The sequence below is a fragment of the Sycon ciliatum genome, chromosome 3, assembly GCF_964019385.1.
Source record: "Sycon ciliatum chromosome 3, ocSycCili1.1, whole genome shotgun sequence".
Classification (NCBI taxonomy): Eukaryota; Metazoa; Porifera; class Calcarea; order Leucosolenida; family Sycettidae; genus Sycon; species Sycon ciliatum.
In genome coordinates, this window is record NC_088645.1 from 42,325,394 (window position 1) to 42,397,482 (window position 72,089).

General features: G+C 47.5%; 1 protein-coding gene across 2 annotated transcripts; it reads right to left on the reverse strand.

Annotated features, from left to right (window-relative positions):
* Positions 1-14,620: 14,620 nt before the first annotated feature.
* Positions 14,621-56,507, reverse strand: LOC135812283 (serine/threonine-protein kinase WNK-like). Of its 2 annotated transcripts, none has more exons than XM_065325650.1 (8): positions 55,323-56,507; positions 40,318-40,782; positions 39,568-39,645; positions 36,492-36,584; positions 33,604-33,666; positions 32,116-32,211; positions 19,483-19,596; positions 14,621-15,771 (listed from the first exon to the last, which is right to left on the reverse strand). In XM_065325650.1, exons 1-8 carry the CDS (start codon positions 56,286-56,288, stop codon positions 14,902-14,904), a joined length of 2,745 nt encoding a protein of 914 aa, XP_065181722.1. In that variant the 5' UTR covers positions 56,289-56,507; the 3' UTR covers positions 14,621-14,901. The 2 variants fall into 2 exon arrangements, with proteins under 2 accessions (XP_065181722.1, XP_065181721.1); XM_065325649.1 differs by having other exon boundaries at positions 33,604-33,672.
* Positions 56,508-72,089: the final 15,582 nt, after the last annotated feature.

The window sequence follows — 72,089 nt, forward strand, 5'->3', positions numbered from 1 at the left end:
AGTTGTTGCCGTCGATTGTAGTCATTATTGCGTATCCGCTAAACACAGACCTATCATGCCATAATTTGTACAGTGCTGGCAACTGAAATCCGACCCCCTTGCTCGGCGCGGTGCCCCTGCAAGGGGATCGGATTTCAGTTGCCAGCACTGTAGTACGAGTAGTAGTAGAGTTGATGACCGTATCGCGAAGTCCGTAATGCGAGGTCCTCGTGTTGTCCATTTCAATCTGCTTTGATTGCGACCATGGTTGAATCTCGTGACCAGGTGACAGCCTACAATAAGCTGTGCGGCTATGGCGAAATCTCGTGATAGGCTAGCCGGCTGTCATGCGAGCTCGATCTGCAGACTACACTCACTACCAGTACCAGGCCAGGGACTGGTTTACACGACTCCCTGCTCACTACAATTATTTTGCTCAGGAGTCCCCCTGATTCAGCCGGCACTAGTTGACGCTAACCCGCCACGTGCCACACGATGACCTTTATCTGAACTCTCTTTCAGTGGTCTGCAAACTCTAGTTCGTAACCGTGAGGATATGGGCGCTCACAGAAACTGACCGTCAGTCGGTCAGTCAAAGCCAAAGGGTCAGAATGGGCGCTTTCGATTACACGTTGACACAATTCTGGAACTGGGTTTTGTAATTCTCGAATGAGCAAAATGTACGAATTCCGGCCACGTAAACGAACGACTGGAATTCACAACGCATTTTATTCATGCCATATCACAAACAAAATTGGCCGTAAAAAGATATCACGTACACCATCACGCGCGCGTCGACCCAGCTTCGCGTACCGGTCCATTCCGGCGAAGGCTCCATGTCGGCAACAATATTGCCATTATTGGGCTTCGATAAAGCTGAACGCGTGTGCGAAAGGACCACCCAAACTGATCTGGTCTAATAATCAGCTGCCAGCGGAAACTCAACAGCGGCAATTAGCTTATCGGGAAGACAAAAGTAGCTACTACATGCAGTTGTAGCCCTGCTTTGGCGCCACACCGGCCACGGAGGCTCTTCCTTGACTTGAGTCATGCTGCATGACCAGACACGTAAACTTACCGGTCTGGTCACCGGGCCCTACCGGTAACACACGGAGTGTGCAATTCTGGCGCCAGAACTAGAGAAATTCCGTCCTCTTTTCAGAATTGGCGGATTTGACGGAATTGGATAAAATCAATTCTAGCGACGAAATTTGTCACTTTTTGTGTAATCGAACTGTGCATCAACAATAACCATGATAACTATTAACCGAAATGCGTGTAATCGAAAGCGCCCAATATACATGTACACGTTGATATTGATAAGGGTTACTGTATAACAGGAAAGTCTAACGAGTCAAAAAGTCTAACGTTTTAACGACCGATTTTTATTCGTTAGAAAGGGTTTGCTCCCCACACCGGAGCTCGCGCTATTCCGCCGACTTTACTTGACACTTGACTGACTCACGACTGCCATCCAGAGCACACGAGAAGTCCATCGAACCTTCGACTCGGCAAACCTGCAAGAAAGCACCACTCCCTGCTCAATACACAGTGTTTCGGGGAATTCACCCCACATCAGTTGAGCAGGGAGTGGTGCTTTCTTGCAGGTTTGCCGAGTCGAAGGTTCGATGGACTTCTCGTGTGCTCTGGATGGCAGTCGTGAGTCAGTCAAGTGTCAAGTAAAGTCGGCGGAATAGCGCGAGCTCCGGTGTGGGGAGCAAACCCTTTCTTACAAGTCATCGCCGAAGTCGCAACCACTACTTCGTAATTTTTATTCGTTATTTGAAAAAAAACTTTATCGCTAGAAGTCTGTGTAAAGATGCGCATACAGATCGGTGACCAGGTGTCAGGTAGCCATCGTTACACTTTCTGCACGTAATCATGCAAAAACTACAAAAACCGTTGAAAAACGTTAACCTTTTTGGTGGTTACACTTTCCTGGTTTTCAGTAGTCGCACCGATATTCGTCACGAATCTCTTGTAGGTTTAGTTTTAATGTAGGGCATGGAGATATTTTAGGGTTTGCCGAAAATCAGTCAAACCAATAAGATCAGCACTTGGAGAATTCCACCACCCTCAAGTATGGTGTCATAGATGCTGCAGGTCCCACTGGTACAGACACAACGAGTACACCACTGTGCACATGAACAACAAGGGGCAATGCTAGGCTGGTGAAATTCTTAGGTTCATGCTATGCTATCATCAGGCAACATGAGGGTGGTGATTTTGGCTACACCAGTATTTATAGGAAAAAAGGTTTTCGGAGCAGACTCGCTCTCTTCCCATTCACTCTGCAAACTTGAACTCATTTACCAATCAATTTTTTACACAACGTTTCGGCAAAATTGCCCTCATCAGGTATACAATGGTGCGCAAGTATGCAAAGGACGAGTTATATACATGTACATGTACATGCAATTTGTGATGCTATGAAGCAGGCTCCACCCACATGTATCAAAGAGCCCCACATTACTGAAGGCAGGAGACGAGGCCGTCCACTAGGTCCGTGTTTGACCTGTAAGTCTGGAGGTGAGTGAGTGTGATCTACCATTTTGCCATGCAAGTGGTGCCGCGAACACTACGTCGGAGAGACTGAGAGATCATTGGAAACTAGACTGACGGAGCATAATGGAGAAGCGCGCCGCCGTACCCGTGACAAGCCATGGGGTGAGCACGTGCGCACCAAGCATGCTCAGAAGAGACTGGCGCTAGCTAGCTGGGGGATTAGTCTATGGGCCAAGTGGCAAAAATGCGAATTTTCGTTCCGAGGAAGAGGGCACTGCAATTTTTTTTACCCAGTCGATAGATGGGATGGCATACATTGAAAAGCCACTTGTTGTCATTCCTGATTTTGTCCAAGGGTTGCACTGGGAGTAAAACTAAATTCAGCGCTGGTTGCTATGGTAACCGGAACCTAAAATGGACTTTCTGGCTAATTGTAATGGTTTTTTGGCAATATAACTTTCCAAGAGGGTCATGTAAATGTTTCCTTCCTGGACCTCCCTGGAAGGCCAAAAACATGATTTGAACTTGAAAAACTCAAAAATGAGCAAACTGCACCATACATGTACATGCACATGCACATACACTACATGTACGAGTGCAATACAGTCTGTCAATAGCATGAGACCGTACACAATAACTATTTTGAAGTATAAAGGAGTCATAGCACGCCTTTTCATCAGAACATGACTGGCTGCAGCATGAAGCAGCCACTTTCTGATCACTTTGTCCGATCTAAGAATATCTCAGACGGATCCATGCAACGTACAGAATATTCAGAATATGCCGGCGCATTGTGTATTGTATATTGGTTGCAGACTGTCCACAGAAAGAAACACAACACTGAACGTCTGCACAAGTCGCTGCAAACCAGATAGACAACCCATAAAGAATGATTAACAACACAAAAACATGACAGTCTGGACATACATGTACATGTACTGCTAATAAACATACACTGACAGAGCAGAGTTGAAAGACCGTGTGATACAAGAAGACCATGCCGACCGTTGTGGCTATTAATGCGACAGACTTCATCATCATAACACTGGCTTATGACATCTCCTTCAGAACACCAATGTGTGGCATCATCCAGATGAAATGAAGCAGTTTAGAGTGATGGTGAACATTGTGTGCGGATGAAGGCGCGTCGCTGGCATAGGTCATGGGGGCACGTGCACCTCCCTAAAAACTTCGACCTTGGTTCAGCATGCACCGTTATGACCATGAAAGACATGGACCAGCCAGCCTACACATACATTGAATGCGGCCATGCATCCCCTAAAAGGAGGACCAGCTATGCCCCTGAATCCTGTCCACATAATTGGTTGCAGGGAAAGCAGGTGGAACGGATCACGAGAGTAGGATAAAAACTTGGAAGACACTGGTAGGTACATTGTACAACAGTTGAGCGCTTTCGCCTTGATGGACTGAAGGCTGACACAGCTGCAGGAGACACTGCTGAGTTGTGAACATGTGCACGTTGAGATGGCTGCACAAGTATGCCATTTGAACAGAGGGTTGTGACTTATCCGAGCAATGTCTCTTTGCAGAGATCATTGCCGATCACGACTCCCATGGGAAGAGACGCTGCAGTTGCTTGCTGATTATTGGCTTGGCATCCAGCCAACGCAGTTTTGAGCTCTAAACCTGTATGCATGCAGCACCTGCGTTCTTCCGGTATGATTGCTGCCGTTTCACCTTTCCCCAAATGTGCAGCTCCGTTCGTGCTGGGAGCCAACCGTTGAACGTAACGACGGGAGCAGCTAGAGAAGAGCGTGTGCGGGGGCGACGCGAAAGCCTCCATTTCCAGGCGAAACATCACTTCCCGGCACAAGGCTCCTTGCGCTCAGCTTTTAAAATTATCTACCGAAACAGCTTCATTTGTTCCAAATTATTTCACGCAATTTTCCACATCAGTATCTGGGTGAAGGGCTCCAACTCCTTATCGCGACGCTTTATTGCTACTTGCCCACAGACTTGCAAAGATTCACTTCAAATTAAATCATGATTACCTCAAGGTGTACAGACAGACAGTAGCCCAGTACACACCAATGTCAGAGCTACACAGTTTGCAATAATGGAGAAACGGAAAGCAAGAAACAATCCAGAAATGGAAGGACGTGGAGATGGCTCAACATAATCATTGCAACAAACTGGGTGACCTGTCCTATCAGTGTTGGTGTCACGCGATCAGTTCACAGTGCAAGCTACACTCGATGCGTGCACTGCACGGCACATCGATCTATGCAGGAGTGCATGCACTTACGCCTACCTACAGACATGAATGCATACAAAACAATGGTCGCCGAGAGAGAAATTCTTAACATGGAAAAGGCGCTCGTTGGATACCTTTCAGAAAGTTGTCAGAGTGACAACAACCGGAATCCTGGTCAGTAAGTTATCTAGAGTAGACGTGGCCAATCAAATTGCGGTGCCCAAAAGTCGGAACGAGATTTTTCTAGGAGGCCTTTTTTCGGGTTTGGCCCACGGACTAGATACTGTTTTCGCGGATATGTCAGTATTAGCCAGGGAAGGTGACAGGGCAAGCAGGAAGTTGAGGGAAGCTGTGGAGATAAGGAATTTGGGATCACAGATTAATTAACACCAACCCTGGCTGCCGGGGACTTCTGTGAGTATGACAGTTCGCTCAGTGTTACTAGTCAAGATCGCACCTAGAAAAATATTACTGTGCGTTGAGTTACTCACTCTTGATATGTGGGCACTGAGGTGACATCTGACGCTAGCTGGTATTTTTGCTACATCTTACACCAGTGCACTGTGCATTATCATTTTGTTGGAGTGTGTGTGTGTGTGTATGTGTGTGTGTGTGTGCATGGTTTTGTGGATATTATTCGATGAAAACGAACAAAACAGTCATGAATTATTAAATCTGAAGAAATAAGGACACTGAGTGCCAGCGAAAGCAAAGTACCAAGTGCTTCAGTCAGTTTCCATGGTAACGGGGTTTGTGTAGCTAAGTAAGATAATCACACACCCATATCTAATGTGTAGATATTAGTACTGTCATCAGCCACGCTCAGAGTACCGTTGAACAATGTGAGAGATGGCGTGTACACGCTCAGAGTACCGTAGAACAATGTGAGAGATGGCGTGTACACGCTCACACGGGAATCTGGCAGTGGAATGAGTGGATAGACCTGACCGAATAAAACATCATGTACAACACAACTATCAGTATCAGATCCAACCATCTGACAGATAGTCATGTTATGATCAGATCGTGCACATACAGCCAACTCAGCCAGCTTAAAACCATAATATGGAGGATTGCATGCAATCCATCCGCCATCATGGTAAGGTCCTCCCTCATTACAACGAGTCCGGTTAGTACATACACCCCCATTAGTAAAGAGAAATCTGAAATTACCTGGCGAAATGGGGTCTATACAACTGTTTACAGGTCCGTTTACCACATAATTCACTCAGTATAGTTGTTGTTGTTGTTGTGTTTATTTTAATTCGCAAACCAAACGGGCAGATCTGCCCAATGAAAAGGTGGCGAATGCAGATAGAAAGCAGTAATTAATGAAATTGGGGAGGGATGTACTAAAGATAGAGGTGAAGAAAAGCTAAGCCAGCTGATCATCAAACAGGACGTTTGGTACTCTAGGTACTAAGGGTGTGCGGGATCATGCTGGCACGGAACTGGCGGAGCGTAGAGATGGCACGTATATTGCTGGGTAAGGTGTTCCACAGCTGGGCGCCCCGGAACGCGAGGCAACCCTTGCCGAACCTGGTGCAAACTGGTGGTTGGCGCAGACCAATGGTAAAGCTCAACCTAGTTGGGCCAGCTGACGAAGGAACTAGGAAAGCTTGCTGATCAGAACTTGCGTGCCCATTCCGAGACCACCAGACAAGAACGATGAACTTCTGCCTGAATATCTCGGATACTCTGTATGCGTCCAATTTCAGCAGGAGGGTGCGCGCGGAGGTGTGATGCGAGAGTCCGAAAACCGACCTTGCCACCCGGTTCTGCATGACTTGAAGCCGATCCAATTGGTTGCCAGTAGGAACTGGGGAGAACGCATTGGATCCGTACATCAGGTCAGACATGATGATCGCTTTAATAGAGAACTCGGCTCTGATGAGTCAAGAGTAGAGTCGAGCGAGCTGTAACTCCAAGTGCCGAAAGGCGGGCTCACACCCCTACATGGCTACTTCCCCTAGTCGATCCCAAAAGAATAAAATTAATGATAGTAGCCGACTGGCCGAAATAAAAAAATCAATCAAGCCTTAAATACACCAAGTGTAGACGTCTACTGGACACATGTACATGACTGTATGCATTTCGCGATTGCATTACTTCCCACATGATATCACCATATCTCATCCACCTATCCGAGTGCTAGTTCAGTGTGTTAACGTACCGTCTGATGCTCCGCACACATCACCTCCGTGTTGATTGACTGACACCATTGCTCTTTAAAACCCACTGGTCTTCTCCATCAACCGCAAGATAAGGGGATCGCGACAGTAGGGCGTCTAACAGTAGGTCGAAGTACACCTGGGCGCCAGACATGACGGCGTCTGTGACAATAGGGCGTTGCACCGTAAGGCGCGAGAACATTTCGCCGCGCAGACAGTAAGGCGTATGGACCACACGTCCCCGAGACAGAATGTCACCACTACCACAGGGCGTCCATTGCCTTTTGAATAAATTTTTCAATCTTCAAAGTTCTTGTAAGTTTCTTGGATTTGGAGGAACATTACCGGCAGCAAGCCGTTCGCGCTGGATAGATTTCTTAAGGGAAGATGCCTTAGGTAACGAGGATAGGCAATCAGCAGACAGATCATTCGTTGCAGCTCTCAGAACTGCACTCGTTGGCTCAATTGTCGTTGCGGCCCTTGTCCGTAGCTCCTCCTTGGCTTTCTCGACTGTGACACGCGTCGCATCCGGTGGGTGGCAGTGGGGAACGGTCTTGAACACGTCATCTTTGACAGTTTTACAGCGTCCCTTGCATTCGCCTCGCCGCTCACACCTCCAGTAAGTCGTGTCCTGTAGTCCGTCCTTGTCCTTGGTGTACGAAAACCCCTCATGGGTGAGAAGTCTCTTAATCTTCTTCGTAGTAGATAAGTGAATACCATCGGCTTGAGCTGCCATAGGCAGATTCGGATAAGACTCTGCTGTATGGATTCGACTACCCCTGCTCCTACGTCATAGTCCTTAGTAGAGGTCTTACTGTACGCTTCACGTTTCTTTCAATTTTGAAAGGGACATCTCACGATCAAAATGGCGCATGTCACGTTGAAACTCGAGATTTCAACTCGACAAAGGGCCATCTCAGCTCATTGATCACAGTGAAAATGCCATTCTGCACACGTTTTTTCTCACGTGGGAAGTTGAAAAAGACCTGAAGGGTAAACTTTCTATTTCAGCAGATTTACACATATTGTCCCAACCATGAGCGCGTGTCGTTATCACCTGACCTTGTTATCACTTTTGTCACTTAGGGTATGCCTAGTTTCTATGCATAATGAGCGCAATTGCGCCAATTTAGCCCTATAAAGATGATGCTTAGATCAGTCTATTCTTATTATTCTTTCATTCAACATCCTAATAAATAATGCCTTCACTGATGAGCTCAGGAGGAGCGAAACAGCTGTCTGGAGGGTCATTGTAAGTATCAATCTATATCCCGGAATTGTCCTCGCTGTGGTGATATTGATGTGAGAGCAGAGTTTGCATCGGCCAAGAGGGCAATGTGGTGGTGTGGTGTATTGAGATGCATGCAGTGTCAATAAAGTTAGGCACGGTACCAGCATGTACACATGGTATGGGAGGGGGGGGGGGAAGGGCTGGGCATACTGCACGAGACATGCATGCGTAACAGGGATGCCACTTGTCTCACATCTTTCCTTGACCGAACTGTTTACATTGAAGCCAAGAGAAGGCGGTTAGAGGAGCACAAAGACTATCCATGCAGCCACTGCACTAGTGTATACAGAGCAGCACGTTTACGGCTTTAGGAATACATGACGTCTGAAGTCACATGACCAATGATTTATGAATACATGAGCAATGTGACCATGACCAATGAGAATGTACCCAGTGTGATGACAGTGCTCAATATCGGAGGTACAGTGTAATACAGAACAGAACAACAAGGACAATCAAGGCTTGTTTGCTGCGACTTCAAGTTTCATGCTCTCGCAATTATCAGGCAACAGTTGCGTTCTTTTCTGACTAATGATTATAAAGTCAACCCTGTTAACGATCTATGTGTAGCATTCAAACAAACACACACACACACACACACCCATACACACACACACGCATACACACATACACACACACACACACACACACACACATACACACATACACACATACACACACATACACACATACACACACACATATACACAAACACCTTGGTAAAAAACACTGCCATCAAATGGTCACGTGTCCCCTGTGCAGGGGTCGACAGCACTGAGTTCAGCATTGGACCCAGAAACGCCGCTCTACTTCCTGGACAGGAAATTAGCACAGCTATGCAGGTCGAAACCACGGGATGACTTGCAGCAGCGACCGCAGCCGAGACAATGCGCTCTGCAGCAGGGCAGGGCAACCCGCTGTTTCCGGACCGAGTCTGCCGATGCCACAGCCGAGACCGACGCCACTTCAGCAGCCGAGTTGGAGAGACACTTATGCGAAGCTAGCCCGCCAGCACTCAAGAACCATCTCCCGCACGCATTACATAGTCGGCTGCCGGACTGCTCAGATATGGGCTTCCTCCTCTCGGCCAGGCACTTGTGGCGATTCTTGTATTTCTGGTGGGCGAAAGTACGCTGGCAAACATCGCAGAGCACAGAAGTGTCACGCTGAGCCGATCGCGGTACTGGTTGAGCGGAATACGCACTGCGCCATTTCCCACGCTCCTGGGCGAGGTCGTACCATTCCGTGTGGTCGATGTTCACTGCGGAGAGGTCAGCTCTGACAGACACACACACACACACACACACACACTGACCTTTTCACCTATTGACGCCCAACTCCGAAGGCAATGATAGCGATGCTGCGGCAGAAGCTATAGCAACTTGTGCTGGGATTGCACCATTCAACAGCTTGCAAGACTGAAGGATTGACCACCACTATTCAGCCTGGTCTACACCACACAGCTATGAATTGGCTTCTTCTGGCCAGTGAATCCCTACTTTTTTTGTCTTTTTCGTTTTTTCCCGGACACATATCACACCAGATACTCCGTCATGCACCATATACAGGCTGTTGGCAACCACGCAGGAGAATGAAAGAAAAGTAAGGAGAAGTCTGAGAAGGAGAAGAAAGACGTGTGTGACCATAACCGTCGGGAATCCAACCCGCCACCTGTCAATTGGAAGTCGCTGCACATACCACTGTACCATATGGGACACACACACGCACACACACACGCACGCACACAGAGACATACCATCACACACCACACACACGCACACACACATACACAGGTACACAGACACACATACACACGCACACACACACACACGCACACACACACACACCACACACACGCACACACACACACGCACACACACCATCACACACCACACACACAGATACACGCACACACGCACACACACACGCACACACACACACACACGCACGCACACACACACGCACACACACACGTTGATCGGATGAGATAAAATACAATCATGTCTTTCTCAATGATAGAAATGCAACTAAAAGCCAAAACAGTTTTAAAAATGTAAAGAACTCGAAGCCAATGCAAAAAAAAACAAAGTAAAGAAAAGAACTCAAAGGAAAATGAAAGAACCCAAAGCAAATGAAAAGAACCCAAAAATAAAGAAATGAACCCAACCAGCCGTACACGGAGCACACAAGAGGCAACAGCATAAATATGTAAACTTCCTCAAAAACGTGTGAATGAAATCCATAAATCTAGACCCGAACCTGAGCCTCCGACACAGCTAGTGCAGCAGACGAAGAACCAGCCTCCAGAACCACGGGACGTCCGAACAGCTTCCTGCAACCTCGGAGACACATAATACAAGACATAGGTAACGAGAAAGACAACTACCGGCAATTACTTACATTGAACATAGGCTATGACGTGACAATACTGCTCGGACTTCTTTGCTGCCAGAAGAGCTGCCACCCTTGAGTACATGAGATTAAATACACCGGTGGCTTTGTCCTTGACACACACACAGGTCCTCGAAAGGCAGGGGTCTGTGGAGATGCGCTCCCAGCACTGACCAACGAATATGTTTCACATCCGATTTTCTCGGAGCCAGGAAATTATTGTTTTAAGTATATTCACATTGGGATACTGAGTGTACCGCTATACACGTGGTCGACACTTTGTTGACACTTTGTTGACACTTTGTTGACACTTTGTTGACACGTGACCCCATTAACGCCATACTTGCTGAAGCTGTGGACTGGTTTGGAACAACATGCTGACCCCGTGACCCCAATCTACGTGGAGGAGTTCCGCAATTTGCTACTTCGTAATGACTGCGTGTCCGGCATCGGCCCCGCAATCTGCTCCAGAGAGGCCAATAGGGCCCCGTGATTTGCTCCAGCCCCGCCATCGCCAATCTACTGCGCATAAGTTGACCCAGGAATGAACTTACTGGAAGGAATGTTTGCAAGGTGGAAGACGAATAAGAAGAATGGTTGGAATCGGTCGACAGTGGCTGGGATGTAAGTTCAACATTGCTGGTGCTAGAGTTGCCACTATCTGTTTACAAGGCAGTCATGTACATGTATGTTGCCGTTTTGCCTTTTCCCATGTTCTCCATCGACTGTACTCCCATGACTAAACTTACGGGAAGGAGTATTGAATTTTAGAAGATGGAAGAAGAAGAAGAAGAAGAAGAAGAAGAAGAAGAAGAAGCGTGGAAATCCCACGGCAATGCCTGGAATGTAAGCCCAACATTTCTGTAACTAGAGTTGCCACTACTTGTTTATAAGGACTTCATGTGTGTTGCCTTTTTGCCTTTTACCATGTTCTCCTCCGACTGTACTGGTCTGGTGAACGCTCTCACGTGTGTTGCCCTTTTCAGGCAGTAGAAGGGGTAGGGGAGTGTGCAGCACATGCTGCCATCCAGGAATGCTGGGAGGAACTTAGCAAATGTCTGACCCGTCCTCTTACTCCAAGAAAAATCAGATTTACCATACTGCAGTACCCGGAAGGGCACGTTTGCCCGGGCTTTGGGGCAATGTAATGTGACCCGGATATGCAACATAGGGTAATACCACCACTGGTACAAGGTATCACAGTGTAATGGTACCGTAACTTTGTTACTACACGAAGCTACTTACGTGGGATATCCAACATTGGAGTTCATCGACGGCCATGTAATAAGTAATGGCCTAAGCCTATGGACCAGAGTCCCCAGCTGCATCCAGAGGTAGGAACCTCGTGCTACTGGTGCGTTTGGGTCCCGTCATTCGCGATTTATGTGGATAAGTTCACATTTGGGGGACAATGCGCCAGTTGTAATTTCTTACTTTCACGACGGGGCAGCACCAGTAAAGGTTTTTCAGAACCGCTCACAGAGAGGTTTTTATATGCATAATGTACATGTATACTCACTGTGGAAACGCTCAACACGTTGCCGTTCAAGAACCTCAAGTGTGTTCTCCTTGTACGTGTAAGTGTAATGACTTTAGTGTCTCCAAGGAACTTTTGAAAACAACAATGTAATCTTAAGAAAAACATCGCCATTGGTCAGAACGATAGATGACTGAAAACGCATGTTAAGAATGATTCTAGTCCGAAATAGCATACATGTACTTGCACACATCTACAAGCACTAGGTTCGAGTAAACGCATCGAGTTTGTAGCAACTGAATAGATCGGTTGTGTGCTGACGATAGCCATTGACGAGTACTGAGCGAAAATGGGCAGATTCTGCTGGAAAAGCATTAAAATCGCCATCATCATCCTCCATCTCCATCTCCTCATGCCATTGCTTCTTTCTCCTTGACGAGTTGACTGCTACGCCCGTACTTTCACCTGCCGCTACTGGTTCCGCCTTCTCGACTTTTCTCAGTCGTGTCTCCGCTAGTCTCTGGCTTCTCCTCAGATTCTTTTTTCCTCCATTTTCGTTTCGTTCTCCTGGTAATCTTTCCGTTACCGCCGTCGGGTTTGTTAACGAACCATCGTCCGGCGGTCTCCCATGCCATGGTGTTGTCGTCAAGAGTGACACCAGATTCATGTGTTGCGCTCCTGTTGATTCCGGTTTTGTATCCGTTCCTGGTTCTCTTGTGATACTGACAGGCGTAGTAGTAGGCAACGGGTGTTTTCGTGGCCTCCCACGCTTTGGCCTGGCTGCCCTGGCCGCTTTTGACAACTAGGACAATGGGACGTGTTGTTTGATACGTTCGGACAAGTGTTGAAGCGTCCTGCCAACATACCGACTACCGCACTGTCGGCATTCAAAATGATAAATGAGGTGACTCAAATGATGGGTCGGCAGGACGTCCTTCAACACCGTGAACGAACGTATCGTGGTGAAGACAGTTACTACATTCAATGCATAGTACGTCTTCTGGACAATAGACTTGACAATACGACTGACCTATGTCGACTCCGCGCCTTTCCAAGACAGGCACAGGAAGACACGACAAGGAGCTAGGCCGATTGTCAGTTCCTTATGGGGCGCATTGTTCGTGAGCAGTTTCACTAACAGTGATGATGGATATCCGTTCTTAAGAAAGACAGAGCGAAGAAAATCAAGTTCCGCCTGCGATTTACTCTCAGAGCAAATGCGTCTTGCCCTGTCAGCCAAGTTTCGGACTAGATTGGTCTTGTACTGCGAAGAGCAATATGAATCGTACATAATATACTGACCAGTGAATGTAGGCTTACGATACACCGATGTCACAACACCCTCACATGTCTTTTCCACGAGTACATCTAAAAACGACAATTTACGATACACCGATGTCACAACACCCTCACATGTCTTTTCCACGAGTACTAAAAACGACAATTTGTTGCAATCCTCATGTTCGCATGTGAAGCGTAATGCAGGGTGGACATCATTCAACTCATCTAGAAAGGCTTCACTGTCACATCTTGATTCGAAATGGGTAAATGAGTCGTCCACAAATCGAACGTACAACTGAGGCCACTTTATTTTATCCATTCTCGATTCGCAATATCCAACGAAGACATTTGCCAGTACCGGGCCCAATGGAGACCCCATCATTTTTTGTCATTGCTATATTCTGCTAATTGCCGACAATATCCGCCAAGTGCTAGTTGACAATCCTTCCTCTTTTTCTGATTAAATCTGAAAACGAGGAAAAATTGTTCCAGTGACGTCTACATGAAAAGAAGATCCTCACTGATGTAAGAACTCAAGCATTGTAACCTTGATGCTGCCAATCTTTTTATCCTGGACGGGGTTGTGAGTCACGTACTTTAGTGTGATGAGCAAACTTGTAGTAGTAGACTCATTTCCAAAAATCTACAACAGAGGCAGGGGATTTTTGTGTGAGTCCGCTCACTAGCCAATAGGCTCACGTCCTCAACATTCCTTTAGAGGCTTTTCCCCTCTCCATGACAGACCCATGTGACCAGATACTGGCAGGGAGCTAGTACCGTATTTGCGGTGTGTGTGTGTGTGCACATGAACGGGAAGCTCCCTCTGCTTCCGTCTTTAAAGGCCGATTCATACTTCATTTCGCGTGCGGGAAGGTCATCGTGCGACCTTTGCGTGATGGCTTTCCCATATGCGACGCGTTTCCCGTACGTGAAATGAAGTATGAATCGGCCTTTAGCCTCTAGCTCTGCCTTTGTATCGTTCTGTCTTCCTCTCTCTCTCTTGCCAAGAAACCAGACATGGCTTTGTTATGGATATCACAAATGCAAAGTACAAAAGATGCAAACAAGCATTAGTATCAGGTGCTCACTGAACAGACTCTTGAACATATGCTACTCCGACTATGGAAACCATGCATGATGCAACTCCAAAAGCCCCCCCCCCCACCCACTCCTTGTCCTCAAAGCATACAGTCATAAAAATCCCCACACCTAATCAACAATTCCGTTGATCCCCGAGCTGCAGAAAGTGCTCAATGTCAGAAACAGAGTTTAGAACATAACAGACTCAGTGGAGGACGCACAATCAAAAATAGTTTTCAGTTCATAATTCACATTCCTGCCGTGGAGGCATCAAGGAAAGAATGGGTAAGTTTGGACGTGACTATAGAAGTAAGAGTAATATTCACTTAACCAATCTGGGTATATGTTACAGGGGATGAGGCAGCGTACAACTAGACAATTACTTGACAACCAGAGAGATGTGAAAACAAAGATTATCAGCTTTCTGAGGATAGAAAGAATGTGAAAAGCAGTACAGTTTGCATACTGTAGTTATCATCAGTGATGGACTGTAGTTAGTAACCTACTACACTCACACACTCATATCCAGTGTGTACAGAGAACCAGGATTGTCAAGTCCACTTACACTGAGTACCAGGGTACTGCAAAACAGTGTGAGTGATGGTGTGAAACTACTGTACTCTGGCGTAGCTGGTACTGGATAGACCAGACCAGATGAAATATCATATACAACACACTCAGCAGGAGAAATGCTTGGGCAAATAACCATGCAATGGTCAGACAGTGCGCATGCTGCACTAAACTCCAGCTCAACACCATCAGGTGGACTGGCGGAAACCCACCTACCATCATGGTGTTTGAGAAAACAACCAGTAACACCACCAACTAAGTACAGTGAATCAGGGAATGGGACAAGTGATGCACTGCTGCATGGTAGTGGCAATGAAGGTAATACTAGGCTAGTATTGGATGATGAAGAAGAGCTCCTCTGCTGGCTAGCTAGAGAATAGGTACTAACATGATTGTGATCTGTGTCACCATCGTAGCCACCATATAGAGAAATAGCATCATGACATACATGTAGAGTACACCAGTCATGGTTACAGTGCGAGACGTCCGTAACTGTGGTCCATTGACCACCGCCGCCGCCATCACCGATATCTGGTGTGTCACGGTACTGCAGAAGAGACCGCACCCCTGTCTTGGTGCTCTTGGTGTATGTGTTACAGTACATGTAGAGCATACCACCATGAGATGCCAGTGATGGGTCAGCCAGTTTACTGTATTCACTTGGTAGGTCAATACTGTGCCATGTCTGCAAGTCTGATGTCTGCATGATCTTGGTGATGGTCACACCATCATACCACACAGCAACCAGCTTTTCACTGTACGTGGCAAGCATGGCATGTTTGCTATGCTGCTGTACTTCTGACTTGTTCCACTGCGTATTCAAAGAAGACCACACACCGGATAACACACAGGCACAAAAACAGACACACACACATACGCTCACTCACTCACACACACACACACGCACACACACATACAAACACACACATACACACACGTGCGCACACACACACAACAACAACAACAACAACAACAACAACAACAACAACAACAACAGCAGCAGCAGCAGCAGCAGCAGCAGCAACAACAACAACAACAACAACAACAACAACAACAACAGCAGCAGCAGCAGCAGCATAAGCAGCAGCAGCAGCAGCAACAACAACAACAACAACAACAACAACAACAACAACAACAACAACAACAACAACAACAACAACAACAACAACAACAACAACAGCAGCAGCAGCAGCAGCAGCAGCAGCAGCAGCAGCAGCAGCAGCAGCAGCAGCAGCAGCAGCAGCAGCAACAACAACAACAACAACAACAACAACAACAACAACAACAACAACAACAACAACAACAACAACAACAACAACAACAACAACAACAACAACAACAACAACAACAACAACAACAACAACAACAACAACAACAACAACAACAACAACAGCAACAACAACAACAACAACAACAACAACCACAACAACAACCACAACAACAAACATATGCACACACCAACACGCACACACAAAGAACACACGCACATGCAAACACACACACACACACACAAAGAACACACAGACACAGACACACACACACACACACACAAACATGTACACACATAAACCCCACATAATAAGATACATAAACAGAAATGACTACAAATCTACCCTAATGTACATAAACGGTCTTCATTGCAGACAGTAGGCAGGAAGGCACAGTGGGTTGGTCCAGGATCATGAAATGAGAGTTACCAGGTTCAAGTCCTGCTTGGAAGCGGAAGGATTTTTCCAGCTGTACTGCGACCCGCAGTGAACTGGGTCACCAGTACCCTTTGACAGATAGTGGTGGCCGAATATTTTACAGAGGTTGGTGCTTTTTCTGGTACGTTTCATTCATGTTTGGTATCTAGATAAAGAAATAGAGCCAACTTCAAGGAAGTGCATATCATGAGGTTTGTATGGCTCTGCCAAATTCACTGCGCTGAAGGGGAAATAAATGCAAAAATCAAACTTTCACCAGTTGTAGTCTTCGGGTGCTGTGTCGAATGGTCTTGGTCCGAGGAAGCTGAGACGCTCCCTTCCTACTTGAATCCCAATCGAACTCGCGCACTTCCACCGAAACTGGGTGACTGCGCCCTACTAGATGGGGATTTGTAAGCAAAATGTCACTAAAAGCGCCATTTCGTTCTTATAAAAGCACGGATGACCACGATTGGCCCATATGTTGTAGTCTTTTGGACGCTGAGTCGACTAGTTTTGGTCCGAAAAGGCTGCGATCCAGCGTTCGGCCCTTATTCCCAATCGAACCTGGTTAAACAAGCGGTCACGTGCTCCTGGGTGCCCAAATCACCTGGTCACCACGCCAGCAGGCGACAACTTTCACACCAAGGTTCAACTCGAGTTCAACTCGAGTGACAGGACTGTTCCCAAAAAAGGTCAAACAGGCTAGTAAGTTGTACCCTGCAGGCACGGTGACCAGGTGACCGGTGTACGCAGGAGCTCGTGACAGCTTGTTCAACCATGTTTGACTGGGAATAAAGGAGGAACGCTGCATCGCAGCCTTTTCGGACCAAAACCAGTTGACTCAGCGTCCGAAAGACTACAACATATGGGCCAATCGCGATCATCCGTGCTTTTATAAGAACGACATGGCGCTTTTAGTGACATTTTGCATACAAATCCCCATTTAGTAGGGCGCAGTCACCCAGTTTCGGTGGAAGTGCGCGAGTTCGATTGGGATTAAACTAGGAAGGGAGCATCTCAGCTTCCTCGGACCACGACCATTCGACTTAGCACCCAGAAGACTACAACTGGTGAAATTTTGATTTTAGCCTTAACTTCCCCTTTAAGAGCAGAATCTGGCAGTTTTTCAGCATTATCTCCAAGGGTCAGTCACAAGTGACTGATGTTCTTATTTTTAACCAGGTCAAAGTACCCCTGCCCCCCCCCCCCCACCGGGTCACTGACTTGGCTAACCTGGTCCTGGAGCACACACTGTTTCAATTTTTTCTAACCAGAACATAAATTCATGTTATTGACACAGGCAACCTCTGCTATACTGCTTCCGGCAGTACCCGGAAGTTTGTCGTACGCGATGCCATTGACAGTAATCGGTTATTTGTTAGCACAAGACGAAAAGGTCTAGTGAGAGCCTGTAGACCGATTTTTTGCACCACATACACGCCGCAAAATGACGGCATACTGATGTTAAACAGCGCATTTCGGCCGCAAATTTGAAATCAAAAACTGAATTCCACGGTTCGTGTGAGACTTGGCTAGAGGCCGAGTTTCCCGCATCCGTAGGAACTCCACAACCATCAAGGATCACGGTGCAGATGCATCCCCTGAAGTGTCGGGAGGAGAGCACATCACACCCACGATTATAATGGTCAAAGATGTAGAATCCCATTCGCTGCATCCAGTCTTCTCTCGGGCAAAGCCAGGAGTTCTCAATTAATCATTGGTCCCAGCACTCCTGGAAATATCCTTCTGCTTCCAAGCAGGAGTTGAACCTGGCACTCGTTCCCTCTGTTTCTCACCCATGGTCCTAGAACATTCCATTGTTAGCCCTAATTAGATACAAAATCCATCGCAAGTTCCATGATTTTTGGGGATATTTTTAGGATTATACCTATGGCTGAGTCGGGTAGCATTTTCTTCGGGTATCGGGTCCGGGTAGTTTTCCACGGGTAGCACAGGTACCCGATCGGGTAATGTTTCCATAGTAACACCACAATGCACTCCTTCCCTTATAGACTTTGCACACGACGGTTCGTGCTCACGATTGCACCGTAGTAAGGTTCTACGATGCGCGGCAAGACACTTCACACGACGACTAGCTCTGCTGACACAGTGCATACAACGAAGTACATGATTGCACAAGCCAGTTTGTGAATTGCTGACACAGCGAATACAAGCCAGTTCATGAAATGCGAAACCGAAATCGAAAACGCTCAGCCAGGGGGTCAGGGTGTTGGTTGCCACCATCTCGCAGGCTACGGGTCTACGACTAAGATTTCAAATAAATCCATAGTGATCCTGTCGCGGAGCCGAGAATCCGTGACATTCTCCCATCGTGTAAAAGGCCTATTACACATTGAGTGCATTCGATTATTCCCGCGAACGAAAAATTATATGAGTCGATTCATGAATCGCCCCTGGCAATTCACATCACCCCATGTGAATAGGGTGAATGGATTCCGAATCGATTCCAGGGCTCATGACATGAAATTGAACGGCGAGATTCCATTCAAGAATCGATTCGCGGGCATAATCAAACACACTCACTAGGTAGACATGAGAAGTATTGCCGTGATTACCAATAAAATTGTATACTTGCACTGTACATGATGTCATCTGCGACTTCGGGTTTTCAGGTACTATCCTGTACCCGTCTACCCGAGGTCTTCACGGGTAGCACCGGTACCCGACTACCCGTGCACACCACTAATTATACCCGGGAAAGGTATACATACTATCCAGACTTGTTTTAAAGTGCTTCGAAGTATCTGGTATTGAAACTTGTCTAAAATTGCTACCCCTAAGTCTGAAAACACAACGGACTCGTTCAATCTTACCTTTCTGCGTATCCTGATGTTTGCAATCTGTTTTGGTGTTGGCATGGCAGGTAAGACATGATATCCTCTATCAACGGATGAAACAGCTGTGCTTGCAGCTCTTGTGGCCTGTGCCTAAAAACAGCAGAGAGGCACAATCAAGAGAGAAGGAATCACATAGAAATGAGTTATGAAGCAACTATTCACGACTGTAAGAAGATGATAAGCAGCCAGAAAGTGCGATAATAGGGTACAAAACTGACAGGCCACTGAGACATTAGATTAACCACCTGAGACCTACTTGAAGTAGCTTTTACACATCTCAAGTATGCACACCAACAGCCTCGACATACGGAGCGAACGACGCCAAAGCGAACAAAAAGCGAAAAAAAGTTGAGTACTCCGAATTGTAGTTATACCGCATTATTCACTGGTCTCGTCATCGTCTTGTCATTGTCGGCATTCTTTGTTGCCATGGGTCTTAGCTTCAAGCCTGGTGTACATTTTCGCTGCGCTCACCTTCCCCTCATTGGTCCTACCATAACCTTGAACCTTCCAAGCTGGAAGGCTGTTTGTTTGCGCACTGGAGATGTGTTCTAGGTCTCAGGTCGTTGAATGTCTCAGTAGCTTGTCCGATTTGTGCCCTGTTATCGCACTTTCTGACTGCTTATTATCTTGTTACAATTGTGGATTGTTGCTTCGTAATTATTTTAATTATCTTTACTAGCTCAGTATCCAAGTTAGATACACAATCATTGGAATTCTATACTAAATATCTGTAAGCGTGATATACTAGTAGCGACTTCGGCGATAATTTAGAAGTTGAGATTGTGAATGCATTTTTGTGCTGCCTAGTGCGCTGAGTCTGCCCTGTTTGTCGCATGAATCTCGGACTTGCTCCACAATATGTGTCATGCAGGGTCACACACGCAACGGGAAGACTTCGTGGTAGTAAAATAGATATTTCGCAAACAACAAAAAGACAACTCTTTCTCTTCCTTTCGAAGAACCGAACTTGCCGAGCCTCATCGAAAGCAAACTCTGAAAAAGCCCTACACTAGTACCGGATTCAGCGCAGAGCAAAAAATAATTATGAGTCATTATACAATGCATGCAGTAGAGAGGTTGTGCATAACGAAAATTCGTAAAGATCTTTCGGAATCTGAGCCGCTGGAAGTGACGAAAATACATAACGAAAATCTGTTGTGCTCAACGAAAAACGTAGTGTGACCATGGTGACCCTTTCGAGTACTTTTTCCGCTGTTTACGCGCGTGGTGAACAATTATTTGGAATGAATCAAGCCTCGTCGATTTCTTTCCTGCTTTTATACCTCGATATTTAGGTACTTGTTTCCCTTCTTCCCATGCTTCATCTTCCACTCTCCTCTCCCCATTTCCCCATTTTTCTTGCGATATTTATGTGGGAGACTTCCGTGATAAGCATCCATTTGCTTTTGGAGAATCCTTTTAAATAAATACAATACAATACAATACAAGTGTGTACTCCGGCCCACGTGTAGGCACACGTGTAGGCTAGAAGAAGAAGTTTTTATCAATTGTAGTCCATCGCGAGATTGAAATGTCCTTCGCCGAGACGTCGCAGGGGAAAACGAAGACGCCAAAGTGGCGGAATTCTGCTGCGGGGATTCAGCAGCATAATTTGTCACACGGCGAGCACTGACAGGATTTCCAGATCTGACAGAACTAGCCGAGCGCTGTCCAGGTGACAGAGGATCGCTGAGAGAGCGGGAAAGAGATCCTTCTGCTCCACAGGATGGAGGGTAGGAAGAACTCGCAGAACGACTTGAAAAGGCCATGGCGAAAAAATCTTGACACCACGTGCATCAACACAGCTACATGTGTACAGAAGCTAGCGAGAAAGTAGCGAAAGTTCCAAAATTAAGATCTTCAAGTTTCGCGTTCCTCCTCGCGAAAGTTCCTTTCCTTTTTCGAGACTCGTGCCCAGACTACGTCTAAGTTACGAATTTTCGTTATGCACAACCTCTCTAGTGTAGCTGTGAAAACTGATGAATAAAGAATGCAGTAGGTTGGCAGCACGTGACCCGTCGTACCGCAGTACACGACGGCGTCGCGGCTTAGAAATGAAAGGAAACACTGCGAGAAAAGACAAAACGAAAATACATGTCCCTTTGTTAAAACTTAGAAGAAACAAACAAAATGCGACCAAGAGTCATTTTGAGAGTCAACGTCAATACTGTTGTGCAGTTGTGCAAATTCTTGTCTTGCACTGTGCAAAGCAAGAAACAAACAACCCACGAAATGACTCTTGAACTAACTGAAGGCTAAATCACTACATGTACGCGAAATTGCGTTCCAAAATAGACTGAATTTCTGAGACATTTCATATTTCACATCCTGAGAGAAATATTGAATAAATAGTAAATACTTCATAAAAAACACATGGCCACGACGGCCTTCCCAACAACATGCGTGTTCTGTGTGATTTCAAACATGTATACGCGCGATCCACGCAGTTCACCAATACAAGTGCTGCGCTTATATTGGGTACAGGGCTTATAGGTGTTCGAAGCACTCTAAAATGGCGCTTAAGGTGCGTCAACAAGAGACATGGCTTGTAAAAATAATTTAAAAACTGGATCCTACGTTGACCCATGGACTAACCTGTACTAGTGGGTGAATGCGGTCTGGGATAAATGGAGCAAACTTTAAACAAAATTGGAAGTAAGGCCATGGCCGGTGATGTTTGCATGTTACCGAAAATATCTCCTAATTTCAAGAGTCCAGAAACTAGAGAATGCAACTGTTATCTCTTTTCTGTGGACCAGATGCACGGCGTGCTGCCTTAATTACTTCATTCAGCTGCAGTCTACGTACTGCGGAAAATCAAACACTGCAGAGGACGCCTCTTGTGTAAATTTGCGAAACCAATGCCATGATATTGCCTTCACTCAAAGTAGAGTCCTCTCCAATTTTCTGTTTTCCCTCCTACCTTGTGCACTTTATCATGACATGGATCATATTCTTGTCAATAAATGCAAATAATGCATCTGCCTCATTTTCAAAATTGTGAATATCTCGGAAAAGCCCGCAAAATTCGGAAGCAACAACCGGTTGCGCGCGTTTGCGCTTGCTTGGTGCAGCACATTTTCCACTACTGTATCTACCAATTTTGCCAGAGAACCCAGCTTCATGAAAGAAATCCTGCCCGAGTTTTGGAGATTGATGTTCTGTTATGTGTATGGCTCCATAGCTTTATCACCACCATTATCCTCTTGCTCCCTTGACTCCGGTCCCGCATCAGACTGATCGAGAAGCCGGAGCAATTAGTATTATATATATCTTGAGCATATAACTATGTGTCACTGTGTTCGGTCACTTATAATTGCTCGCGCACAATGCTCCAGGCACTCTCCTCGCATTTATCCCCAAACTCCTGCCTAAAAAAATTCAAAATCAAATGAAATGCTTTATCGGCAGTGACACTGCGCCTACTGAACATGGCTTTGGCCAGACTAACGTAAACTCAAAGGACGTTCCTAGATTATTATACAGTCAACTTCGCTTATAACGACATTCGGCGGGGCATCAGAAAAGTGTCCTTATTCGCGAAGTGTCGTTATATCCGAAGTCTCATTATACGTGTCACAGTTGGATGGGACTTTGCTCTGGGCATGAAAATTATGTCGTTATTCGCGAATTGTCGTTATATCCGCAGTCGTTATTAGCGATGTTGACTGTAACTGCCTTGGCACGCCATATCGTTCTATGCTGCAGATGACATAGTAAATCACTTTCCAAACTTAGGACAAACAAATTTGTCTGTTTCGGCAGGGTTCGAGATTACGATATTGACCATAACGACACGTGAAATGTGCATATCAGCATGTCCATATGTACAAATCACCACTTTCATGGTCCCCAATCTCCTTGCTCCCAAATGACGATATAGCCTTGACTTCCACCTGCCGCAGCGCTGACCTCGTTTCTTCTGAGCTCACAACAGCCATCTCTAACCTAGCTCGCTGGCTAGCCTCCCGTGGTCTCATCCTCAACGCCACCAAGAGTCAGCTCCTTGTCTTTGCAGGATCCAATGTCCAGAGTCCCAACGTTGTGGTAAAGTGCGATGGCATACCCGTGCCAAGCGTCACCAGTGCTCGCTACCTTGGCATCACCTTGGATGTACACATGTCATGGCAGCCCCAGGTCGATGCGAGCATCACGAAAGCCAATAAGAAAATTGGAACTCTGTGGCGGACACGAAAGTCGCTAACCCTTGCTAGCCGTGTGCTGTTCTTCAAGGCAGCTATCATGCCGGATCTACTGTATGGGTCCGTTGCGTTTAGCCCAGGTCTCACTCAGGCCCAGACCGACCGGCTCCAAGTAGCACAAAACCGTGGGGCAAGAGCAGTTTATGGCCGGTCGGGGTTCTCTCGTGCCAGTGATCTCCTGGAACGCATGCAGGTGTTCAGGATTGGAGAAATACATCGGCAGAAGGTCCTGGTCTTTGTCTGGAGGTGCATACACGCCAGTGCGAGTCCATCCCTCCAGGAGCTCTTCGTACGCTGCGCGGATCGTAGGACGCGCCTGGATCTCGCCCTGGGGCTCCGTCTACCAGCTACACGAACCCGCGCCGGACGATCTCGCCCTGCCTCCCGAGGTAGTGCCCTTTGGAACGTCCTACCGGATGCAGTCAGAGTACTGTCGTCTCTCAGCAGCTTCAAAGCTGCAGTCGTACCGTATACCTTCCGATCTTCCTGATGTTATGATTATAAACTTGCCCTGAGACAGCTTCCTGTCTGTGATTGATTTTCACTGTTTACCATTATTATTTGCCATGGCGACCCCCGTAAGTCCGTAACTGGCAGGGCAGGGTTGGACCTTTCATCCTCCCGATGTTAGTAGCAAGTACCGGTACTCTCGTTAGCAGTAACTGTTAGTACTTTGTTTGTTTCTTATTTTTATTTTTATTTTATTCTATTTTCTCTATTTTATTCTCTTTACCAGGCGTGGGCCATCCCCTGGACAAACAAAATGGGTGCCTTATTATTATTTTTCTGTTTCTGTTTTAATGACAGTCCACTGCACGCCTGAAAAAAGTACTTAGTTTATTAGGCGGGTTACAGAACTATCGACTTATCGTTCGCTGGCTTACTTGTATTTTGATAACGCTTCGCTCTCCATTGAGATATCTACCATTCTCTCTTTGTTCTCCTTATTTTCTCCCCAACCCTCCTTCCCTGTAACATAATAACATATTCGCTGCCTTGACATTGAGCATTTGTGCTCGTTTGGATTTGCGAATTCAAATAAAGTATACATACATACATACATATTCCTTTTCACGTTATTCATGTGTGGTTCTAAGCCAAATTCGCCCTTTCATTGATGTTTATGATGGAGCGGTAGCTACTTACAGTAGTTTCGCCTGACTGTTTATTGCAAAAGGGGGAACATTATCGGACACGGAAAAGCACAACTAACTACAAGGAGACCAGAAACGAAGAGTGCTCTACACAGGAATCACTGTGTAGAGAAGACAGAGAGCGGAATAGACTACGGCGCTGCGTGCACACAACAGCGACCGGAAGCAGCGTGCCCAGTACGGGATGCCATGTATAGATGGAGCCCGAGGGCAGTGCACTCAGACATGATTATGCACGCGCACCCGGGTACTGCATTCAGTGCGGGGACTGTGCCATAGAAGGGGAAGGGTTAGTGATGCGCAGCCAGCAAGTACAGCGGTACATGAATGCATGAGTCTATGGTACAGCAGGCAAGGTGCGGTTCTTACACACTTACGCACGTTAGATCAATGCGAGTGAGTGTAGGAAGTAGGAAGGAGAAACCTGGAGACAGACAATGCTATGCCAAGGGATAGAGTTCTGTCATGATGCTACTCATTACACTACATCTCCCCTAACGGAAAGAGTGGAAGGTCATGTTCACATGGCCGAGATAAGCCGCTCGGGTGCAATGGCTTTGCGACCTGAACGCGTAGTGGAGGTGGCACTTGTGCCGGCCTCGGCAGCAGCTGGTGTGCCGTCGCAGCTCGCCACGGGAGATTCTCTGCCGCGTGTCCCGGTGGCCTCGGGCTGCAGGGCGATGTGGGCTGCTGGTGTCTCCACTTCTGCTGGGCTTGGTGGGAGTGGCCGGAGGCTCCTCGCATTTCGACGCACGGTGGAGGTGGCTGTCTTGACATTGTAAGATCGCTCGCTGAGCTGTAGCTGTACCACTCCTTCCTGGCGCAGGTCTGTAAACCACACCCGGTCCCCCGCTGCGAGCCGACTGGGCGAGCGGACACGGTGTCTGCGGTCGAAGTCCGAGGCTTGCCGGTCCTGCTGCTGAGCTTCTCGACGGCGAACCAGATCCAGGTCTGGCCAGGCTGGTGTCAACTGGGCCGCGGGTGTTGGCACTGTGGAGCGGAGTTGCCGACCCATTAACAACTGAGCAGGGGTGAAACCACATTGCAACGGGGTAGAGTGATACGCGAGTAGAGCTGTCGGGAGGTCGGTGGACTTGCGGAGTAGCTCCTTGATGGTGCGCACTGAGCGTTCTACCATGCTATTGCTCTGCGGGTAGCGAGGTGAGCTGGTACGGTGCTCGATATCGTGACGGGTCAGGAAGAGTGCGAACTCCGAGCTAGCAAACTGCGGCCCGTTGTCAGAAACGAAGCTGTCTGGAAAACCGTGCCGCGCAAAGTGCATGTTGAGGGCCGCAATGATGGCGGCGGAGGTGGTGTGCGGAGCTGATCCACTTCTACAAATCGGGAGAAGTAGTCAACCGTAATCAGGTAGTCGATACCATCCAGGGTGAAGAGGTCGGCCGCAACGCGCTGCCATGGGCGGTCTGGGAGTGGCAGAGGGTGCAGTGGAGCTGCGGGGACCAGACTTCGCAGTTGCGGAGTGTGTCGGCGATCTGACTGCTAAGCCCTGGCCACCACACTGCTGCCCGGGCACGGGCACGGTACTTGGTGACGCCCTGATGACCCTCATGGATTGCCCGTAAGACCTCGGACTGCAGGGACGCAGGTATGACTAGCCGATCGCCGAAGTACAGGCAGCCATCGGCGATGGAGAGGGCCTGCCTGGAGTGGAAGTATGGGTGGAGGTTGTCCGGGATGCTGTGCTCTTTGTCGGGCCAGCCGGCGGCAACGAGCTGGCGCACCTGGGCGAGGATGGCCTCATCGGCTATGGCGAGGCGAACACGGCTGCAGAAGTCGGGCGATGCATACTCAGCCAAGACGGCGGACACATGGGCTTCGATGTCGTTGATGACGTCGGCCATGGTGGAGGTTTCGGTGCTGTCGTCACCGGGAGCCCGGGATAGAGCATCTGGAACTATGAGACGTGGACCCGACACGTGGACAGCTGTCACGTCGTATCGGAGCAGCCGCACGAGCATTCGCTGGCACCGGAGTGGCGTGTTGTCGAGGTCCCTGGCGTTGATCAATGGCACCAGAGGCTTGTGATCAGTTTGCACCTAAAACAGACAGCCACCCTGGAGGTACTGTGCGAAGTGGTCACAGGCCCATGTCACAGCGAGCAGCTCCTTCTCAATCTGCGCGTAGCGCTTTTCGATATCGCTGAGAGACTTGGAAGCGTAGGCGACTGGGCGCAGCTCGCCGTCGTGCATCTGTAGTAGGGTAGCTCCGAGACCATAGCTGCTGGCATCAGCACTGACCGTGGCAGGCTTGGCTGGGTCGAAGAAGGCGAGAGTGCAGGCTTTAACGACGAGTGACTTCAACTGGTCGAGTGCTGCCTGTTGCTGGGCGTCCCACAACCAAGCGACGTCAGTGCGGAGCAGTGCACGGAGAGGTGCGGAGATGCTGGCCAAATCGGGAATGAACTTCCCCACATAATTGAAGAGGCCCAGCAGCCGGCGTAAAGGGGGACATCAGTAGGAGCAGCCAGTTGTAGGATTGCCGCGACACGGTCAGGATCGGGCTGGACCCCGCTTGCACTGATCCGGTGGCCCAGGAATTTGACTGTCGGCTGGCGCAAATGGCTCTTGTCCGGGTTCAGAGTCATGGATGCAGCCGCTAGCGCCTCCCGAACTTGTTGTAGAGCCAGGTCATGGGCTTCAATGGTAGCACCATACACTAGAATGTCGTCCATGAAGACACACACACCCTGTATTCCCTCCAGTATGGCCATCAGCCGACGCTGGAAAATCTCGGGCGCCGATGTGATCCCGAATGGAAGACGTCGGAACATGTAGCGGCCGAAGGGTGTGATGAATGTGGCGAGGTGTTGGGAAGAAGCGGCGAGGGGTACTTGCCAGAAACCCTTGCGTGTGTCGAGCGTGGAGAAGACCGTGGCTCCGGCGAGCTTGGCAAGTGTCTCGTCCACAGTCGGCAAGACAAAGGACTCACGCTGCAAGGACGCATTCAGACGCTTGAGGTCGACGCAGATAAGGACGTCACATGATTTCTTGCGGACGGCCACCATTGTGGCGCACCACTCAGTGGGCTTGGTTACGGGCTCGACGATGCCAGTGTCCACCATTCGTGCTAACTCGGCCTTTACCTTCTGGAGCAGCGGGAAAGGCACCCGTCGAGCGACTGGGCAGTGATATGGCTGGGCGTCGGGTTTGAGCCGGATGGTGGCGGGCGGGCCTTGCATACACCCCAACATCTCAGCATGCGTCGGGTCTGCCTTGATGTGGCCTATGCCTTGTCGGACGAAGCCCATGCGGATAGAGGCTTGTCGGCTCAGCAGATTGGCACCATCTCCAGCGAGCACGTAAACCTCGTGGTTGAAAACTTCGCCAGTGAGTGCCTGGCTGGCCACGGAAAACTGACCGGCCAGATTGAGCCGGGCGCCATCGGGTCCCATCAGGTTGGTGGATGGCCGCTTAAGTGCTGGGGCGGGCTGTAGAATGGCAAAGGTGCTGGCGTTCATCACGGATGTATCCGCACCTGTGTCGACCTTGAACACCACCGGTGTTTAGCCGATCGTCACTGAGCGCATCCAGGGTCCGCCCTCCAGCAGGTTAGCATCGGTGACACCACCCATGAACAGTGACTGGCTCTGGTCTGGCGGCGACCAGCTGGCCGGCTGCACAGAGTGTGCTGACTGCTGTTGCGGTGCCTTGCTGGCCTTGGACAGGCACACCCTGCTGTAGTGGCCCATTTTACCACAGGAGCTGCACTTCTCAGACCGAGCAGGACACTCACGTCGGTAGTGTGTAGCCGGTTTCCCACGCCATCTACAGGGCTCCTGGCCTGCGCGGAGAGCTGGTGAGTGGTCGGGACGGCGCTGGCTGGGTGCGCGCCATCGTACTGCTGCTGCTTGCGGGGGTGCAGAGATCTCTAATTGGTGGCGCTGCGCCGCCACTTGTCGGTGCACCTGATCGTAGTTCCTGGCGTGCGTCGCAGCCTTGGCCAGGTCTGGCTTGTCGAGCAGCTGGAGCTCGAGGGTGAGCTTCCTGTCCACCAGGTTGGCCATGAAGCGATCGCGGATGCGGTCATCGCGAGCGTCCTTGAACTCGCATTTGTCCGCGATGCGGTGGAGACGACGCAGAAACTCGTCCACGGTCTCGGATGGCGACTGGGTGGCGCGTTCGAACATCGTTCGTTCGTGGACGACGTTGGAAACGGGCTTGAAGTAGGCCGAGAGTTTAGTCTCCACTTCCTTATATTTCTCTCGATCACTCGCGTCGGCGAACGTCAGCTGCTTGAATACGGTGGTCGCCTGTGGACCCATCGTGTACAGCAGAGTTGCGACCTGTACGTCTTCGTCCTCTTTGTGCAGTTTCGTGACTTTTCGGAACTGGCGGAATCGCTCCAACCAGTCGTCCCATTGCGTCGGATCGGCGAAGTCAAACGTTCCCGGTGGCTGGAATCGAGCCATCCTGCCGTTGCGAAACAGGTTCGTTGCGGATTAATGTTACTAGTATTTTTCTTTCACTGATCCTGTTCATTGCACCATGTAGCGGTAGCTACTTAGAGTAGTTTCGCCTGACTGTTTATTGCAAAAGGGGGAAAATTATCGGACACGGAAAAGCACAACTAACTACAAGGAGACCAGAAACGAAGAGTGCTCTACACAGGATTCACTGTGTAGAGAAGACAGAGAGCGGAATAGACTACGGCGCTGCGTGCACACAACAGCGACCGGAAGCAGCGTGCCCAGTACGGGATGCCATGTATAGATGGAGCCCGAGGGCAGTGCACTCAGACATGAATACGCACGCGCACCCGAGTACTTCATTCAGTGCGGGGACTGTGCCATAGAAGGGGAAGGGTTAGTGATGCGCAGCCAGCAAGTACAGCGGTACATGAATGCATGAGTCTATGGTACAGCAGGCAAGGTGCGGTTCTTACACACTTACGCACGTTAGATCAATGCGAGTGAGTGTAGGGAGTAGGAAGGAGAAAGCAGGAGACAGACAATGCTATGCCTAGGGATAGAGTTCTGTCATGATGCTACTCATTACACTACGTGGAGTCATATGATGCTGCGGGGTACTTCTAGGTTGCATCCCTGCCATTTCGGAATTGTACTAAATTTTTGAAAACACAACCCACTGCCATTAACAAAATACAAAATAAATAAAGGTCACAAAATTTGGGGAGATTCTAAGCCCCCATATAACTGCAATCCCATTTTGAAATTCGCAAATGCATCATATGATGCCTCCGGTGCTTCTAGGGTTAAACAAACAAATCTGACATAAATGTAAAGCAGTCCAGCATGCCCTCCTCATGTATGGGTTAGTGTCCACTGTACAAACTTCATCATCCACCAAAACACTAGCTCCGGTGTGGGATCATTCAACTTTTCCACAATTAATTAACGCCGAAGTCGTTTCCACTACAGTAAAACCTGTAACTAACGACCACCCCTTTGTGCCCGGAAAAGTGTTCTTTAGTGGCAGGTGGTCTTAAGGTAGAGGTTTGCACCGCGCGACCATATATATGGATCCCATTTTATTATGTATGTCAAAATGCAGATAATACAATCCCCCACCGCTTGCGCACTGACATTCTTCTTTCAGATCATACAACACTTGGAGAGAGAGAAAATCAAGTTTTTATACACCGGAAGCGATACGACCTTTTGACGCGTATGTCGACTCACTGGGTTCCACAAACTCCAGAGCAGCGCCGGCCTGGCCAGGCAGTGGACTAGTCACTATCGACTCCATCCTCATCTGTGTGCGACTAAACTGGCAACTGGTATCAGGGTGTAGATCTACAGTGGAAACTCAGTCGGTCCAACGTGGATGTAGTGTAGCGTAAACTGTACTGGTGTGTACCAGTACGTGATGCGGCGCTTTGGATGCGTTCTCCAAGACGTTTCCTATCATGTTTGTTCTTGACAGCACTTGAAATTATGACAGGTGTAGTGCAGTCCACACTGATTCCAAAGTAAAAATGAGACTGCATTCATTTGTCCAGCTGTAGAGTGTAGTGTCGAAACGACCATGGAAAATCATCAAAATTAATTCTCGAGAAGCAGCTTCGAGCAATGTTTGATTTGCTACATCGCGGTCACTATATACGGCTCAAAATTCGACATTGGGACAAGAAAAGGCGGTCGCTGGTCGCGTTCAGCAGGTAGTCGCTAGTCATAGTGCATTTTGAATATGAGACGTCCGTGCCTGACCAAGTGGTCGGTAGTACCAGGCCGGTCGCTAGTCACGGTGGTCTTTAGTTACAGGTTATACTGTAGTACCAGGCCGGTCGCTAGTCACGGTGGTCTTTAGTTACAGGTTTTACTGTAGTACCAGGCCGGTCGCTAGTCACGGTGGTCTTTAGTTACAGGTTTTACTGTAGTACCAGGTTGGTCGCTAGTCACGGTGGTCTTTAGTTACAGGTTTTACTGTAGTACCAGGCCGGTCGCTAGTCACGGTGGTCTTTAGTTACAGGTTTTACTGTAGTACCAGGCCGGTCGCTAGTCACGGTGGTCTTTAGTTACAGGTTTTACTGTAGTACCAGGCCGGTCGCTAGTCACGGTGGTCTTTAGTTACAGGTTTTACTGTAGTACCAGGCCGGTCGCTAGTCACGGTGGTCTTTAGTTACAGGTTTAACTGTAGTACCAGGCTGGTCGCTAGTCACGGTGGTCTTTAGTTACAGGTTTTACTGTAGTACCAGGCCGGTCGCTAGTCACGGTGGTCTTTAGTTACAGGTTTTACTGTAGTACCAGGCCGGTCGCTAGGCACGGTGGTCTTTAGTTACAGGTTTTACTGTAGTACCAGGCCGGTCGCTAGTCACGGTGGTCTTTAGTTACAGGTTTTACTGTAGTACCAGGCCCGTCGCTAGTCACGGTGGTCTTTAGTTACAGGTTTTACTGTAGTACCAGGCCGGTCGCTAGTCACTGTGGTCTTTAGTTACAGGTTTTACTGTATCTGGTTTAGCAATGCCTAGCATGGCCTTCGGACTAGTTGGTTTGGGGGCAAAAGCATTGCGAATGACAATGTATCTATCCATGAACTACACTGACTGCCATTGCTTTCTATCCAATAATTCATGAGTTGCTTGTTGCACTGAAAACTATGCACCCAACTGCACCAAACTGTCAAAGTGGGGGGAATCAGACACCATCTGGGATATAAAAAAGGAGCCATATTTGGGGAAAATAGCATATTTTGTCTTGTGCGTATACCTTGGTCGCTACCGACATTGACTCTGTTGGATATCGTACAACAGGGGTAAGTCGTTTAACTTACTATCGTTGCTGCTGGAGAGCCAGTCACGGCAGGGCCAGTGGCAGAAGCTGAACTTGACTGACTGTCCTGTGCAGCAATGGGAATAGAAATAGGTACCTGTAGTTTATAACACCGGCACAGACACACACGCAGAAACACACACCCACACACACACACACACACGCACACACACACACACACACACACACACACACACACACACACACACATGCACACACACACACACACAAAGTTCATCCGCATGATTACACAAGTAAACAACACACCAACATGCTGGATATAATACTTCCTCCGCGTCATTGAAATAGTCGCAGTTTGACTTTTGATATAAACGGGGTATTTTCTCACCAGCACTCGTACCACAGGTACGGAATCGGACATAGACGGTAGTCATCAGTATTGGGAGACGGCGAAGCTCCTGAAGACCTGTTGATGGAAGCTGAATATTCTAAAGTAGACGCAATTTCTTCGCTGATGTCGCTGTGTTGATAATTTAGACTAGCTGAGATAAGTCAGGCGTTGCCGTCTGCACATTTCTCGTGCTTATCACTATTCAGTCAAAAGCTCATTACTGTTTTACCTGAGCTGGGGTGAGAATGACTTTGTGGAACAAGCGGCAGCGCTTGGAGAAACATCCAGGGGTCAGCAAACTAATGCATGCAAGAGCGATAATTATAATTCATCGTTCTTGCATTCATGAAAGGAATGCTGAGACACCCAGTGCCTGAAAGAGCCGTGTTCGTGTAATGCTAGTCATGCACGTGCAGGTACCATACTAGTAATGATGAAACAGAGGGCACGCTGGACGTGAAAGTACACTTACCTGCATCACCTGTGCTCACACAGCTAAAGTAAATGGGCATGCCACGGTCGAAAAAGAGTTCATTTCAAGATCGAGGTGATTCCGCGGACGGTAATCAATCGACCTTGCAATGATCGTGTATTCTCTACCAAAGTGCTGCATTGGTGGTGAAGTAGAAATTATGCAGAGCTAGCAGACGCCAAGCATAGCAGCTCTTGTAATATGGAGTAAGTCAAAGCGTTTGAGATTAGGCGTGAGCAACTTACAACCTTCCTGGAAATTTTGGGGAACGATACTTTTTCGCCTATTGCGACGACAAGCGACGGCGAGGCCATCATCTCCGGATGAAACTCTCAGTTCAACTGTCCTGAAACGTTACTCTAGACTTCAGACTTCAGACTTCAGACTTCAGACTACATCCTGTGTAATAATTTTCGCATGGTTTAGCTTATGGAGTTGTCAGTGACAAGTCACTAGTCAAACTGCGACAATTTCGATGATGCGGAGAAAGAATATTATGAAAACAATATTGCAAAAAGCTGAAAATAGGGGTGCGACATAGAAAAGGTGGTCTGACTCGTCCAACACAGTTCGCCGATTTCATGTCGGAGTCCATATATAAGCATGGGTGATAAATCGGCCTAGTGTGAAACTGGCATTACAGAGAAAATTGTTGCTCAACGTACCCCAGCAGAGGCAGTGGCAGAAGCAGAACTGGACAGGCTTTCTGGTGCTGTGGAAGGCCTAACCTGCAGCTGACACAAACACAGACATACACACACACGCACACGCACACGCACACACACACAAACGCACACACACACACACACACAAACGCACACACAACCATCATGCAAGTGTGGGGACATGCAAACAGGCACGCACACATTCTTACACGCAAACACAAAAACCATCAACCCCAGCAGTTGGTCGTACATCAATCTCCTTCAAGCTAAGTTACAGAAAAGCTCAGTACACTATGGGCAAGCCCGGCACAATAGGGCTTGAAATTGATAGCATCAAAACAGCCAGGGAGTAGTAAGTTCACGTTGTATTTCAAATTTTGGATCCACTAAGGTGTGACTTTGCTATTGTCTACAGTGTGTGGGTGCATAGCAATCTACTCATGTCGTATTCAGGTGGTATTTAGGTTTGACTTTTTCTTCGCCACCAAGTTGTCACCCCTACCCCATTAGCCAACCCAGTCACGATTTCACCGGCCTTATCACCTTGCTGTGAGTAAGACTGCTTGAAATGTGCTTGGATCCATACAAAAACTGGATCCATGGGGATCCACTTTTCGAAATTTTGAAATTGTTGCTATGCTGTGACATAGCACTTTCAAGCCCTATTATAAACCTGATTGCAGGCACCGATTGCAGTTGTCTGCCTTCGTAATCTTTCAAAAGAAGCAGGGCTAGGCCATACCAAGTTAATTCTATCTTTCACGTCGGATATTTTCTGGAAAAGGCACGCGAGGGGGCGGAAAAACACAAAAACAGAAGAAAAACAAGAACAGAAGAAAAACAGGAACAGAAGAAAAACAAAAACCGAAGAAAAACAAGAACAGAAGAAAATACATAACTGCATTCTACGTGTACTGAGTAGGCATTTCCCAAATTGGCCGCCCGAACATTGGGCCGAAAACAGTGGTTTTGAAGAAATCACCGATCTTTTCGCCGAATACGCGATTTTCGCTCTGAATTCGCCAAAAATCGATGTTTTAGTGCCTCAGCAGCATGCAAATATAATTTCTGTAGCCATTATCTGCGAAAGCTGACTGCGACTTTTAAAGGCTTTTCCAAAAACGGTCAGCAGGAAAAGAAACCGAAATCAATGGCTGTCAAGAAATTGCCGGTAATTGCACCGAATTTTCAAACTTCGCTATGAAATCGCCGGAAATGGATGTTCTAGTGCCTCTACAGCGTGCGTGTAACCGTACATCTACATGTAAGCTGCGAGAAGTGACTTCAAGTACCGCTTTGAGCAGAATTCTGACTCTGGGACTCATATTATGGCCGAATTTAGACATTTTCTTAGCGATCGCAATGCCGATTAGGCGAAAAAAAAGCAGGCCGATTTGGGAAATGCCTATTACTGAGCAATGTTAAAAACACAGAACACCATTACTACTAAACTACTACTAAACAGTCACTAATATCTTAAACGAAAACAAGTCGCCACAGGACAACTGGCAGACTGGGCTCGGCGCAATACAATCAAAGATTTCATGGATCGCTCCCTCTGCACTTTGACAAAAGTCGTGTGGAATTCCGCTCCTTCACGGCGTGCAACATCTCGAAGTCCTAGACACCTGGAATCTCTGGTCGCTTGGTGAGCAGGCCCTACCGTATGACTTGGGAAATAGACATTTTCATTATCTTGCACCTTCTACGTACCATCGCGTGGAATGCAAGATTATCGGATAGCTGATAACCTCTGATATGCCATACTAACTAGAGATTGGGGGCCAGAACAGCCATCGATTGACTCGTCTAGGTTCTTTTTTTTCTTGTCAAGAATTCGAAAAGGTACGAGCGCGATGACGCGAAACATAGAAATAAATTGATGCGACTTATAGACAGAACAAAATGAAGGGGAGGGGGGGGGGGTGCGGATCGTCTGACCCACAATTTAGTGAGTTCTACCGCCATCTTGTGCCTCCATTCTCTGCTGTGCTAAAACAGGATGTGTAATTATAATGCATATAAAAAGGTGGCGATCGCACTCTGAAGGTTGGAGCATTCTCTCTGAAAGGGGGCAGTCAAAAAGTGAAAGAGGGTGTAGTGCCGCGCTATGTCGCCTTATCGAGAACCCTGAGAAGTCCAGCAGGCCCTCATGTTTGGGTTGGTGTCCACTGTACAAACTTCATCATCCACCGAAATGCGAGCTCCGATGTGGGATCATTCAAATGTTCTACAATTAACGCCGAAGTTGTTTCCACTATCTGGTTTAGCAATGCCTAGCATGGCCTTCGGACTAGCTGGTTTTAGGGCAAAAGCATTGCGAATGACAATGTATCTATCCATGAACAACTCTGACTGACATTGCTATCCGATATTCATGAGGTGCTTGTTGCACTGGAAACTATGCACCAAACTGCACCTAGCTGTCACAGTGGGTCCATGTGACAAAATCTGAGATACAATAGGAGCCACATTTAGGCAAAATAATAGCAAATTTGGCCTCGTGCGGATATTTTCGGTCATTACACGACATCGAATCCTAATGTTCGATAGCTTTAGCTGTGTTCACGCGTGAAACTACGAATTTGTGCGTATTTTGCTAGATTTTGGGGCGCCATGAGTACGGCAACACGCCAAAATGGAAATTCCAAAACGTTGGAATTTTCAGCGCGTATCAGGCGTGTACCAGCGTATATGTCAGTAACGTTCAGTGGTGGTCTTCAAAAATTAGCACTCGAAGGTGTCGTACGCGCTAAATACGACTCGGATTGCTGTTTTTTGGTGAACGTCTGAGCGCGCGTTTGGGCACGCATGAACCGCAAGCGTACCACGTCCACGCGCCAGTTGGGAACACAGCTTTACAATTTAGGTTATGTCGTACAACTTACTGTCGTTGCTGTAGGAGAGGCAGGGGCAGGTTCAGTGGCAGGAGCTAAACTTGAGCGGCTGTCTTGTGCAGCAATGGAACTAGAGACGGGTACCTGCAGTTTGACACACCGGCACATACACACACACAGACCCACACACACACACACACTCACACACATGCACACACACACATACACACACACACACACACACACACACACACACACATACACACAAACAAAAAGTTCATTCGCATGATTATACAAGTAAATAATACTAAAATATGCTGGATATAATATGTGAAGAAGAGGTTGGTGCGACTTCGGCGTTAGTAGGGGAAGAGTGTGTTGCTCCCTACATGGGAGCTCGCGGCTTACCTGCCGACTTGAATTCTGACTTGACTGACTCACGACTGCCATACAGAGCACACGAGAAGTCCATCGAACAGCGCGAGTCCGTGTCGCTCATTGAGGTGCTGAACAAGCGTTGAGGACCGCTGGCCATTCACAACATTGTTGCCTCAAAACCATCTAATTCGCAAGCCCGTGCTGGGGACAACAATGTCAAGAAGAGGTTGGTGCGACTTCGGTTTTCTTGCCGATTTGAATTCTCACTTGACTGACTCACAACTGCCATCCAGAGCGCTTTGAGCAGGGAGTGGTGCTTTCTTGCAGGTTTGCCGAGTGGACCTTTCAATGGACTTCTCGTGTGCTCTGGACGACAGTCGTGAGTCAGTCAAGTTAGAATTCCAGTAGGGAGGAAAACCGCGAGCTCCCATGTAGGGAGCAACACACTCTTCCCAAACTATCGCTGAAGTCGCACCAACCTCTTCTTCACATTGTTGTCCCAAGGGCGGGCTTGCGAATTAGATTGTTTGGAGGCAACAACGTTGTGAATGGCCAACGGTTCTCAGCGCTTGTTCAGCACCTCAATAAGAGACACTGACTCACACTGCTATCTGGTGTTCACGAGGTGTTTGTCGCGCTGAAAAACGGAGCGTCTCTGTAAGTTTGTATCCCTGGTGATGTTTATGCCGGGAGAGCTCTATATAAGTGGTGCTCTTCAGGCACAATCTTCCTCAGCCTACTCAAGCTTAACTGATGAGGGGTGAATTCCCCGAAACACTGTGTATTGGACAGGGAGTGGTGCTTTCCTGCAGGTTTGCCGAGTGGACGGTTCGATGGATTTCTCGTGTGCTCTGGATGGCAGTCGTGAGTCAGTCAAGTGAGAATTCAAGTCGGCAGGTAAACCGCGAGCTCCCATGTAGGGAGCTACACACTCTTTGGATATAATATGTTCTCTTAAAAGTTTGATACCCGATAGTGACCGCATGTCGGAGTGGATTCTAGAGGATACCCGGTTATGTGAAAGTTGTATTGGTATAATTATAGGGTGGTGCATGTCAGGGAGGGCATTATGAATTTTACTACCTGCAATCAGGTTGAGGGGTGACATGGCGGGTGATAAAGACTAGTTCACATTGGAAAGGGCGCGACGTAACACGCAGTTAGAAGCGACAGGACACTCATGACGCTGATTGACGGCGACAAATATAATTGCCAGAAACGGGAATGCAACGATCCTACTGCACATAACGAGAAGGATAGGACAATTTCCCGGCTGATATGGAATCATACGAGAAAATGCTTCAAAATGAGGGCGAAAATCACTTGATGTGAACTCCGTTGTCACAAAAGATTCTGACAAATCTTCTACGATTTTCTTATCATATGACTTTTCGGCCAAGTATCGCAGGGTCGATATTTCACCCAAAGGTTTGCTGATATTTAGTGCATTCACGTGTTGGAGTAGGCCTCCAACAAGGAATTTCGTCATGACAGCAGAAAGTGTAGGTGCAGACTGTGAACAAGTCCTTTCATACTTTTGACCCTGTAGCTTGTGTTTATAAAAACGATCACATCTCCGCTCTGGCATCTACCACTCTCTAATGTGGCTGTGTACAATTTGTATGTGTGTGCACAGACTTGTTTACAAGTGAAATAGCTAACTGTTGTGTTTTGAATAGGTAGTCCGACTCTTCAGACACAGTCCACCTACTTGGTCCGGCTCATCGCAATTGTCGCTTATCTCCCACGCACTTTTTAACAGGTAAAACCCAGTCCAATCAAGATATCTAACTTACTTTTGCTTGGGAGGTTGTGATGGCAAGATCAAAGGAGGCACCAAAGAAAAATGATCGCGACTAGCACTTTGAATCGCGATGTGTTCGATTTTTTTGGGAAGTGGGAATCTGTCTGTGTTGCCAAAAAGAATCCAAGCGCAGCGACTGGAAGACCGGAACTGTGGTAGGGGCAACTGACATCCTGGAGAGCGTGACAGGCACGACCGAGCACGGCAGAGGAGTATGAGCGTCATGCTGAAGAAGAAAGGAGTTTTTGATGCGATGCGCCCGGCCGACGTGTTGGTTGTTCCTTCGCTCTGTGGACCTAGCAGCAGCATTACAAGAGTCGTGGTCAGCGTATCCAGCGGAGCGTATGAAAGCTGTCTGGAGAGGCCTGTATTCCTCATTCGAAGGCTTTGTTGAAACACACTGTGGTAACACACAGGTCACACTGCCCACAGTTCCTTCAAGCACCGAAGTGACAGCCACAACTGTTCCTTTCCCATTGCTGCCATACGACAGGCTGAGAAAGCAAGAGATACTCTACCACTGTACTAGTCTACGCCAGCAGCTAGACACCAGCAAATGTCAGCTCATGTAACGGTGCGGCAGCTCGAGTGATGGAGAGTTGAATGAACTCTGGACCTGTAAGAGTGTGAGTGCAAGAACACGCTCCTTCGCTGATTTATTTCGTGCATTTTGCATACCTTGCTTCCTTTCTTCGACTCGCTTCACCAGATTCCATCGCTGAAATTTTGTTCTTGTGGCGTAGAGTATTCATGTATCATGCTTCCTCACTATGCCTATTGGAAATTTCACAGAGCGGTAAAAAAACTCCTGTTCTTAGTGGCGATAGATAAGCGACAATTGCGATGAGCGGGACCAAGTATTATTGTAGTCAGTGTCGAAGCATTGGCCGAAAAACCGGCCTAGGGTATAACTGGCATTGCAGAGAAAACTGTTGCTCAACTTACCACAGCTGTTGTAACTGAGGCAGTGGGAGAAGCAGAACTTGACAGGCTTTTTGGTGCAGTGGTAGGCCTTATCTGCAGCTAAAACACACACACGCACACACACACAAACACACACGCACACACACACACATACACACACACACAGACACACACATACACACACATACACACACACATACACACACACACACATACACACACACACGTGATGTGAGTGTATGCACACACAATAACGTCAACCCCTGTAGTCAGTCACCCATCAATTTCCGTCAAGACGAGTTACATAAAAGTTCAATACACTATAGCCCAGCCCGCCATAATTATAAACCTGATTGCTGGCACGGATTGCAGTTGTCTGATTTCCTTATCTTCTACAAAAAGTCCAGCATGCCCTCATGTTTGGGATGGTGTCTGCTGTGCAAACTACTTCAGCCACTAGGAGCCTTCACCAATCTATGGTCTACAGTGACTGCATCAAGGACTACCATCTTATGATAGGATTTATTGCAAAATTGAAAGTGTTCATCTGAGACTGAAGAATGGGAAGCACCAGTAACATGGGTCACATGCTGTAACCAGTTTTTATCACTGTAAATAGAGTGTCTGGTTCAACATTTTCATTCAGGATGAACATTTAATCTGATAAAGATATTCAGCTGATTCTGTTTATTGCAATACCTAAACTGCTGGCACATCACCGCCTTCTCAAATATTTACTAACGTTCTATTTCTGGGATTAAATATTCATACCTGATGGATGGATGCAGACATCGTTGTAAGCTGGCCAGAAACCGCCGAAATCTGGTCCGTCAACGTTGTCATCCGTCGGGAAGTCTGTTCGTTCATATCACGCAGCTGGTCGGCGAGAGTATGTACTCGGCGGTTTGTGGTGGTTTGTTCGTTGTGTATAGTGTGTTGAGTAGCAGTCAGTTGTTCTTTCATCATGGTCTGGTTTTCAGCAATGGCCTCCAGATGTTCAGTATGTCGTTGCGTTGCTGAACTCTGTTCGTCTTGAATCGTGGATACTTGCTCACTTGTGGCAGTAAGTTGTTGTTGTGTGGTGGTCTGGTTGTTGGTAATGGCCGCTGTAAGCTGTTTCTCTAGCGTATCACTGCGTGCCGACATTGCAGTGATGGATGTAGCTTGCTGGGTTAGTTGTTCGGAGATAGAGTCCAGTCGACGTAGAACAGCTGGTGGTACATTGGAAAGATGAGGCTGTAATGAACACACACAGTGTAGCAAGCACACCAACGCCACACAGAGCATGCGCACAGAGCAACACAACAACACCACTCAACAGAGCATGCCCACACAACAACACAGCATACCCACACAACAACACCGCAGACTTCTTATCAACATAACAACACCACACGTTGTACCAACACAGTTATGCACACTTACGCACACACCCACGCACGCACGCGTACACACCAGCACGCACACACACACACACACACACACACACACACACACACACACACACACACACACATACACACACACACCTGTCACGAGGGAGCCACTACCATAAGGGTCACGTGGGCCCCGTAGGGGCAGCAGAGAAAGAGAGAGAGAGAGAAAAAGAGGACGCCACCCGATGGCGCTCCAAATACGAGACTAGTCGGAACCGGCGAGAGCAGATACTTCCTCCGTATACAAAGACTTCGTGACTTTTTTCAACGGTGTTTTTGAGCAGTTGTATTTCTCGCCGGCCGAGCGCAGCGAGATGGGTGAGAAATGATTCCTCGCGAAACATTTTCAGCAGCAAATAGGACATCTGGTGTGTCCTTTATTGTCGCTTCTTTTCCTGATTTATTCAGTCAGTTTTGAGTCTCACCAGTGTCCCTGCCCTCCTGCCCTTCATTTCTGTGCATATCTTCATTGCTTTTTATCACTTTTTGCCGTGATGTGCTTACCATGCCAACATGATGCCTATTCGCCATTGGGGATATACACCCTGTTTTTTCTGTCACAGCTGCGTCCGTCGGCGCGAGGGTTTTTTCCCGGCTGACTAAGTGGTTCTGCATCATGGCCTATTTCTGACAATGCCTATTCTATCTGAGACACTCTGCAGTGGGAGGTTTAGGCGGGGGAGGGGGGGGGGCACGGGGGGTCGCCCCTCCCCCCCCCCCCCACCCCGCCACCTCAAAGGTTTCGAAAAATAGAAGGCAGAGCTTGCTAGGCGCGTGCGCGGCCTGAAACGATCGTCCAAAAGCGGTTGCACTGTACGGTGGTCAAGCTGGTGTTGATTGTACACACTACAGTCCAGAGTACAGTCTACAGAGTACATTGAGCATGCACGGCTACAGAAAGACGGTGACCTGACTGTGTACACTGCACTGTTGTGTAGTGTGATCCCTGCGGGGACGCGCTCGGCGCGTCTTCAACGTACAAACATCGAAGAAAGGGTCTTCGAATCAACCAATACACGATTCGAATGCCAAGGGCTCAGGCGATCATCCTCGCTCAAATCGTGTTTTGGTTGACTCGAAGATTTTTCTTCGATGTCTCAGCAACATCCCAAAAGGCCAAGCTCTAGCCAGCAGAGCCTGGATGGATTTTTGCAAAGCGTTCCTGTGGCGGCACAACTCCTGCTGCTGCTTCAACAGGAAACAGTGCGAATGATGAAGTCTCTGTTATTCCAGTTGAACTTTCGGAGCGGACTGACAGTCACACTCCGCCAGACGTGGAAGCACCTGTTGTCAGGGAGCAGCCAAAACATGAAGATCAGCGCACAGTGACAAGTGGACATAGTACCGCTGCCTATGTAAAGGATGCATTGAGCGGTGAGAAATTGTTGGAATCGCATTGCATGCAGTTGATTCGCTCACAATACGGCAAATTTGAAGTTTACAATGTACAATGTTGCTACGTGTACAGAAACACTGCTCTAAGTTGTGTGTGAGATTTACGGCTCCTTGACATCGGTTTTCAATTTGGCTGACCTGTGACAGTAGCATGATGTCATCTACTCCCACCCCATCCCGTCCGCAACTCCCCCCTCCCCCCCCCCCTTTGCCAAATCCTTGACACGCCACTGCTCTGTTCTCAGTCCTTGCTTCCATGCCTCACTCAATATCCGGTTCACATCTGGCTGCGGCCAACTACCCTTCACTTTTTGTATTGTCGCTGTTGCTGTCTAGTCTGTGTGTGTGTGCCAGTATATGTGGAGCGAGAAAGACCCTGCTCAACGAACTGCGCCAAAGGTTGCCATTGATAACCCACATTCATGTTGAGGTAAGTTTGGTTGATCCCGAACAGATTCTCAACGGAAGCCATGCGTGTCAGGACGTTGCCGACAGGAAACTACGAGTCAAATGAAAAAAATAACACTCACTTGTTCGAAACTGACACCATGACGAAGTGGAGCTCGTGGCGGGAACACGTGACGCGGCACTCGCTGCCCTGATGCTGGTCTGGCTCGTACTTGCGGTGCGCGGCCCCATACGCAGCGTGAGAACATAAATCGGTTCCGCTCGCACGGCAGCATGAAACATTTCAGTCGTCGTGCAACCAGAGCAGACTCCGGATCGGAATGTCGACGACCTGGTTTTCTTCACCTCTCTCAAGTCAGACATCTCTTTCGTCGCCAAGGGGAATCGCAGGGACCTCCTCGAAGCCGTTATAGAATGCTGGGAGGATTTTCCGGCCGAGAAGATGCCATGCTTGTGAATGTGGCTGAGCGACTCGTTTTCCGGCATAATGGAGGTTGGGGTTGGAAGAACTGAATATAGTCAACACCGATTCTTACACAGTTCTGGAAATGAAGAGGACTTAGCCAAAGTCCTGCGTCGGATCGTCACTGCAGCTGAAAAGAATCTGAACGAATTTCAAGCGGAAGCAGCAACTGTTGGCGATGCAGAGTCAGCGTCGGCAGGTGACAATGACACGAGTGCCGAAGACTCTGAAAATCTCAATCTCATTCGTTTGACTTGCTTTTTTCTTTATATATATATAGCTTGTATACAGGTTAGACAATGCCACGAGTGTTATTCCAAGTCAAACAGAACAATTCCAGAGCTGTGCGCAGCCTTCAAAAAAGTCACGAAATTATTGTATACGGAGGAAGTACAAAAATGCGAAAACTTGTCCCGTTCTCGAGCTGTTGGACGGTGGCAGTGCATTGAACAGCGATGTCGGTTGCGTCCTTGGGTTCAGAAGAAACAACGATTGCAGATGTCACAGTGAGTATTGCAGCAACTTCGAGCAGTCGAATCAACGGTGCCAGCAGCAGCTGATGCGGTCGGTGCCATGCATGAGGCGGAGAAACGACCCACAGCAAAGCCACTGCGGCTCCGGAACGAAATATGACACCGAGGGCACTGACATGCAACTCTCCTCTCGAAAACCGGCTTCTGCCGTTCACTCGTGCCTAATATGATAAGTATAGAAGAAGACTAATACTCTTGGGTTAACATACATACTGTAAGTATACAAAATTTCGGGGCTGCAAAATTTCGGCACTTCACGATTTTTGACATTTCGGCGGCGATTTATATTCGGCGTAGGGTAGAGGGCATGGTATTGCGACAAATGCTGTGAAAAATTTCATCGGCGTTTTAATTTAGGCGTTTTGGGTCGGTGCCGAATATAGCCGAAATTAAATAGCTGCCGAAAATTTGTATATTTACAGTAGACTTCTGATACCTAATTCACACAAGACGGCACGGCAAAACAAAGAGGCTGCTCAAAACTGTCGCCAGGCTGAGGACGACTAGTCAGAGCTGGAATGATGTCATTATCAATGAGGTCATTATCAATGAGGTCATTGTCAATGAGGTCATTGTCAATGATGTCATTTTCAATGGCTTCATCTTATCGTCCCTGAAGCTGCTTCTGCACATTCTACCAAATTGGTGACACATGCTGGCGCAGTTCTCTGGAATTCCCTTCATGCGGATATCCGAGGTGTCACCAACCTGGCCGCCTTCGAGTCAAGCGCTTTGCAACACATTCTTGCCTGCTTTTAGCTTTACGCCCATGTTTCTGTAGCTGTGCTGGAACTGCTCTATTTCGCCGCCACTATTTACCATTACCCCCCCCCCCCCCCGTAAACTCAGATACATACTTGGAATCATCTTTCCCAATAAAATTTCGAATAATGCTCTTTATGCTAAAACTGCTCAATGCCCAATAAGTGCAGTCTGTAGACGCCGGCGCTTATTATGGTTTGGACATGTCATTCGTGAAGGGAAGGACGCTGTGTCCTACAAAACCCTTCACATGGCAATGAATATAACAGATATAAAGAAGCCCAGAGGTCGCCCAGTGACCAGATGGGTAGACAACATTAGGAATGACATTTTACTTCTCAATATGTCTCTTTTGGAAGCGGAGCAACTTGCCTCAGACAGAACGCACTGGCTCGGCCTTGTCGACAGATGCATGATCCTCATTTGATTTTTCATATGAGCTATATGCGTGCTGTACTATTATTATTATTATTATTATTTACCATTAGCCATGTCTCCCCCCCCCCCCCCCTCCTCCACCCTACACAGTGGGTCCATTGTTATTAGGCAGCTGCCTGTTTTGGTTTTCCACTATTAATAAAAGAATACTACTACTACATCAAGAGACCCCAGCAGCAATTCTGAAATCCACATGCAATGGCACACCAATGAACATTAATTTGCCAAGTCTGGGGCAGCACGGCGTAGGCCGATTGTGGTTGGCTGTTGGCTATAACGGCAAGTCGACGCACCTTATTTGACTACTTCTGTCCTTTTTTCCACAAACTGCTCAGATTTGAGGTGTGCCGATTGCAGCACCAAGATATTATGCGCCATCGATTGTTAAGGGAATGCCCGTGCCGTCAAACAGGCGCTACGCGTCCTCGACGCGACTGTCCTTGACAACGGTCGCCCAACGCAGAAACTCTGCACTCGGGAACTGAACACACCCAACAGCATCATCACTCCCAGGTTTGGTCAGCAACACATTAGGTCCCTCTTCATTGCCCTCGTTCTCAACTAATGGGTTAGCAACGTTACTTCAAATGCCATAACACTTCGACTAGTTCAACTTTCTCCTCCGAACAACCAACACAATCCGGAGTTTCGGCGTAAGCTGCAACTTCAGGAGTGGCGCTGCCGTCTGACTCTCTGCGCTGCTTTCCTAGGTTTTCAGGGAACTTACAAGTAGTTGTTTGCTCCTGTTCTAGCTTCATGATTGATGGCTTATATCATGAAAAAAACAAAATTCAAGAACTACATAGCGCTTAAAAAATACTCAAGCAACCGGCGACGGCCGTGCAGTTACCCTGCATGTGTATGTGCACGCCTGAAAACTCCGCGTTTAGCCAAACAAACAAATAATCAGCGATCTTGAAGGCGGGGGGGGGGGGGGGGCACGTCCCCTAATCTGGATCCGTCTGGAATAATAGGGCTTTAAAGTGCTACGTCACCGCCAGACTGGAGTTATGACAATGCTGACTTTTGGATGGACTTGTGTACAGTTCTTGTATGTATCCACACAATGTGTTTGAGTGCTTTCCCTGGAAATCTGGATAACAAACCAGCCAGTACGGACTGGACTGCACCACCTCTCGGGCTGGGACCCAATCCTCATTCGGAAAATATAAAAAAATATTTCGAAGTAAATTTTTAAATTTCACGGTTCGCATGACAACTCGACTGGAAGCCGACTTTTCGCATCCGTAGGAACTACGCCACCCTCTAGGATCAAGGCGCAGATGCAGAGCCTGAACGGTGGGAGGTCAGTAGATTAGACCCACCGCAAAGTGGTCAAAGACCGAAATCACATTAACTGCATCCATGTTACCCTCGTGCCAGGCCACAAGTTCCCAATTAACTGTGGGTCGCAGCACGGCAGGAAAATTCCTTCCGCTTCCAAGTAGGACTTGAACCTGGTACTCTGTGTTTCTCAATCATGGTCTTAGACCATCCCACTATGCCTGCCTACATTATACCTACATGTAAATGCAAGATTAGAGGTCCTACTACCACATCCTATACTAGACAGGTATTTGTCAAAAAAAGTCCAGCAAATGCTGTATGCAGCGTAGTCGACTACTGCAGCATCGGCCAGATTTTTTCATTGTTGGCAGAGGGGATCCAAACGTTGATATTTCTCTTTACATTTTTTTGACGTCATCGACTTTTAGCCCTTTCGTGATTTCTTCGCAAAAATGATACGGGTGGAATCCTGATAATTCGAATATGGCTTAATTCGAACATACCGCTTAATTAGTTAATTAAAAGTTTTTCCAGGAACGATTTCTATCAATACGATTCCCACATACATATTGTGTTGTTGGTTCATGTTTGGATGATTAGAATGTCCGGATAATTGGAAGTTTTTTCTGGCATTTTGAGGTTCGAATTACTGTAAATATACAAATTTTCGGCAGCTATTTACTTTCGGCTATATTCGGCACCGACCCAAATCGCCTAAATTAAAACGCCGATGAAAATTTTCACAGCATCTGTCGCACTATTTATTTATTTATTTCTGCACCTCGTGGCATGTCAAGATCGCATGGTGGTTGGCTATACCATGCCCTCTACCATGTCTGCCCCACCCCGAAAATAAATCGCCGCCGAAATGTCAAAAATCGTGAAATGCCGAAGTTTTGCAGCGCCGAAATTTTGTATATTTACAGCATCAGGATTCCACCTGTACAAGCATAATATATTCAGAAAGTGGTGGACACAACTGCGTTGTAAATAAAAGGGGGTTTGTCAACTGACAACCGCTCTCTTCAGTTGCTATTCACTCTTGGCGCATGCGCTGGATGAAAAATATTTTATTAGTGATGTTGAAAAATTATTGACGTTTCGGGCCAGTAAACAATCGTCAGAACTGAGTTCAATTTTTCGACATCAGTAAGTAATGAAATAATAATAATTTCATTTATGATGTCGAAAAATTGAACTCAGTTCTGACGATTGGTGAGCCCGGATCAGCGAAAACCATCACTTGTGTTTGATATCAAGTTGATCACAAAGTGACGTTGAAGTCGAGGGAAAGAAAAGTCGCGGACCTAACAACCCGCGATATGCGTGTTAAAACAAAATGACGTCAGGGTTAATTGAAAGTGGTATAGTTGGTGGTACGAGTGTTCAAAACCATTTGAACTTCATACTGTTCGTCTTCTTTTTGACATGCTCTCTTTCCATCGTCCTTAGCTTTTGTTTGTTGTGAGCTGTTTTTGGCTTTCACCTACATGTATACCTCTGGGGGATGCCAAGTGATAGTTTTGAGAGGCTGGTGATGGCTGTGAGCAAGAGTTTTGTCGATCGGCGTCGTCCTCGCTCTAGCGATGAGATCCTAGTTACTGCGCACCTGGCAGATATCACAACACGTCGGAGCGTCCAGGAGCAAAGGAATCTTGGGTTTTCACTGGAATCTAGTTCCTCCAGCATCATGTAGCCCACCGTCGGTAAATGGCTGTCCAGAAAGGTCGAAACTGGTCTTCTGCAGCATCTCGCAGTCCTGTGAGGCACACTGAATACGCCTGTCATGTATTCTACAAATTTAATCACGAAGTAGTGGACTCTACAGTGATGGGTCTATCCTGTATGCTGCAAAACACGCAGGAGATGCGACTGGTGTCTGTACACTGGACGCCAACATCCCCGTCTTCTCCTGCAGGATCTGTTTGACATTGACATTATGCAGTGGGTCGACATAGACCTCGTTTAGCAGTTATCATAATAGTATCTGCGTGGGTGGATATAGCAGGTTGGCGTTTGCTCGGTGTCCAGTCCGGAATTTTCTTGTAACTAACGGTGGAGTACCCACAGGGTTGGTGATCATCCCTGGTCACTTTAATATTATACACACACAACGTTCCCTTTGTCACTCATCTTATCCCCAGTACTGAATTTGCTGACGATATTGCATCACACTTGTCACAACCTACCGCCGCTGCTGTGGCGACTGGTTCGTCAATGGCGGTGACCAGGCTGACGGACTAGCTTTAAGACCGCGGCCTCGTTGTTAACCCAGCCGAAAGGCAGGTTTATCGATCCAGCCTCAGCGCCGTGTTGACAATGCCCTAGTGACTGTGTGTCATGGAGTTGCATTGCCCTCAGCGGTCATTGCCGTTCACCTTGGTGCAGCCTTCAACAACTGGCTCAGCCCATGGGAGTCTCAAGTGGACAAAGTTGTTGCAGAAGATTGCTGCATCGTGGTGTAGGTGAGCACATAACTAGGACTTGCCAGCGCCTATTTGTCCAGGCTGTGATACCACTGGACATGCTGAACTGCACATTCTTTTCAGCGTTGCAAGGCCGGCAGCTGGACCGACTGCAGGGGTTGCACACATGCAGGCCGCCTGTTGCCAATGCAGCATTCTGGAATGTTCTTTCCTTCTGAGGTGGAATAATAACTTTCATTGCTTCAAAGCAAGTTGCTTACCTTTCTGTTGTGCTCCTAGTGTCCATACAACAATAACCTACTACAATGTATTATTTTCCTTTCCATTCCCCAACCCGCAATGAATACTACATGTACAATGTCCATTCTATTTCTGCATACTTAAAAGTGTGTGCCCGCGCGCACACACGTGTGTGCCCGCGCGCACACACGTGTGTGTATGTGTGTATACCTCACCCGCCACTCGAAGCTCTGTTCCCCATGACTGAAACACTGTCCGTGCCCTTTCAGGACCTGCCATCATCTGCGGATGGGCATTATTGTATTGTGTGTGTGTGTTTGTGTGCGTGTGTGTGTGTGTGTGTGTGTGTGTGTGTGTGTGTTTCATTCAGAATCAGATCCGCTATCGTTGCTATAAGAGAAAATCTGTGGGTACACATCCAGTGCATTTGTGGATTTGCGTGTTTTTCTCGCCACGGGCGCATACATGGGACATTGTGTGTATGTGTACATTTCCACGAACAGTGTAGACGAGCGTGGTGAGTGCATTCATCCCTCATCAACCACTCCCCTCCCTCCCTCAGACTTGGGCTTACGAGAGTTTTTTCTGCGTACCTCTCAATTTTTTCTGTTTCTCTCTGATACTGTATTGATGTATCTGTACCTCGATGTGTTCCTCAATCTGCAGTCGCCTTTATCCTTCGGTCAAGTTAACGTTTATTGTGCTCTATTTATCGTACCAATCAAAATAAACAATAATAACACAAGTCATGCTAGAGTTACGACATGTGCGTGTAGAAGGGTTGATGCGATGGGACGTTATAATAATGTGGAACAGAAAACACATTTGGGCAGATTGATTGGGCATCATTGATTGTGCTCAGTCCAAAGGATGAACATAATAATTATCTCCAGTGACGACTGTAGCGGCTAGCCTCTAATAGGTAGCTGGCACTAGTCGCTATTGCTTGTTTGACATGTGCCGCCAGAACCCCTGTTGTGTCACGCCATAGATGCACATGCCCTATTCTGGGGCATACTGAGGTACTTTGATTTTGTTGACTACATGTAGAACGCATCCACTAGTTGTACTCGTAGACCTTGGCTCTTTGTAGGTCAACCACCATCGCATGGATCGATCGGTGACTATGCACTTGGAGGTTGGAATAGCCCGCGCTGAACAGATCTTGCCATTGCCCAGGGAGTAAACTCGCTTACTCGATTATCCATTTAGTCATCCAGCATGAGTGGCGTGATTTGTCTATACCATGCTGCGAGCTCACAGTTGTTTGGGCAGGTTTTGAGCTGCACCACGACACAAAGCGAAATACGCGTGACTGTCACGGTAGAGCAAGGAAGCGGCGTGACGGCACTTCCAGGATGAGACAGGCAGTAGAGATGTGTTCACAGCACGAGCAACCTCTCAAACCCTGCCGGTACTCCACAGTTGCAAGAAAATGTCGGACTGGACGACGAGCCAATGCAATCCTGCTACATCCAGCCAGGCAGACAGCTGCCAAACCAGGCCAATGTCGACCCACTGCATACCCGTATTGCAATGTCAAACAGATCCTGCAGGAGAAGGGTGGGATGTTGGCGTCCAGGGTGCAGACACCAGTCACATTTCCTGCGTCTTTTGCAGCATACAGGATAGACTCATCACTATAAAGTCCACTACTTCGTGATTTATATTTGTAGAATACATGACAGGCGTATTCAGTGTGCCTCGCAGGACTGCGAGATGCTGCAGAAGACCAGGTTCAACCTTTCTGGACGGCCATTCACCGACGGTGGGCTACACGATGCTGGAGGAACTAGATTCCAGTGAAAACCCAAGATTCCTTTGCTCCTGGACGCTCTGACGTATTGTGATATCTGCCAGGTGCGCAGTAACTAGTATTTCATTGCTAGAGCGAGGACGACGTCGATCGGCAAACTCTTGCTCACAGCCATCACCAGCCTCTCAAAACCATCACTTGGCATCCCCCAGAGATATAGGAGAAAGCCAAAACAGCTCACAACAAACAAAAGCTAAGGACGATGGAAAGAGAGCATGTCAAAAAAAGACGAACAGTATGAAGTTCAAATGGTTTTGAACACTCGTATCACCATCTATACCACTTTCAATAAATCGTGACGCCATTTTGTTTTAACACGCATACGGTCCACTACCCATCACCTTTCTGTCTTTATTGTCACTCGTATTTCTTTCCGCCTGACAAGCCCGTGTTCGTTTGTTTGTCAGTGACTAGCTAGCTAGGCAAGCCCTAGGCAAGTTAGTGAGGAGACACGGCTGGAAAAACCCACGTACCTGAGCTTGGCTGGTGAATAGGTTCGATCGCGGGGCCCGAGCATCACACGCGCATCGATCGTCGTTGACGCCAATCACTACACGACATTTTTTGGTGTTGACTTGGATGGTGATTGCTCATCAAGGGAGTCAGGTGAAAGCCGCTGAGCTCCAGAGGACAACTCTCTCCTGCGGCAAAGCGACTCGGCGAGGCTGCAGACTTCGTGTAGAAGAAGCAGAGCTGATGAGAATGACGACGACTCGAGTGGATATTGTTGAGCGATGAACGACACCTTCACTAGTAAGTTTGTTGGATATCGACAGTGACGATGCAGAGCGAAGGCGTCTCCATTCACAACTGGAGGAGCAACGAGTGCTAGCGCCAGACAAGACCTGCTTCGTTGGCTTGGACACTGACCAACTGGAAACATTTTTTGGTCCATGCAGCAGCTCCCTAAAAAAATCAAAAATATGTTCCTGTTGGGTCAGGTAACCGTTGAATGTATCTGCAACTAGTACGAACCTCATGCTCATGATCCTGTGTGCTAAGGCCGCGGTCACACCGAGCTCGATTCAGCCGATCAGCCGAAAAAAGCGCTTGTTTACGTCACTATTACCATGGAAATGGCTGAAAATGGCCTACAAGCGACTTTCAGCCATGGCTGACTCTCAGCCGGGTTTTTTCGGCTTGTTTTAGCCACAGCTTGTACAAGCGGCTGAAAGCCGAAATTCAACAAATGGGCCAGTGCATGCAATACCGTGTCTAAGGGCAAATTTTTGGAATTTTTTTCTTTCTTGAAAATCAATCACAGGGGTCTAGAGAACACCTCTGTGGAAGATGAAGTTGGATATCACATTTGAAAGTACATAGAGACCATGATTTCTATGGCATTGTTCAACATAGAATATGCCTTGTATAATGCATTATCTACAGTGTCGCTAAAAGAAGCAACAGTTTTGCGTATCAGCCTTTAGAATTAGCCAAGACATTCAATAAAGGCTGCCGTGTTCTCCAGTCAAAACCGGGCAACATTGTCCAGCAAGTTCTTGCGACGTTGAGCTAACAAGCCTTCCCTCGCGTTCTTTTTGTACAAAGACAACATGGTCACAACGGAGTGGCTCCGTTGCAGAATTCTTTTCATCCTATGCACGAGGCGAACGAATATCGTCCTGGAGCAGCTCACACTTGTTGCACATATCCATCCGTCGCGTCATGAACTCGATGGACTTGCATTTCTTAGTCCACAGATACAAAAATATACGGTAACCCAAGGTTTGCGATTCACCAGACTGCTCGACATGTTCCGAAAGGACAAACTTGTAGCCGACAGATGTAGGTAAGTTTATGGTAGATTCCCCACCTCTCCCTCTTGGTGCAGCAGACAGCGGGAGGCTGAACACTCAGCTGTAGTTCAGAATAAACTGCTGCGCTCTGTCTCCCGCTTCTGCACTAAATTTATTCCAAGGCACATTGACAGATTTCTATGTGCACCAGGATGACAGCTATTGTTCTCCTTGCCGGTCCACTTGCACACAGTCCTGTTCTGCCAACCAAAATCATAGAGCTGCATAAACACGGTTCCACACACGATGTATCCCATCACAGTTTATCCAAATGTGATGCGCGTCCGTTCCATTGCGGAAGCTGTCGACTGATGCACGACAGTCGACAGGATCGTCATGCGTGCAGCGCAGCCAGCACACCAATATAAAAAAATGCCGAGGTCCTTGGATTTCATCGTCGTAATGGAGGATTGCGCTTGACGTGAAGCTGCTGAAATGGTAGTTTCGAACGCAGCCACAGCCTTCGAGAATCAGTGAGTCCACAGCGGCAATGCTCTGAAGCGCGTCCTGCTCATCGTCGCTTGCAGAGTCTACAGAATCTCCGCCTAATTCATCCGCTCTCGACTCGCCTTCAACCTCAACGCAGGAGTCTTTCACTCCCGGACGCTTAGCTGGGGCTTCGTCAGAGTCACTGTGAGCAGTACAGCTGCTAGTTGCCGACTGCTGCGACCCATGACTCGCCAAATAAATTGTCGTCTTCCTCGTCGATAGTAAACCTTGCCGATCTCTTCGGACGCGCCGACGATAATCACGCGAGCGGCACAGCTCAACCGACGTGCTGCTCGGCGTCTGCCGCGAGCGTGTCTACTCAGAGGCCCTTCCTCAAGTGCTACTTCCATTCCAACTCCTCCTGCGCCGTCACGTCCATGATGAGTGCAAGTCGATCGCTTGTCGCTTCTCTTGTCGTCTTGAGATCGATTAGGAATGACATTCCTAATGTAGACAAGATCCGCGATCGAGCCACAAAAAAATATAACTCTTCTTTCCGAGCGATTTTCTCAAAATTTTGAAAGAAATCGGTTTCCCCCGAAGACACGTTTTCGCATGCACTGGCCCAAATAATTTGAGTGCGCTTGGAGCACACCATGTAGGTAGTTGACATGATCATCCCCCTTTTTTTCTAAACATTTGAGCATTTACACTGATTTATGAACATTTACACTGATGTATATTATACATTGTTTATTTATTAATTTTTTTAATTTTTTTGTCCCATCGGCCTCTTCATATTTGTGCAGCTGCACTGTTGAGCTTCCGATATAAAACAAATAATAATAATAATAAAGGTTTGCTCCCCACACCGGAGCTCGCGCTATTCCGCCGACTTTACTTGGTGTGGGGAGCAAACCTTTCTTACAAATCATCGCCGAAGTCGCAACCACTACTTCGTAATAATAATAATAGTAATAATAATAATGAACTGATATTGATGTTCTTTCTTGTGTCCGTGGAACGTGCCATCCCTGTGCCTTTGGTTTTGACCGTGAGTCTGTCTATCCAACTACACTGTATTCAGTTTGATTTGGATTTTGTCCGACGACCATGGATTCCTGCCACTGTGCCTCTAGACTGCTGCGTAGATTGTTGGAGCTGTGGTTTGAGGCCAAGACAAGGCACCTTACTCAAGACCGAATTCATGAAGGAAGCCTGGCACGTAGAAGAGAGTGGATTGCAACTGAGTTGAAGAACGGCAACCGGCGGGGCAGAAAGCTCGACATCAGGAAACACCACCCGAACCATCGCGTCTATGCACACCGAACAAATAAAAAGAGCACGACTTCGCAATTCAGAGTCCGGGCTTCCGTTGCTTCTTCATCAAAACTGAACACTAGAACAAGTACAGCTTTAGATCGCGAACGTTCTGCTTTCCGGTTTCTTGCAAACATTGCTGTGTTTCGAGATATTCAAAATTTGGCGGGCTTTGCACTCAAGGTCTGGTGTGACCGCGTCACAGGGACCACGCAAGCCAGCTGAGCACCAGCGATAACAAGCCCAAAGTGGCTTGTTTCTGTGTCACAGCTACTATGGTTGCACTCTGTGTGTGCAGATATGTTTTCATAGAAGTGAAGGGCTTGAAGGGCATCAGTACAGAGCCTGGTGTGGATGCAATATCAGCCCCTGGAACCAACTTGGCCATATGACATCAGGTGTGCGATAGTTGGTGAAGCCAATGATCAAGTTACCATCCCCTTATATTGTATTGGGCCTCCGCAGCTTAACCCTCTCCCCCCCCCACGACCACCATCCCACGCACACACTACATTGTCACATAGCACAACTCAACCATTCGCTACCCTGTTATTGAGCACTCCTGCTCGTTTGGTCTCGCGAATCCAAATAAAGTCAATCAATCACTTGGACAAGCCAGTGTCTGAGTACACCGACAAGGACTATCAAATTCCTCCATGTTAGCTGGCTGAGAGATAGCAATGCGCAACAGGATCAGACACATACCAACACTCACAAATGCATCTTACACAGAAAGGCCACTTCCAACATTTGTACAGAGATGTGGTGTACCGCATTTTTTGCCCTCTTACGGTGCTGTGATCGATCTCAAACTTCTTGAGACTGGTTATCAGTGGTTGTGGATCAATTTGGAGCACAACATATTAATTTTTTTGAAAATTTTGCACATGTGATGTTTTTGTTGATCCAGGCTCAATTTTCTTCCAGCGCGTGTGCCAAGAGTGAATTACAACTGAAGAGAGCAGTTGTCAGTCCCCCCCCCCCCCCCTTATAAGCAAAATACAAAATAAGCATAATTATCGCTTACCGGAGACAAACCACGTGCCACCTTCACAGTGTCCAGCACTATCTCATGCAGCTCCTCAGCCTTGGGACGATCTTCCGCAACGACTGCCAGGCAGCGAAAGATTGCAGGCTTGAGTGGATGGCCGTCTGGTATTCTTTCCAAATCAACGACGCGCCGCTCGACTTCGGTGATAGCCGTGACGGTCTCCTCACTCGTTCCGTCCGCTCGCTCCACTTGTCTGATGATTGTCCTTGGTGAGGTGTGCATGTCTGTCGACGGTTCAACTCCTGTCACGACGCTCGTGGCCAGCACACCAAACGAAAATATGTCGAGCGATTCGTCGTACACCGGAGGGTTTTGCAGAGCCTCCGGCGCCATGTACAGCACGTTCCCTGGGCATGCCGTTAGATCTGGAAGAAAGCCAACCAAATCCGCAGGACTTGTTGGTCGCAGTCGCGCACAACCAAAGTCACAGAGCTTTGCGATCTGGCCCTTGATCAACACATTGCGCAAAGTCAGGTCACGATGAATGACAGGGGGATCTCTGCTATGGAGATAGCGAACACCCGCCACAGCATCCGCCAGGAATGATAGCAGGGCGACATGGTCAAACCGATCTGCACCGACACTGCATTGACAAAGGGTATGATCGAATAGCTCAACCACTAACACTGGAAGATGACGATCGGCAGTGACTGCAACACCGAGAACTTGACACAAGTTTGGGTGGTTTAGCTGAGACAGTCTTGCTATCTCAGCGCCAAATCGCCGCAGGTTCTTATCTCTCCCCTCCACATCTGCCTGATCATGTCTGGGGTGAAACACCTTTGCGGCTACCGGTATGCCTTGCCATACTACTCGATACACATCAGCGTCCGACCCGCGGCCAATCTGATCCTCGACTGTGAAAATGCCATGGTACGCGATTTCACCTCTGCCTAAGCCTAGATCTCGCAGTAACGCCGCTTCAGGCGTTGATGTCGCCATCTCTACGGCTTTACATGTGCGCCAGGGAGGGTGGAGTGCGTCCGAAAGCCAAGCGCGTGGTCGATCTACAACAGAATGGTTTTCCAGACTACAAAAGGTAAATGAAATCTCCCATCTCAGCGACGATCTGCGCTCTCGTCCGCCCTAGAGATCCTATCAATTTAATTATACCTGTTCGTCTCGGAGTTGTGTTTCGAACTACCGCACTCAGTAGGTCTAGGGTAGATAAGGCTTTATGGCAACAGCGCTGCATTTGAAGACCGTAGCATCCCTGTCCAGGCGCTAGGCACCTGCAGCAGTGCATGGGCAGCAGATTATCTTGTCACGATGTCAGAGTGGTGTTAAGTACGTGATCGCCCTAAACTAAAGAAGTAAAGTCGTGTGGCATGACTGACCATAGCAGCTAGCTACAGTCATCCGTGGCACACGACCATAATTCTGCACTTAGCAGAAAAATCCGCGTGGGCGTGCAAGCGGTGTACTTTAGTTACTTCCACGGCCTGGTACAGCAGTCCAAGCGTATTTTTGAAATGTTTGGAGGGGAAGAAGGTGAAGAGGAAAGAGACAGCCCCGTTCAGAGTTTGAACTAGCGATCCGCGGTTTTAAATATGAATGGTCTTAGTGTGTGTTCAAGTAGTGGTACTTCAGTTCTGATAAGAGGCCCTTCATGGTACAATATTTGTGCTTTGGATCATCTCTGGCCAATCAGCTCAAGGTAAACCATATCAACACGACACCGAAATGACTGGTCCATGGTGTTGGAACAGAGCAAGGTGAAAGATGAAAATAACTGTCCAAAACACGTCACTATGCAGCTCACTGGCGTAGTTGTTCCACACTACACTACAGTATTAATACTAGCTTTGTGGTACAGAAAATGCTTGTTTCTGACAAGGAGTTATCCTTTGCTGACACGAACTAAGGGAAACTGAACGCCAAAAATACGTATGGCTTATCGGAAGGCGAATTGGGCACTGATTCCGATGAGCTATGTCTCAAGCCAATCAGAGAAGAGGAACAGTGTCAAATTTCATAAATAACAACTTCCATATTTGGAAATTGGGCTTGATGACGTGCGTACTGCTTAGCTGTCACCATGCTGTGCATGCTCAGCAGCGTAATTGAATGGAGGAAAACAATTACTTTGGTGTTTTGCAGCTCTATTTCGTTCCCTGACGGTAACCAAATCTAGATGTAGGAATCTGTTGAGCAGGAGAGTGACACATGTCTTCCCAAAGGCTGTCCAGGCTGCAGTGGTGATGAAGAAGACACGATCGTCACGCCGAGATCGATTGTAGCGAATTGGAAAACTCATGGTGAATTTGCTTCCACTCCAAGGCAGGGTCGAGGTATGAAGGGTGCTTGTACTGCCTTCCAAAGTGAAGAGGAGATGAACATGGCTTTGCATAGCTGTTGTTCTATGCCAACTTACCTACTCTTGCTGGTACCGTAGTGGCATATTGCAAAAATTTCGTGGACGAACAACTCTAGTCACTAGTGGCTAGTGAGCAACACTAACAGGTGAGCTTTTCAATTCGACAAAAAATGTTTTTATTTGAGAACTGACAGTGGCAGTCATTAGACTCAGTAGGTGCCTCTCTGCTGCTTCTTTCCCTTCATCGGTAGGGTTGTGCTTTCTGTTAGTATTTAATAATAGACGAGGAGACAACAACTTTATATAAAACGAGAGAGCTTGGAAGCTCAGGGCCCTACGCTATGCTTTTTTGCCTTGATGACCCAGTAAAAAAACCATAGAGATGTTATAAATTTTTCATTTCTCCAATTTTTTTAAAAGACATTACCTGTGATTCGAACCCGCACTATCGCCGTGCATGCATCCCCCGATACACTTCGCATACATACTAATTCTTCCAAGTTGCTTCACGTTATGATCTAGCATTTGTTGACAATCGGCTACAATGCGGATGCAGTACGGATGCAGTTTTGAGAGCTCTGCATCCTTTTGTGGAAGTAGTCCCAAACCCGCACCTGGTCGCGGGGTCTTTCAACCCTGGTAATGGCTCTTAATGCTGATGTGGATCTTGCCCTACTTGGTTATGACCAGTTACAAGAGCTTGGCCGAAAACACGGTATCAATGGCTGTGATGGATTTGCAAGGCCAGACCTGGTCTGCGCGCTTCGGAATGCCGGCATCGGATCCTCCTGGACTTCCGCCAGTAAGTGCCAAGTCGATGTCTTTGCAAGTCTTACCGAGCAAATTCTTCACCTGACCACGGAAGTATCATCATTTAATTCATTGAAAGCCGAAGTAATCTGTATCAAAAGCGAATAAGGTGAATTGCAGAAATCCAGAAAGCAATCCAGAAAGCAATTGTATGCAGCTACTGCCCGCCGATCAACCTGCACCCAACCACAATGTACGCACACAGCAGACACACGCTCGCCAAATGCACATGTTGCACCGTACAGCACTATGGACCCTTACGCACATTCAACCAGAAAGGTCATGATTGCACCGGATCAGCAGCAGACCATGCCTGCGCGGCCAAACCCCCAGGTTGATTCAGACTTGCAACAGCATGAAACCAGGCGTGAACGTCGTGCCCATACTCAACAGGAACGCGCAAGACAGGGCCCACTTTCACCTGGCGCCAGCACCCCTGCAGAGATAGGGGAAGACCCAAAGAGTACGGAACCCGCACTTAGGCGCACTATCACCTCCAGCTACAAAAAAACCGCCCCACTGCACCAGGGAAGTCGCAGCTCTGTGGCGTCCAGCCCGTCAAATATGCAGCTCTATATGTGGGAGGGATTAATCCTGGCTGCCACGCAGATGGAATCGTACATTGGTGGAGGGATCGGGACGTTGAGGTCGTATCATGCAACATTTCAGAATCCAAATACTTTGGCACCGCTTTTGCACATGTGCTGATAGACGCAAAGGACATGAATACAGTCAACAAACCCGACTTCTGGCCGTCAAACGTCTCTGCCCGACCCTGGAAATTCAAATCCGATGATGATCGCACTTTAGGCAGTGTAGACCAGCGTCGCTACTCAACAGACGAGAAACAATTTGGCTCCACCTTTCCGTCCTGCACCGACAACCACGCACACAACTTCACACGCAAATGCTGATCTTTTGCCGGGTAGATTGCTAAATCCCGAAGCGAAAACATTCCAGCCCCTGCCATTACCGGCTACCAGTCACCCATTTGTCTGCTTTAACGCTAGATCAATACGGAACAAGGTCGCGGAATTAACTGACTTCTGCTCCACGTGGGACCCGTTGTTCCTGTCTATTACTGAGACATGGCTGCACGGAGCTCAAATATTCTCTATCCCAGGATACGGCTGTTATTGAAGAGACAGACCAACAACCGAAAACAAAACAAACAGGTCCGAACTTTTGGTGTATGGTGGAGTTGCTCTTCTGGTGAAGTCTGGTGTATTTCCCTCTGTTGTACATCGTTCGGACCTTCACGCTCCAAATTTCGAAGCTACGTTTGTAGAGATTGAGTTTCCACTGAAGGGTTCCGGAACACAGACATTTGGATCCGGGAAGTCCCTGCTAATTGGATCCCTCTACCGCCCACCCTCGAACACGGCTGCCGCCATTGATACATTTTGTAACTCTCTCCAACACTGTCTGACTGTTGTCAAAGCTACAACATCTGCAGTAGTGTTGATGGGGGATTTCAACGCTAGGTGTTCAGACTGGGAGGGGGACATTACCGACAAAGCAGGTCACCAATTGCGATGTTTGCTTAAGATGTTTTCTTTGGAGCAATTTGTAAACTTCCCCACGAGTCTGCCTCGGGCCCTGGAGCGGCTCTGGATCTTGTAATAACTGATATTCCCCACGCCATTGGCCACCTCCATGCTGAAGCACCTATGGGCCAATCTGACCACTGTATTGTTGTTGGTAAAATTAAAATGTCACAGTCCCCGCGGTCTCCTGTCTCTGAGCAGAAACAGCTTCCACATCGAAGTAACCTTGCTTCATTGAACATCTCATCCGTGCCGAATGAAGCGGCAGTTGCGCTCAATGAGCGTCTATTCCATATTGACTGGGAGGCTGTGCTCCAACTACATCGGGGTGATCCATCCCTTTCTGCAGATATGCTGTTCGACACTTTGAAGGAGATGCTGCAGTCCTATCTAGAGCGACGCAAATGGACAATCCGATGCACACCCTCGAAATCTGCCCGACCACCTTGGCTAACACCAGCATTAAGAGAAAAAATCAAACGGAAGCGTGACTCGTACAGTGTGTACAGGAAGTATCAAACCCCTAAAAATCAAGCTGTGTATAGGGCGGAACGGAATAAGACCCGTAACCTCTCGCGGCTGGAGCACCGCAGATTTCTCCGCACTCTCAATTCATTCTCCCAAAAGGCCCAAACACCATCACCGAATCTACACAATTTTATCCGAAGTTTGCGGTCGGACTCCACCGGAAAACCCACTGTATCACGCCTCAGCGTCCGAGGAGCTGACATCAAATCACCTGACGACATTGCAAATGCCCTAAATAAGCAGTTCATTGCATTTGGTGCTCCGGAAAACCCTCAGTGGACGCTCCCGCCTTTGCAGGACGCCTCGACTGCGCCGCCGCTCACCTCTATCTTCGCCACGCCCTATGCCGTGCATAAATGCATCAAGCGTCTAAAGCCTAGTTCACATTCGACGGGGCGCGACGGGACGCGACGTAAGGATCGACGGGAAGCGACGGGACGGTCTGACGGCGTCCAATGTGAACACCAGAAACGGGAACGCAACCGTACTACCGTACAGATCGGGAAGCGACGGGAAGAGTTGGATCGATCCAACTTTTCATACCGTAGACGGGCGTAGACGGGGACGCAAGCGTACAAAACGGCTGCAATTCGAGTGTGAACAGGAGACGGCGTCGTGCGCCGACTACTCCCGATTCGTACTTGGATATTTTTTAGCATTTCGAACACTGCGCTTCCCATGATAACTCACAGAATGGCTAGCACGACTTGAGTTGAATTTTAGCAACATAAGATCTCATGTCACTTATTGTATTTAGGGATATTTCAGAAGCGTGACAGACGAACTATTCTATCATTTCCTGGGGCTATTATTTGAATGCCATAATTTTCAGGGCTAATTTTTTGATCTTCATGAAAAACTGGTATTGTGAACTTGATTCCGCTTCTTTCAAGGAGGAATAATTGAAAAGAAGTCCCCAAAAACGAGAAATCAGGTCCAAAAGTCACCCAGTCACGGACCATGCCTTATGACTCGCGCCGTTCGACGTTGAACGTCGCAACGACTGCTGCATGTCGTGTCGTACGAATCGTATAGGATTTTACAGCTCACCCCAGCCCTCCCGACAAGCCCTTACGTCTCGTACCGTCGGCGTTGCGTTGAATGTGAACTAGGCTTAAAGCTCCGGAAAGCTGCGGGACCTGATGGAGTTACACACGAGCTGCTGAAATTGATTGGCCCGTCGATATCGCTTCCTTTGAGTCTGCTATTCAATCTGTCTTTCGCCACCGGTATTTTTCCAACTGCCTGGAAAGCTGCTGTCGTCATCCCACTGTACAAAGACAAAGGCGCAAGAACGGATCCGACGAACTATCGTCCCATATCCCTTCTCTCAACGATATCAAAGCCGTGTGAGCGAATAATGTATGACAAGTTATATGCACATGTAGACCCATATCTCCATCAATCACAGTCCGGATTCCGTCGAGGTGATTCAACAGCCTGGCAGCTACTTCGAGTTATTCAATCCCTGCATGAAAATCGCCATCGCAGCGAGTATAGCCTAGTCTGCTTCTTCGATTTATCTAAAATTCTAAAGCCTTTGATACTGTGTGGCACCGTGGGCTGATGGCTAAGATAGCATCATTCTCGAATCAAGGACGCATACTGCGGTGGCTGGGGAGATACCTGTGTGGTCGCTCACAGCAAGTAAATATCTCGGGTCAATTGTCCCACCCTGAACGCGTGTGTTCTGGTGTCCCCCAGGGATCAATTCTGGGGCCCCTGCTTTTTATAATGTATGTGAATGTTATCGGTGCAATTCCCAAAACCTCGCTATATGCTGACGACACCACTCTGCTGGCTAGTCACCAGTTGCTCCCCGTCGCGTGTCAAGACCTGCAGGTAGGAATAGACTGTGTGGTCAAGTGGATGCGAAGGTGGAAACTCCGGCCGAACTCCGCCAAGACCGAGATCATGTGTGTCGTCCCCAACGCGTCATCAGATGTTGCACATCTTCAAACTTTTATTTTCCATTTCCCCGATGATCCTACCCCGATACCTATAACCTCTCGTCACAAGCACCTTGGCGTTACACTTGATAGAAAATTGGACTGGTCCCACCATTTCAAGAATCTGGAAAAGCCGGCAAGCTCAGTCGTCGGTATTCTTTTTGGCCATCTCCCCCACATTTCACCAGAATGCCGAAAGACCTTTTATCATACATACGTTTTGCCTATTTTCTTGTATTGCTGTGTGGTGTGGTGTGGCGCTGGTAATGGCCTCTTTGCAAAGCTGGAGATTGTGCATCGACGGATTCTCCGGGCAATACTTCGTTTGCCGCCCGAGACCAACATAGCCGTTCTCTATGAAATGCGGTACATTTCCTCTGAAACATTACATTGACCGATCCTCCTGCGTATACATTCACAAAATCAAACTTATCACTGCCCCTCAGCATGTGCAGCATTCCTTAAACTGGTTCAATGAATCCTCAACAAGCCGGAACTCGCTTGATAAATATACACGTACGTCGATCTTCATTAACTAATCATTGATTTTCATTCTCTTTGTGTACTACTTCAAGCTCCAAAGTAAATCACAGTATGCTACCTGTACAATTCATTTGGGTTTTGAATTGATTTTTATAATTGATTTTGGTTTTGGATTGATTTACTTTTCTTTCATTTTCATTTTCATTTAACTTGCCATATTTTGCGTCTGCATTTTTGCCTTCTTGTTCTTTTATTCCATGGCTGGTAGCCATCATTCATAATATTGGTTGACACCATGTCAAACATGAATTTAGAATAATAATAATAATAATAATAATGTTTCGGGGCTGTGTATTGAGCAGGGAGTGGTGCTTTCTTGCAGGTTTGCCGAGTCGAAGGTTCGATGGACTTCTCGTGTGCTCTGGATGGCAGTCGTGAGTCAGTCAAGTGTCAAGTCGGCGGAATAGCGCGAGCTCCGGTGTGGGGAGCAAACCATTTCTTACAAATCATCGCCGAAGTCGCAACCACTATTTCATAATAATAATAATAATAATAATAATTTGAAAGTAGGACGGAGGCAGAAAATATTACAAAAAAATGTATTATCTACGCATGCATCTACGCAAGAGTCACCACCAGCCAATTAGGACATGTGTCAAAGTATTGAACGTTTTCGTTCCCTTCTTGTCAAAATACTACAGGGAATGATGGAAATATGCTAAAAGACTACAACTATAAGGAAAGGAAGTTCAGAAATATGCATGCGTAGATAATACATTTTTTTGTTTTTCTGAAGTAATAATAATAATAAAAGCCCTATTTGAATATCGTAGCCATCTGTTTGTGGCCGGTGTAAACGCGAAAACGGTTCCTCCGCAAAAATGGTTCCAGGCATGCACCGGTTTCCCCCTGGAATCTACAGCCCACTAATTTCTGATGTATGACTAGCCGGGCTAGCCGCGAAAACGGTTTCAGGGATTACTTTTCTGGTGTAGGACCATCCGCGAAAACGGTTCCAGACAACTGCGACCACTGTCTACTGTGGAACCGTTTTCGCGGACTGCAGCAACTGGGATCATCCGCGAAAACGGTTCCAGGCTCCAGTCTGTACATCCTTGACTGCTCCAGTACTGAGAAACTATTCGAAGACTTTGATGAAGTTTTGTGACTGTTGCTTTCCATTGACTTTGTAGAGAATCACTCGCGATGGCCGAAGTATTTATGACAGTTTGTGACTGTTGCTTTCCATTGCCTTTGTAGAGAATCACTCGCGATGGCCGAGAAATTAATAAATGAGAGTTTGTGAGAATTCTTATTTTATGGCTTTCCTCTCAGACCTTACAATTTTTCAGTCGCTGTACTGCTGGCACTTGGCTTGGAGACATTTAGCAGGATTTGTGAGAACCTATACACCTGGTACTTCAGTACGTGGCTACCTGAACATTGATGGACATCTCGATTTGGTTTGTAGCTGCAAATCATCGACAGCGTTCGTATCGCTTATACAATGGAGAGTCAATACAGATGGCCGAGACATTTAGCATAATTTGTAAGATATTAACCTGTACAGCTAGTACTTCAGTACATGGCTAGCTGAAGTATGGAGATTATGGAGATCTGGATTTGATTTCTGGATGTGAATCACCGTCAGCACTTATCAAGCCATCCATGCAGTACATCTACGTGAAGAACTCCTCAAGTCATGTATGTTGTACGCCTACGTGAAGAACTTAGTGGAGCTGCACCATACTCTCGGCATCTTGGCTGTGTCTGTGTCTGGCCAGAAAGCTAGAGATTGCCTGGGACCCGCTCCCTCTACAAGAGGTCAGAGCTGGTGTCCAAGTGTCGTCATGAGAACAAGTTCTACCTTCGTAACTTTGTCGGCAACACATGCATATCTTTGTTATCACGCTACCTGCTTTGTGTGTGGGTGAGGGTGTGCGTCTGCGGCTGTGACTTTCGCTGTCCGAATGACTTATCCCGACACACGAATTACTGTGTGGAGGGGAGTATGTGGGAGAGACGGAGTGTGTGAGGGAGCGAGTCCAAGAACATTACCGAGAAGCGAGAGCCTGTGCACCGCAGAAGCCCTGGGGAGAGCACTACGCATTGCACCAACCACTACAACATCCATCCACAGCGCTATTCATTCCCTTCACATCACCATCCATACTCGCAACGAAAGTGTCATAAGTGAACCACCGGATACGGGAGGCAATCCACATCTCCAGACACCATCCTAAGGTGAACCGTGATCTTGGCTGGGTGTTGCTTGACAATTGACAATGTGAAAAATTGGATGATGATCATTGTTTCTGTTGCCACTGTCCCGTCCTGTTGTCATGTGTGCTTGTTCACGCCATTGTTATACCGGTAGTTCAGCACAATGTTGTAGCGTAAGTGCAGTTTGGCGACGGAATCTCATCTCCTTTTCTTTTGTCATAGTCCCACCACTATTCACACCTTGTTTTCAGGCACATTGGTATTTTCTGGGTGTGTCTTTAGTTGCACGTGTTTGGGTGTGATTTGGAGTGTGAGCTTGTGTGAGTGAGTGTTGGTGCGAGTGTGAGTATGAGTGGGTGTCTCAGTGTTTTGGCATGTGCATGGGTATGTGTGTGTGCCTGTGCCGAAAGGATGGTGCAATTTTATCACGTATGGTGTAGTTTCGTTCCACTTTGTGTTGCCTGTTATAGGTCCACCTCACTTGTTTTTTCTCCTCAATCCTGATCATGGCTCCTGGCCGACAATTTGATTGAGAATTATTGTAATTGTAATGCTTGCTAATAGCTACTACAGTAGTAGTTGTTATTAGCTCTATACAATGTGATGAATCTGGAAAGGCGATTGTCTTCCATTGATTATTGGACTAAATTGGTCTAATGTGGACGTACATGTATACCACCCAATGAACACCCAACTGGGGATGTTCACACCCACTGGGTTATGGACACGTGTACAATGTGCATACTTTAGTGTCTTGTATTTAAAAAGCCTGTCTTGTATAGTCAATAGAAGCCTGGTTTCCATGCTGACATACAAATAAATACCTGGTTGAAGTATAAGCCTGATAGACAATACACGACATTACGGTACATGCATCCACACCAGATATACATGACTATGCATGTCACAACGCCATTCAAACGTATAGAAGTAGAAAACCGTACTTTGCCAATAAAGAAAGACACCAGTTTAAACAAAGAAGAAGAAAATTATAGTCGTGGATAGTTGCTGCATAACTCGTTCTCATGTATTTCTTCTCTTTTTTACATTAATATCCGAGTTTAAATATAAAGGAAGTGTACAATAATTGCTCAGATACAAAATTAAAATAGAAGAAAAACACCACGGAACGAGAGATGAAGCAACTATCCATGGCTGTAACAAGATAAAAAGCAGTCAGAAAGTGCGCTAACAGGGCACAAAACTGAATGTCTCAGTAGCCTGTCAGTTGTGTGCCCTGTTATCGCACTTTCTGCCTATTATCTTGTTACAGTCGTGGATAATTGCTTCATAACTCGTTCCCTAGTGTTTTTTTTCTATTTTACATAGAATAATTGCAACAATGTGTCGCGTACAGAGAATGTGTCGAAAATGAAGGAGTCATAAAGGATCAAATCTGCTGTTTCAGAGTTAAAATAAAGTTACAGTCAGACGACACAGAAGCACATCATACACATACCTAATAATAAATAAATAAATTCGACGGGTTCGCGTACCGGGCAGGTCAAGAACAAGGCGTCGTGCAACTCCCTGGTCAAGAACCACCTTTCCGCTTCAGTGGGACGCCACCACCCCATGATCAGGCGTCAGATGCGGCTCCTAAACGGTGGGGAGGATAGATCAGATCCACCAACCAGATGCCAAAGACCTCAATCCCATACACATACCTAAGAATCATATAACTACAATATGAACAAAGCAAATGCTAGGTCCTAAATACACATCACTGTCTGAAAGTGAAAGCCTAAGAAAGTGGTGGGATTTAGCCCAATGTAACACACGATAGATGCATTCAAGACTTCTATGGCGTGCTACAATGGTTACCAGGTACAACCACGAGGAGGTACCCACCGATTGTGCCCATTTTTTGGTGCCAGTTACCATGCAACCCACATCGGAGGAAGGACAAGTAGGCTAAAGGAAAACACAAACAAACAAACTACTTTTTGGGGCATGCTACAACGATTAGGTTGAAAGCTCACGACGCACTCATGAAAAGTGCATAAAAATACGCACTGGGCAAGGTCAACTTACATCAGCTTCTTCCGCTCCTTGCTAAACGGAGTCTGCCGAAATTACCACACCATCCACATCGGAGGAAGGACGAAGAACAAGTTCGACTTCGGCGATGATTTGTAAGAAAGGGTTTGCTCCCCACACTGGAGCTCGCGCTATTCCGCCGACTTTACTTGACACTTGACTGACTCACGACTGCCATCCAGAGCACACGAGAAGTCCATCGAACCTTCGACTCGGCAAACCTGCAAGAAAGCACCACTCCCTGCTCAATACACAGTGTTTCGGGGAATTCACCCCTCATCAGTTGAGCTTGAGTAGGCTGAGGAAGATTGTGCTTGAAGAGCACCACTAATATAGTGCTCTCCAGGCACAAACATCACCAGGGATACAAACTTACAGAGACGCTCCGTTTCCAGCGCCACAAACACCTCGTGAACACCAGATAACAGCGTGAGTCAGTGTCGGTCCTGGACGGTGAGAACGGATGGACTTCTCGTGTGCTCTGGATGGCAGTCGTGAGTCAGTCAAGTGTCAAGTAAAGTTGGCGGAATAGCGCGAGCTCCAGTGTGGGGAGCAAACCCTTTCTTACAAATTATTATTATTATTGCAAATAACGCTGAGTGAGTATACTGCACTGTAATAATGATACATGTATACAGTCATGACATTGTACAGATAGTTGACGTAGACTTACTGAGTGTTAAAAGCCGCGGACATACATGATTGTACATGACCGTAATACGAGCAAATACATGTATGCACCACTATTCTACTAATAAACTACAGCGGAAAACTACGAAGTCGAAAGCTACACAACAAGTGGAACGCATTGGGCACATTCAGATAATTTGCAAAAAAAGGTCAGATAGAGAACAGTACTTGCGTGACATAACGGCAGAACGAACAAGGCAGACTCAAAACACTCCAACACTCTGCAGCAAGATAACACTGGCAAACCGTGATCCAGTTCACACAGCGCTGGACAAACTTTGCTACCGTCAATGTATCCATAGTGACCTCCTTAAAATGCCAGGATATGTTAAATTTTGAATTTTCCTTTGTTCAAGCACTGCACTTGCAGGCAAATGAAACGTCATCAGAAAGTGTGGAGCACGACCGCGGTACCGCGAATGGCGAGTGTCAGTGGAACCGCGCTGCTCCGCTGCATGTACCGCGGAGCAGTGGAGCCGCAGTGGAACCCGGGCCTTAGGCTGTGTTAAGGGGGCACATCACCCAAAAATTCGCTGAAAAATCGAATTTGTAAATTCATATTGAGTGCTACGTCAGTTGAAAGAGCATGAATAGCTGCAAATTCTCTGAAAACTGTGTCCCTATCTGACCAGCCGTTCAAGAGTTATGGCCGAAAATGTGCCCTTGCAAGGAAAGATTTTTTTGTTGCATGCTGTCATTTGTTGGCAGCACTGTATTTGAATGTGAGCAGACCGTGCGCAACTTGTCGTATTATGGAAACACGCGAAAGTGTGCAGAATTTTGCCCCAAGTCCAAAAAAGTCCAAAAAATCACGTTAAAAAACCACGTATTGGGCTGCACGGCGGCGGGCGAAGCCCGCCGCCGTGCAGCAGGACTTTTGCCAGCACCCTCGTGACGTTGCAGATATGTGGCTTGATTATTGTAGTTGACGTTGATTTAGTGACTTTGGCAAGTTTGAGTCGTGTCAAGAAGTCAGGTAGGATTCAGTACTAGGCAGTAGTGAAACGTGAGTGGCAGTCTTTGCCGGTTTCTGAGGGCATCCTGGATTTGGTTTGCAGCGCTGTGGAAATGGCTTGCTGTGGAGGTCCCAGCACTGGATGTTGTATCAAAGGTACGACCTCGTAGCACGTGCCAAACCTAAAAAAATTCAAAAATTGCCTTGGGTCTGTGGGAGTCCGTGAAAGAACGCCCACTCGTTCCGTTGTGACAGATTCCAGGGCCACGTTGAGGGGCCCTACCCCACCACCCATGGCTGCTTCTGGACTTGTTTTAGGTTTGGGTCCCGCGCACGGACAGAATGGGCACGAAAATGTGAAAAAAATGTAAATGGATTTGTTTGGCTCCTGGGTGGCTCGCACACCGTAGCACTATGCCGGAAATTTGAGTTTTTCCGGCCTGGAAAGCCTGTCAGTGAGACGCAAGAACTTGTAAATCATGTCCTGAGGGCCAGCATAGTGGCAGGAGTGTGTGGTCAAAATTTCACTCAAATCCACTGAGAAACACCAAAGTTACGGTCAATTGAATGCCATATGAAATTTTTGGGTGATGTGGGCACATCACCCAAAAATTCGCTGAAAAATCGAATTTGTAAATTCATATTGAGTGCTACGTCAGTTGAAAGAGCATGAATAGCTGCAAATTCTCTGAAAACTGTGTCCCTATCTGACCAGCCGTTCAAGAGTTATGGCCGAAAATGTGCCCTTGCAAGGAAAGATTTTTTTGTTGCATGCTGTCATTTGTTGGCAGCACTGTATTTGAATGTGAGCAGACCGTGCGCAACTTGTCGTATTATGGAAACACGCGAAAGTGTGCAGAATTTTGCCCCAAGTCCAAAAAAGTCCAAAAAATCACGTTAAAAAACCACGTATTGGGCTGCACGGCGGCGGGCGAAGCCCGCCGCCGTGCAGCAGGACTTTTGCCAGCACCCTCGTGACGTTGCAGATATGTGGCTTGATTATTGTAGTTGACGTTGATTTAGTGACTTTGGCAAGTTTGAGTCGTGTCAAGAAGTCAGGTAGGATTCAGTACTAGGCAGTAGTGAAACGTGAGTGGCAGTCTTTGCCGGTTTCTGAGGGCATCCTGGATTTGGTTTGCAGCGCTGTGGAAATGGCTTGCTGTGGAGGTCCCAGCACTGGATGTTGTATCAAAGGTACGACCTCGTAGCACGTGCCAAACCTAAAAAAATTCAAAAATTGCCTTGGGTCTGTGGGAGTCCGTGAAAGAACGCCCACTCGTTCCGTTGTGACAGATTCCAGGGCCACGTTGAGGGGCCCTACCCCACCACCCATGGCTGCTTCTGGACTTGTTTTAGGTTTGGGTCCCGCGCACGGACAGAATGGGCACGAAAATGTGAAAAAAATGTAAATGGATTTGTTTGGCTCCTGGGTGGCTCGCACACCGTAGCACTATGCCGGAAATTTGAGTTTTTCCGGCCTGGAAAGCCTGTCAGTGAGACGCAAGAACTTGTAAATCATGTCCTGAGGGCCAGCATAGTGGCAGGAGTGTGTGGTCAAAATTTCACTCAAATCCACTGAGAAACACCAAAGTTACGGTCAATTGAATGCCATATGAAATTTTTGGGTGATGTGGGCACATCACCCAAAAATTCGCTGAAAAATCGAATTTGTAAATTCATATTGAGTGCTACGTCAGTTGAAAGAGCATGAATAGCTGCAAATTCTCTGAAAACTGTGTCCCTATCTGACCAGCCGTTCAAGAGTTATGGCCGAAAATGTGCCCTTGCAAGGAAAGATTTTTTTGTTGCATGCTGTCATTTGTTGGCAGCACTGTATTTGAATGTGAGCAGACCGTGCGCAACTTGTCGTATTATGGAAACACGCGAAAGTGTGCAGAATTTTGCCCCAAGTCCAAAAAAGTCCAAAAAATCACGTTAAAAAACCACGTATTGGGCTGCACGGCGGCGGGCGAAGCCCGCCGCCGTGCAGCAGGACTTTTGCCAGCACCCTCGTGACGTTGCAGATATGTGGCTTGATTATTGTAGTTGACGTTGATTTAGTGACTTTGGCAAGTTTGAGTCGTGTCAAGAAGTCAGGTAGGATTCAGTACTAGGCAGTAGTGAAACGTGAGTGGCAGTCTTTGCCGGTTTCTGAGGGCATCCTGGATTTGGTTTGCAGCGCTGTGGAAATGGCTTGCTGTGGAGGTCCCAGCACTGGATGTTGTATCAAAGGTACGACCTCGTAGCACGTGCCAAACCTAAAAAAATTCAAAAATTGCCTTGGGTCTGTGGGAGTCCGTGAAAGAACGCCCACTCGTTCCGTTGTGACAGATTCCAGGGCCACGTTGAGGGGCCCTACCCCACCACCCATGGCTGCTTCTGGACTTGTTTTAGGTTTGGGTCCCGCGCACGGACAGAATGGGCACGAAAATGTGAAAAAAATGTAAATGGATTTGTTTGGCTCCTGGGTGGCTCGCACACCGTAGCACTATGCCGGAAATTTGAGTTTTTCCGGCCTGGAAAGCCTGTCAGTGAGACGCAAGAACTTGTAAATCATGTCCTGAGGGCCAGCATAGTGGCAGGAGTGTGTGGTCAAAATTTCACTCAAATCCACTGAGAAACACCAAAGTTACGGTCAATTGAATGCCATATGAAATTTTTGGGTGATGTGGGCACATCACCCAAAAATTCGCTGAAAAATCGAATTTGTAAATTCATATTGAGTGCTACGTCAGTTGAAAGAGCATGAATAGCTGCAAATTCTCTGAAAACTGTGTCCCTATCTGACCAGCCGTTCAAGAGTTATGGCCGAAAATGTGCCCTTGCAAGGAAAGATTTTTTTGTTGCATGCTGTCATTTGTTGGCAGCACTGTATTTGAATGTGAGCAGACCGTGCGCAACTTGTCGTATTATGGAAACACGCGAAAGTGTGCAGAATTTTGCCCCAAGTCCAAAAAAGTCCAAAAAATCACGTTAAAAAACCACGTATTGGGCTGCACGGCGGCGGGCGAAGCCCGCCGCCGTGCAGCAGGACTTTTGCCAGCACCCTCGTGACGTTGCAGATATGTGGCTTGATTATTGTAGTTGACGTTGATTTAGTGACTTTGGCAAGTTTGAGTCGTGTCAAGAAGTCAGGTAGGATTCAGTACTAGGCAGTAGTGAAACGTGAGTGGCAGTCTTTGCCGGTTTCTGAGGGCATCC

Coding starts and splice junctions, on each gene's coding strand:
- LOC135812283 (XM_065325649.1), bottom strand. CDS start 56,288: ATGGCGACATCAACGCCTGAAGCGGCGTTACTGCGAGATCTAGGCTTA. Junction 36,585..39,567: donor CCTCAGTTACAACAGCTGTG/GTAAGTTGAGCA, acceptor GTCAAACTGCAG/GTACCCGTCTCTAGTTCCAT. Junction 33,673..36,491: donor CCTCTCCTACAGCAACGACA/GTAAGTTGTACG, acceptor TGTTTGTGTCAG/CTGCAGGTTAGGCCTTCCAC.